This window comes from Protopterus annectens, chromosome 7.part0, assembly GCF_019279795.1.
Source record: "Protopterus annectens isolate FY-2018-M chromosome 7.part0, PAN1.0, whole genome shotgun sequence".
NCBI classification, from domain to species: domain Eukaryota; kingdom Metazoa; phylum Chordata; order Ceratodontiformes; family Protopteridae; genus Protopterus; species Protopterus annectens.
In genome coordinates, this window is record NC_056739.1 from 586,044,643 (window position 1) to 586,116,731 (window position 72,089).

A 72,089-nucleotide genomic window follows, 5' to 3' on the forward strand; every position below is an offset into this window, starting at 1 on the left:
TTCATCTAGGTACAATTTGTCTCATTCAATGTATGATTCAGCTGAAGATGAGAAATATCTCAGCTGATGGTTCTCTCTCAGGAACATCTGATTGCTATGTGACAATATGCAACACTTCAGCACTAGATTCACTAAAACCCTGGATTCTTTGCTCTACTAAGGAGGCACAGGGCCAGATAATTTCAGATGGTATAGCCATGAAATGTGTGACCTACTGCAGCAAAAGGCTCAAGCAAGAGGAACCCATTTGCTGATAAAGTTCCATCAAGCCTACAAAAATACTAAAATCTCAGGAATGCATAGGCACATCAGATAAGAAACTACAAATCGGGGCACTTTACACACCTCAAGATGTCTTCAGAAAAAATACGTTTTGGACTGATGTCATTAGTCAGTTGACCCGTTTGATCCATTCAAGGACCTTAATGAAATTACTCCCCTCGCTCTCTCAACTTGGTAAGTCAGATGCTTTCAACATGTGCCTCTCCTTCTCTTGCCTTTTACTTTAGTCACAGATCTGCAATAAAGCTGGCACCCATAAGGAGTGACACACTCTGTACACCCTCTGTAGCTTAGACTGCCAACAAAAATTATATTCTCAAACTAGTGCCAAAGTCAAGAACCTGGCCTTCTCTTCAGTGGACAGCCTCACACTAGTGGCAATTAGAAATTACACAACCACCATAGCCTTTCTCTTTTCATTCACATTTATTCAGTGCATCAAACAATGCTGTGCCCTTTATACATGAATCTTTCAGCTTTATTTTAGTACATATCAATAAGCACTGTACAAAATAAAGTGATTAATGAAGTAAAACAGAGTCTAACACTGATAAAACAATAATAAAATTATCTAGCAAGGCTAAAGAGTGACTGAAAGAATGTAGACTAATAAAATTAAATGTGAATGAAAGAACGGTCATTAGTCAAGAAAAGAACAAAGTGAGATTTACTTCTTACAACAAAAAATTCAAGTTCACTTACTGAAGAAACACTAAATTAAAATTAATATCAGTTAGCAAAGCACACCACAGGAAATTATGACAACAGTGTTGAAACACTGATCAGACTGAGACAGATTTCACCACACAATGTCAGAAGAACTTCCAAGTCCGCAGTCCTTTCGCTGACCTGGCAATCCCCAGATTCAAAGACTTCATCCTCTACTCTTCCTTTCACACATGACAAAATCTTTCCAGAGATACTTGCGATTCTACATTAGCAAGGAATTATTTTGCCGACACCATTTGCCCAACAAGACCAAAGCATCAGTGATTAAACAGCCACAGGATTAGGACTAAGATCACACAACAAAGCAATGACAGTCACCATCATCAGTTCACAAAGGGGGAAGGCAAATACTTTTTTATGGTCTACAGGATCAGCCTAGTAGCTTCCCTTTCAGCACCCAAATGACCTATTTGTTCCTCCAAAGGGGCAACAGTCCTTAAGTCCATTCATTCCTCAGGAGAGGTGAGAGTCAGGTGTTATGGAATGGTCCAGTCTGCAAACACATTTAAGGAATCATGCACCTCCAGAAGCAGATACAGCAGAGATCACAGGGCTGCTGCAGGAGTGGGGAAACAACTGCATCCTCCCAAATGAATGGCACACCTAGTGTGGGAGTGAGGGTTTGTGAAAATGCTTTTCATGTTGCAGTGATACAACTGCATTCCTACAGGTGTCACTAATGCAGCAAGACAAGTTTCCTCCTTCCTAAAAGGCTGGGCAAGCCAGCGTCAAGTAATCATTCCAATCCTTCCCATTCAGTCTACCCAGCACCCATGCTATATGTCACACACGGATCATACGGGGTGTAGTTAGGACTTTCTCCTTCTGTGCCACCAGATTGGGTCAAAGGGGATCTAAAGACTGAACAACTACTGTCAGATATCTACCCTGTTAAGGAAGTGGAAATGGTCATTCACAAACAGCTGCTGTACTTCATATCATTGCAAGGTTAACCATACAGTCAGAGTAACGGAGCAAATAAAGTGAAATAAGTCTTCCTGGACTTTTCAAAAGCTCTCAGCATTGTTTGCAATGCTGAATTCCTTAACAGCCTCAGCTATTAAACCTTTAGAAAAGGCACGTCAGTCTGGACAGACAATTTCCTGTGAACTGGTCAGAAATTCTGACTCTGCTCCTGTCAGTAAAGTAGTATCTGAGGGATCTGTCTTTGGGGGGTGACAGTTAAAACTCTGAGGACTCCAGCTGTGATCTTTATAACAGTTGAACTGTAAGTCTGAAAGGGAGACTATACACAACATTTGAGGATGTAGTACCTTAAAATACTCCCTCTACTCTGAGGTACAGTGATCTTAGAAATAGCCTACATAAGTAGCAGTGGTGTGCGAAGCACAGCTGATGGACGAGCACTGTAGAAAGTGTTTTAAAAGTGTAAATAGTCTGCAGATTTTACTACTATACTTAAGCTGTCCATTTTATATGACACCACACTAACAGAAGTGGTATCTTCCTGGCACCACACTAACAGAAGTGGCATCTTCCTAACAATACCTCTCAGACAGTGCAACCTCCTCCCTTCCCATCCTTTCAGCACAGGGTGATACCTTCACATCCTCAGATGTGGTCAGTACATTCACATTTGCCTCCATCTCTTTTAGTGTCTTCTAAAATGAGTTCCAGTTTATCTAATCTTGGTATACACAAACTGCTCTCCTTCTTCTGTGCCTTCTGCTGTCTTTCATCTACAATCTTGCTAACAGCATGATGTTCCTCTCCTTCTATGGACTCTAGATATGTAAGCAGTACTCGAGATGTGGCCTACTCCGTACCCACTATAGACAGAACAAAATTATTTGAATGTGTCTATCCACAGTAGTATATATGTCCGCATTCCACTGTCTGCTGTCATGACCCTCTTACTCTGGTCCTGATGGTCCACTCCAGGTATGATCAATGGTGCTCCTTCCTCTATCAGCTTTGTTGCCATTAGTTCCACTCCCTCACTGATATTTCAAAACTGGGATTTTACGGTCCAAAGTACTTCTGTCTGCACGGAACCTCTGCTGATATCTTTCTGACAAATTGATCATCTTTTCCACATCCTTCTTTAGACTGTCCTCCCATCTTCCACTGCTGCTGCCATCATTAATTCAACATTGAAAAGGCTGATCCTGTTCTTTTCTTTTTCAGATGTCAGAACAAACATGCTGAAGAATACTGGACCAAGGACAAATGACTGTGACACTAAACTATCCATTTCCTTTATTCATGACATCATCTTGTTTACCACAAACCTCTGTTTTCTATCCTTCGATTGCACATTAATCCAGTTGATGAGTTTACTTCTCCTTCTAACCCCTATAGTTTTCATAGCAGCTGCCTATGTGGGGCCTAGAAAAAGGCCTTGGTAAAGTCCAGGAAGACCACATTACTAGTCAAGTTGTCATGCAGCTCGGTCATAAAGCTGGAGGAGGTTCAATAGGCAACTCATTTGGTCTCTGAACCCATGCTGGATGATATCCTAGGGATTATTGTCTAAGAAGGTAGCTAGTCTTTCCCTCAAACATCTCTTCAGGACTTTCCCTGTCATCATTGTTGGGCTAAAGGCCTTATAGTTTCTCAAATATTTCTTTTTCACCTGTATGTTCAAGCGTAACATTCTTCCATTTTCCAATCCACAAGCACTTCTTCACTGGCTGGTGATCTATTAATCCTGTCTACTGGAGGTATGCCATCACTCTTAAGAGACTGTTGAATATGGAAAGTGCTTTATCTGGTTCTTGTTCTTCATCCTCCTTTAAGGCAGCCAGTCTGTACTCCACCTCCTACTGATCTGTTCTGATGCTCACCCACTGCTCTGCCCCCTTTGCCCTAACACCTTCCTAGCATGACCCCATCCCTGTCTTTTACAAAACTTGAGTTGAAGTATTATTTCAGGTGGTGTAGACTACTTTTGTTATTGTCCACCCATTCTTGCCCAGCCTGGCTTCATTTGCTCTTCTATTTCTCCTGTTATACATCTAAAAATATCTATTCCACTTCTTAACCCAGTTTCTGATAACCCACTCTTTCTTTTATAATAAACTGTTTTACTGCTATTATTAAACCAACGTAGGTAGAATATTTTTTACTTTAGTAAAAGCTGTATTTTCTCTCATTTTATTTCCATTCGTTAAAAACAGACATATTCAATAACATTATCTCTTTTATAATCTACCGTGAATTTATTCCCAGCAGCATTTTAATTTATATTCCTATGGGTTATGTTCCAGTCTAGTTTCGTGCCATCATTTCCAACTTTATATCTCTCCTTTAATAGACAGTTTTCTTGATCTTTCCTATTTAGAGTGTAAACTAAAGATGGACACTTCTGAAAACGATTAATCTACTTCTGAAAACGATTAATCTACTTCTGAAAATGATTAATCTAATCCTGTCACCTTCAGCTAACCCAGCTTAGCAAACCACGTGTTCAAAATACTTACCTTGCATGTGCAACTTGCCTTCTTCCATAGTGTATTCACCATAATACTATGCATGCTTGCTATAATCACCTTTTCCTAATCTGTGATGTTGCTAAACTATTAAATAAAAGAAAACTGGAGTTCCAGTGCTCAAAGAAATGGTAATAACCAAAAGAAAAAGCACTGATGGAAGGGCCAGGACAAGTGTTTGAATAACTTTAATCATGATCCCAGTACACACAATACATAAAAAAACTCTTTAACGATTCACTGCATTTTTTGTCCAAGTGCAGACTTCTTCAGATAAAAAAAAACATTCCCATCAGCCCTATTTAACCATCTCCTTAATTTATATTCCTATGGGTTATGTTCCATTCTAGTTTCATGCCATAATTTCCAACTTTATATCTCTCCTTTAATAAATCATCCAGTAAATTCCTTTTTCCAATAAATCAATCAACCATTAAAATTCAAGAATGAACACTTCCAAGATGGACGCCAGCTAGATAACATGTACTCCAGACAGCTCCTAAAAGCAAATATTAATCTAATCAGAAAGTCAGCGCTCCTAAAGAAACCTTCAAATAAATAAATCCCACAAGAATAATCAAATACTAAACAAAGAAGAGTTCATATTTTAAACTTTAAATAATATAGACTGAATACTTACAATTGAAACCAAACAGGTTGATGTGCAGAGACTCCAACATGTGTGCCCAGGCCTTGACAGTTTGAAAAACGTTAAACTACAAAAGCTGGAAAGAAGAAACAATCTAAGATCAAAAGAAATTGAACAAATGGAAGCTCAATCTACAAAGACCTGATTATCGTTAATAGCATCAACAGAAAAAGAGGTATGCACAAAAAGGCAGAAAACTGCAAAGCAGCAAAATGATACACAAAAGCAAGCCCAGAAACTTAAACCGGAACAGCCTTTCTTTATGGATGAATTCAAGGCAGTCTTATTACCACTCCAGTCAGAGATTCAGACCTTCTCTTCAAAATTAACATCTTTCGGAAATAATCTGGAACAAATTCTGGCTAGGCTTGAAAAAAATTAAGCTAAATGAGGAAGGGTGGCCTAATGGTTAAGGTGTTTGCCTTAGAAACACAAAGTACAAGGTTTGAGTCTCACAAGGGATAATTGGCTAGGCTTAAAATGGCTCGCAAGGGCAGTTAGCCTACTACTAATCTATGAACCTAATCTATGAACCTAAAACCTAAGCAATGAAATAAAAAAGATGAGATCCAGAAGACTGCCTTCAACACGGAAAACTCAGTGAAAGAAATCCAACAGAAGCTAATTGATCTGGAAGCCAAATCAAGACGAAACAATGTCCTAATTAGAGGCATCCCAGAAAAATTCGAGCAAGCACAGCTTCCTTCTATAACTAAAGAAATAATTGATCTTCTAGAAAACAAAGAACTGGCCCAATCAATCTCTATAGAAAGAATACACTGTGCGCTGAGGAAATTGTAACTATTAGAAGCACCTAGGAAAATCTATGTAAGAATTATGAATGCCTCTCACTCTCACACAATTATCCAGGCAGCTAAGAACAAAAAATATATAGTCTGGAAAGGACACAAGATAACCATACCGCAAGACCTGCCTCTTTCCATTAAGCAACAAAGACAAGCACTCTCTCCATATTGCGCCTATTTGTTGAACCAAAAAATCAAATTCCAAATGAAGTATCCAGCAACACTTATTTTCCAAAATAACGGTAATTCCTACCAGATTAGTAATACAGATGAAGCAAAGACTGCCTTTTTAAAAGTCTTCAACGAAATACCAAACAAATAAATGAACACCACATATTAATGGACATTAATAGTGAAAAAGAGCGCAGAAGTCTGCCAGATCAAAACTAATCCCTGAAATCTCCACAAAATCAAAAGGTGTAAAATAATTTAAATACCTTTTTAGTTGCAAGTGCTCCCTTTCCATCCCAACATTCCAATTTCTGACTGGATCGGGAAATCATACAATTATCCCTGACCTGTGACCTTCGCAGTGCATGTTTTTTTGAAAATAAGAGCATGAGTTTAAAGGTCAGAGCACCAAGTACGCAAGCCGAAGTGCCTCAAATCTACATGTACAGCCTTCTTCAGCTACTATGGCTTCAGCAATAATAGTAAATCGAATAATTTTTCACTCACCGAAGACAGAAGCAGGCTCGACTATAATACGGACAGAAAAGACTCAGAAGTTATGAGCACTATGCGGTATGGCAGGCATTTAATAGAAAAACTTTCAGGAAAAGCAACTGTGATAACCCCACCATAGAAAATATAAGAAAAAGATGGGAGCTCTTTATAGTAATTAGTAAACAGATGCTTTAAGGCACAGTTAAAGTAAGTGCCTAATCCACATGGACTTGTAAGTTTGTGGAGGAAATGGTCACCTGAACACTATTTCCTGAAATAAGGAAATATGCAGTTGGCAGTATATCTAAAATGCTGTTGATCTATAAAAAGTATAAAACATTACTATGTATATAGAGAATTTTGTGATATTTTATTTTACTCTTTATAATCCACCAGCTAAGAAATGTTATAAGAATCCTGAAGCTTTTGAAAACTGAGCTAAAATATAAGTGATGTTAAAAGAGGTGGGGGGGGGGCAAGGATAGATGAGGAATATGTTATGTACTATTTTGAGTTGGAAGTAAATATATGGTACCATTCAGTACTCCACATTCTTTAATATTAAGAATTATAGGGAGGCATGGCATACAATGCTAAACCGATAAGAGTAAGCAAAACCCACTTCCACATCAGAAATGTATAAAATATGCTGACATCAGTCTTCAACTCTACCTAGGGAAACCCTAACTTTATATAGGTTGCTATTGATTGTTGTTGAACCAAGGTTGCTATTGATGGTTGTTGAACCAAATGACAAGTTTGCAGAAATAGTTGTATGAGCTGCAAACACAACAATATTCTATCACAGAACTAAATTTATTATACAGATATGCGGAATGGGCCCAACCCCCCTCAAAAATGTTAGCAAGAATAATCAACCTAAAAAATGCCCCCTCCAAAAGAAGGGAAATAAACTACAAAAATAAAACCTTATACTCAGATAATGAAATCATACAGGGATTTGAGGAGATTTATCAAAACTTATATGGCCCACAAGAACTGTCCCAAGAATTTCTCTATCAACAATTTACTAAAGATTTAAAATTCCCACTTCTAAATCAAGTACAAATCAACAATCTAAAAGCCCCTTTAGCAGTAGAAGAAATTAAACTATCTATTGATAAGTTGAAACCAGGCAAGGCACCAGGCCGAGACGGATTTGTGGCAGAGTTTTATAAGAAGTTTAAACAGCAAATCGCATCTATCCTGTTAAGCGTGTAAAATTACATAATAGAATTTGCTATCTCTGACATGTACATAAATGACTCAAAGACTATTTTCATTGCAAAACCAAACTCAGATATCTCAAACCCTAACAACTATAGACCAATAACTCTCATTAATATATATATTAAAATACTATCAACAATATTAGAAAACAGAATAAAAGAATATTACCTTCTATATCTTCAGAGCAATGGGGCTTTATGAGCCACAGGCAGGTTTGGGAAAACACACTCACCATTGACTCTTTAATCCATCTTTTAGCAAAGGACAGATGCTCTAGATATGCCCTGTCAGTGGACACATCCAAATCTTTTGATAGAGTGAATCTAAGCTTCCTTCTTAAATTATTACAGCAGTTTAACATACCACAGGAATATATAAACATGGTTACGACCCTCTATAGCTATGCAACTACGACACTCTTTATTAACAAAAAATAATCAAAACCAATTAAAATCATTAATGGGACAAGACAAGGCTGTTTACTCTCCCCCCATTTTTTCAACATATACATTGAAACACTATTACTGCAAATAAGTCGAAGAACATACCACCACTTCTTGCAAATTTCCAAAGTCCAAATAAAATACACAGCATTCGCGGATGACCTAAACATATATTGTGTATTACCAAACACTGATCTAAAGAAGATCCTGGACTCTATTGATAAGTTCTCTAAAGTATCAAACTATGAAATAAATCCAGATATATCAGTTATCTTCCCATTAAACCCGCTCAGTCACAAGGAGTTTTACTTTCTGGAGACAAGAATCAAAGTGAATTACAAATACCTGGGTATCCAATTTAACCACTCACAACTGGACATACTAAAAAAACAACCTTTACAAAACATGGTCAAATATTGCAAATGATATTAACAGATGGAAAAACTTAAAACTATCTCCCTTATCTAAAGCAGCAATTGTAAAAATGAATATTCTCCCAAAAATCCTATACCAACTAAATGTTATTACTATTAACATACCAAATAATTTATTCAATAAAATGAAAATGCAACTAGCAAAATTTATATGGCATCCTAAAAGTACCAGAATAAGCTATTGTAGATTAATACTACCTAAAGAGAAAGGGGGGAGCTCGGATTACCAGACTTCCAATTATACTATGAAATCATAAGTGCTAGTCATATTATCCAAATAGCAAACTATGTTCCAATAAAGAAAGAGTGGTACCCACAGTGGATAAAACTATATTAGCAAAACTTAATCTCGACAAATATAAACCCTAAAGTTATCCCCTTTATGAATCAAAAGGTCCTTAAGTCAGTTAAATTCCACCCTATAATTAAAAATAAAAGTCTAATATTCCAGAAACTAACATTCCTACAACTCCAAGATACCCTTATCTTCCTACAACCAATCCACCTTAATCCAGATATAAGAATAAATAATGCTATGCTAAATCTAGATGTGAGAGTGTTCAATCTCGCCTTTGTTCTTACACATGGGTTCGGAGCCGATCCTCGGCTCCGTGTCGGCCGCCTGCAAGCTCTGCATCGAGAAGAAGCTCAAGATCACCTAATACCCGCAATCCCCTTCTGCCTTTACCTCAGATCTAGTTTGCCGCTGCAGCGTTCGCATCACTGGGTCGAGCTCGAGCACCTCAGATAAGATTTAGAATTTTATTCTTGTTTTTTCTCTGGTACTTTAGTGTTATAAGCTGTTTAATAATAGTTTGTGTGAGTGTGGTAAGGTATAAGGGAATCTCGGTTCCGTTAAAGTTATAAAACTTAGTCAGAGTTCTCTTCGGGGCCTACCACCCCTTATTGGATTTGACAACCGGATTGACTTCACTACTGGATTTGACAATTTTACCGGACTTGACTCTTTTTCTGGATTTGACTATCTTTCTACTTACTTTGACATGTCTGAAAAGGCCAAATCAGGGTTCAAGCATTGCCAATGTGGGCAAAAAAATGTCAGTAACTGACAACCATAGTTCCTGTGTCTACTGTCTTGGCCCTCTCCATCTGCAAGAAGACTGCTCTATTTGTCATTCTTTCAGTGGGAGGGTCATGACAGATAGGCGCAGGAAACTAATGGACAGGGGTTTATTAAAACCTTCCTTTCAGGAGGCTCTGGATGCTTCTGACCAGGCATCCAAGTCCTCGAAGGAATCGAAGACGTCGGAGCCCAAGTCATCGGCTCCGAGCTCTTCGACTAAAGTTAGATCACCGGTTCCACAGATTTCGGGGCCAAGTGTTCAACTGTTGTCAGTTTCCGAGCCTCGAGTCTTGGAACCGGTGATGGAGCTCCCTCCCTCGACACTATTGAGGTCGGCTCCGTCTTCGGTTCCTTCGACCCGTTCTTCTAAGCTCTCCGATATCGATGTGGACCGTGTGGTGCAGAAGTTATTGGAACATTCGGCCCTATCCAAGCTTATTTCGGTTTCCACCCAGTTGGTGTCGAAACTTGAAGGCCTCTGATTATCTCCATCCCTTCCTCCTCTGAGACCTGTCCAGTCTTTGGAGCCGGAAGAGGTTGATCTACTGATTGTGGAGCCCTCGGGGCCAGAACCGTCCTTTTCTCGGTCTGCTCCTTTCACCTCGACTCCGTCGGATCCGGTACCGGAGTCTCGGAGCCGACGATCTGTCCTTGGTTCCGGGGCCGAGAGTCGAACCGACGTTTCGGTTCCGACTCCCCCCCTCAGGGCCTCGGCGCGGATCGATTCGGCTCCGTCCTCGGGGTCGATGCCTTCGGTGCCTGTCTCGGGGATTCTTCCCATTTCTTCGGAACCGGGAGATTCCTCGACTCGGGATCCGGGGGCCTTCGATCTCATGAGGAAGGTGTTGTCTACCCAGACAACCACATCAGTAGAAGCTGCCTCTCCTCCCCATAAAGGACCGTTATCTTCCTCTGCACCAACGGCCACATCCAAGCGTCGAGCACCGGTGTCTCAGCCACCCCTGGAGGGTGCCCCCTCTTCCTAGGTGGCTTCTTCGGATGCTCCCCCCGAAGAGGTCCCTAGGAAAAGATTGTGTAAGAGGAGACACTTAGATTCTCCACAAGAATCTTTAACATCCGATACTGACTTGGATGAGTCAGAAGGGTCCCCAAAGTCACCTTCAGAAGATGTCTCCTTTTCTGACATCTTGGAGATCCTGAAGCAGAGAGGTGATTGGCAGTCCCTCCCCCCTTCTGAGGATGAGTCAGTCTTGCTAAAGGCATTTGGTGCTCGCCCTTCCTCCTCCTGGGTCACTCCGCCCTTCGATGAGTTAATGGAGTTGATTGCTCGAAGGGCGTGGGAGACACCTGACATGGTGGAACTGGTCCCTAGGAAGCCTAATAAGTACATCACTGCACCCCAAGACAAGGCTTACCTCACTAAGGGAGTTCCAGTGGATGCCATGGTGGTGGCAGCGGCCACGAAAAAGGAGATGTCGGAGTCTTCCTCATCTGTCCATCCGCCTAACAGAGATTCTAGGACTATGGACAGATACGGGAAGCACATTTTTAGTTCAGCGGCTTTTTCTATGCGGTCTCTGAACTATTTGACTCATTTTACACACTTACAGAGGGATCTAGTCAAAGAGTTGGGAGATACCCTCCAAGGTATTACAGATGCTGCGGTCTCAGAGAAAGTTTCGGCACATCTAAATACCCTTACATCCATTGTTAACTCATCCATGAGGCTGATATCATACGCAGCCGAAGGATCGAGTAGGGCAGCGGCTTCAGCGATCGCTCTTCGTAGGCAATCCTGGATGCGCTTATGTTCGTTTGCGGAAGCCTTCAAGTCTTCCTTTACTAACGCCCCATTTGATGGTGCCACACTTTTTGGCCCTAAAGTAAAGGAGACCCTTACCCGGTGTGAACAGGAGGGAAAGACTCTGTCTGCTGTTGGAGTCCGTTTTTCCACCCCTTCCAGACCGTACCCCAAAGGGCAACGTGGTGGGAAAATGTGGTTTCGAAAACCCCAAGGATCTTTCCCAGGCACACAAGGTGATGCCCCCTCTAGAGGCAGAGGAGGGGGCAGAGGTGGAAGACGCCGCCCTGGCGGCAGAGGGGGTCCGCAAAACCAAGGTGACAGGGATACCCCCCCTGGTAAACCTTTCCAGCACTCCTGAGAGGAGGCCCGACTGTCCTGCTCTGGAGGCAGTCGGGGGTCGCTTAGCTTTATACCCTCAGGCCTGGCAAAACATTACTACAGACAACTGGGTAAAAAGCGTTGTTACCAGAGGTTACAAAATACCATTCCTATCCACCCCATTCCAAAGAAAAACTCCCAGATGTACCACCCCATCTGCGAGACCCAGCAGCTATAGAAATTTCAAAGCTGCTAGAAAAAAAGAGTCATCCAACCAGTCCCAGTGGACCAAATAGGATTCGGGACTTACTCAAGGTTCTTTTTAGTTCCAAAGAAGACAGGGGACTGGAGGCCGATTCTGGACCTAAGCAACCTCAACACCTTTGTCAGGCAAAGTTCTGAATGGTCACGCTTCAATCGATCCTTCCATTCCTACAGAAGGACGACTGGATGTGCTCAATAGATCTGAAGGACGCATACTACCACATCAAAATGGCCAGGGCGTCCAGGGATCACTTGCGCTTCCGGCTGGGAGCCAGTCACTACCAGTTTCGGGCCCTGCCCTTTGGTCTGACCTCAGCCCCCAGGGTTTTCACCAAATGCATGGCAGTGGTAGCGTCTCATCTGAGGCACCTAGGATTCCAGGTGTTTCCGTATCTGGACGACTGGCTCCTGTCTGCCACCACCAGGCGTCAACTGATACAGGCCAGGGATTACACCCTACAACTTTGTATTCACCTCGGAATTTCCGTAAATTTCGAAAAATCTTTACTACAGCCATCACAGCATATCTTATTCATAGGAGCGGAATTAGATACGGATCATTTGGTTCTAAGGCTTCCTATAGAAAGGATAGTCGCACTTCAAAACAACATTTCTCTCCTTCTGTCATCCAAAAAATCCCCGGCAAAGCTGGTTCTGAAGGTCTTGGGTCTCATGGCAGCTTCTCTCATTGCGATACCATTGGGAAGACTGCACATGAGAGTTCTACAATGGCTGCTGTTTGCACAATGGTCATTCCAACAGCTACCTCTGACACACGAAATTCTGATAACAAACACATGCAAATCACACCTAACTTGGTGGCTTCAGACTTGCAACCTTTCCAGCGGAAGACCATTTGTGCTGCCCACACCGTCAGCGAAGATAACCACGGACGCTTCCCTGATAGGGTGGGGGGGCATCTTTCAGGGACAGACAGTCCAAGGCGAATGGACCAATCTGGAGTACAATCTGCACATCAATGTTCTGGAGTTGAGGGCAGTGTTTTTAGCGTTGCAACACTTTGCTCCCCTTCTTCCTCTAGGGACTATTGCAGTTCAGACAGACAACATGTCCGTAGTCTGGTACATAAACAAGCAAGGGGGAACCAGGTCTTATCAACTATGCAGAGAGGCCATGAGAATTTGGCAATGGGCGGAGTCCACGGTCGCTTTCTGATCGCAACGCACATCCCGGGTCATCCAACGTCATAGCCGACAGGCTGAGCAGAGCAATACTGTTGCCTCACGAGTGGTCCCTCAAACAGTCAATTGCGAACATGATATTTCGCAAGTGGGGCCAGCCTTCCTGCGATCTGTTTGCGTCTCCAATGAACGCCAAATGCAGGAGCTACTTTGCCCTTTTACCCTCCAGGAAGTCCCCAGGGACGCTGGTGCACGATTGGCCCCCGGGTCTCCTGTATGCTTTTCCTCCTATTCCCCTGATTGCAAAGTTTCTGCAGAAAGCCAACAACCTTCAGAGGACGATAATCCTCATTGCCCCATTCTGGCCTCATCAGATTTGGTTCCCCTTTCTATTGCATCACCGCATTTGGGGACCTTGGATGCTGGACCCAGAGCCAGATCTACTGACTCACTCGTCAGGAGTTCCTCACCCATCTCTCGAATCACTCCATCTAGCAGCTTGGCTGCTCCGCTTCCCTTTCTAGCCAGGTCTGATTCCCTTACACCGGCGGTTCAGAATATTTTAGTGGCTTCTCATAAAGCTTCCACTACAAAGACCTACACCAGTAAATGGAAACGTTTCGTCTTCTGGGCTAATTCACATCATTTGGACCCTGTTATAGCTCCGTTGAACAAGATCTTGGAGTTCTTGACAGAATTGTTTCATGAAGGAGCTTCTCCTGCTACTTTAAGAGTGCAGTTGGCTGCCATTTCTAACTTTCATGTGGAAGAATGTGGTGCACCTATTATGGCTCACAGACTTTGTAAAGCTTTTTTAAAAGGATCTTTTCATATCAGACCACCAGTTAGAATTCCTACATCACCGTGGAATTTGAACCTCTTACTTTCTAAATTGATGTTGCCCCCCTTTGAACCAGCCTCAATTTGCCCATTGAAATTTTTATCATGGAAAACTCTATTCCTGGTGGCCATTACATCCGCTAGGTGAGTGTCTGAGCTTCAAGCTCTTTCTATTAAACACCCTTATTTAATTTTCCACTCTGACAGAGTATCCCTTCGCACTAATCCATCCTTTCTCCCCAAAGTTTGTTCTACTAATAATATTAATCAGTCCATTGAATTACCCACCTTCTTCAAAAATCACTCTAATAAATTAGAGTATATGTTGCACAAATTGGATGTCCATAGACAACTCAGATTTTATTTGGATAGAACAAAAGATCACAGGAAATCTGATCAACTGTTTGTAGCCTTTGCTGACAGCAGAAAGGGTGTAGCAGTTACGAAACAAACTCTTTCCAAATGGCTAACTGATTGTATCACATACGTTTATGAGGCTTCTAATCAAACCTTATCGGTCAAACCTAAAGGACATTCTACGAGATCAGTGTCTACATCCTTAGCTCACGCAGCTCGCTACCATTAGACACGATTTGTGCGGCTGCTACTTGGGCTAAACCACATACATTTATCTCTCATTACAAAGTGGACAGGGTTTCTAGGGATAGGGCAAACTTTGGTTCCACCGTGCTCAAGAACGTTCTCCCGTGAGTTCCTCAGGATCATGGTGCTAGGGACGCTACCCATGTGTAAGAACAAAGGCGAGATTGAACACTCTCACATATAGAAGTTATGTCCTTACCATAACGTTCCATGTGGAGTGTTCATCTCGCCTTTGTTCTTACACTCCCACCCTTCCCGCCCTTAGGAAGAACGTTCGATTTGGTGCCTGGTCTGGAGTATTCTCCTTCTGCAGTTGCATTAGTTGTATTGTATGATACACTTGTGTATATATATATATATATATATATATATATATGTATATATGTATATAGATGATCCTATCATTAGGTAAAATTTTGGTATGTGTGTGTGCTCTCTATGGCTGGTTTGCTTGCAAACTAGATCTGAGGTAAAGGCAGAGGGGGATTGTGGGTATTAGGTGATCTCGAGCTTCTTCTCGATGCAGAGCTTGCAGGCGGCCGACACGGAGCCGAGGATCGGCTCCGAACCCATGTGTAAGAACAAAGGCGAGATGAACACTCCACATGGAACGTTATGGTAAGGACATAACTTCTATTTCAATATCCTGTAATAAAAAACTGCACAATTTGGGATTTCTATCAACTAAAAACCTTTTGATGGACAACATTAAGAATAGCGTAAGAGTAAGCAAAAATTTTAATATAATAATTAGACAAATACTGCTCATAGTCAACTTGATAACCTCAAATATTAAAATAAATGAACAGGATAGCTCTTTATCTCAGCGGAGCCAAAAAATGTTACTTCTTAGGTCCAAAATGTTATCTGATACTTAGAGATTAATAATAAAAATTAAGTATCAGGACTCACTTTTATACTCAAAATACTGGGAAGAAAAGAATAACAACATTACCTCAAAACGAAAAATATCAGCAATAGATCTCACCATGAAATTGACCCCTTTCAAAAAATTAATATATACTCAAATCACGATAAACAATAATCTTTACCATACATCTGTCCTCCTACACAAAATTGACCTTTCACACTCCCCTTACTGTCTCTTCTGTCCTACAATGTTAGCAGACACCCTGCATGTTTTTTTGGAGCTGAAAAAATGTATATACATTGTGGTGTTCACTAAGAACTAAATTGGAGAAAAAAGTTTACACAAAGACAACTTTATCATGGGAAACTGCAATACTTCATATAATTCTGGAGAACCTCTTTGCTGCAAATTGCTCATATACAACTCATCACTGCACTGCTTTGAGACAGCTCCACTGGCTTGAACTGCCCAACCTCCTAACCTACAATCAGCTCTGCCTCTGTTATTTCATTACCTCTCCAATAAGTGTCATGCCCTCAGAAACCTAGTACAACATCACTCAGCCAAAAGGCCTCTTAGATCATTAAACAAACTACTACTAGAAGTCACCAACAGCTACAATAGCTTTGGAGATGCACTATATAGTAGTTCAGTGGCTAAAAAATAGAACTCTGTCCCCACTAGCATTCAAAACACATCATCCAAAGCCTCCTTTAAAGACCTCATCAGGCAACATCTCAAGCAAAGTTGGCAGTGCCATGATTGCTCCCCAGGCTAGTGAAAGCGGATAACATATACATACTTAATCTAGAGCACTTGATAATAGTTTTCAATCTTACTCACAAACACTGGCTAATCTACAATGTATGTACTGTACCTGTGTACTATGTATGTATTCTACCTATGTTCCAAATTTCAGCTGTACACCACAAATCTATTAATTACCTTTATTTTTAAAATTAATATTTTTTTGTTTGTTCTCTCCAATGTAACTGTTTATGTGCCGCATACCACTGTAAAAACATGTCTCTTGTAATTTGTGTGTATACTGATCATGTCTAAATAACTAAATGTGTCTGTAATTTTTCTTTGTGGAGCTTTTCTCCCTGGGCCTCTGCTGAAAAAGGGCCTTTTTGGCTCAGTCAGACACCCCCAGTTAACAAATTTAAAATAAAATAAAAATAAACAAACACATCATAATAACATTATGTGCTCTTTTGAAATTTTGCATAGCAAAATAACTGGCTGGACAGATCTAACATTTCATGGGAAGACTAAATATTTGGCTATGAAATACATATTAGCAAGCAAATTAATTACAAAAAGTCAAAAGAAACTCACATACTACCAGAATTATTGGAAAACACTATTAGATACTTTATCATAAAAATAAATACAAATCAATGCACTGAGAAGGCCTCTGATAAAAACACCATGGACCACATACTAATCAGCTTTTCAGACTTATAAATCTTATCTTGTAAGAAATCCAGACTGGAGTAAATTGTAAACCAAGGTGACACCAAAGTGTAAATAGTGTACCTAGTTACGGCTTTGTAGATATGTGTGTGTGTGTGTGTGTGTGTGTGTGTGTGTGTGTGTGTGTGTGTGTGTGTTTTGTAGTATTATTAGATAGCCCAGAAAAGGGTATATGGCAATGTCTGTGTTTCTATAAAGTACTTAAGCTTAATTATCAAGCAATGATTAAAGTATATGGTGTACATTTAGAGCAACATACTGTTAATCTGCTAATATTTGTATTTGATCAATTGTTAACTAGTATTGCTTCATACCCATATGACCTGTGTTGCTATTATAACATGAGAAAACAATAAAAATCTTATTTGAAAAATAAAAAAGAATGAAAAACATATACTTGATAATTTAAACTCTTATAAAACAATATAAAAACATTTACTATATATTTAAAGCATAAAGTATAAATCCACCTTTTAATAAATGCTAATAATTTGTATGCACATTAAAATGTACATATATATATATATATATATATATATATATATATATATATATATATATATTTAAAAAAACAAGGGATTTTCTACCATTTGTAATATATAATTATTTGATGTCATCTAGTGGACAAAGTAAAAACTACCATAAAACCTCAGAAATCAAATGTAGTTAAAGCCCTAGTATAAACTAGCTTCTCTGAGCTTCAATACCCAGGGCAAAGGAAATGCATCATTAAGACCAAGGTATTTATTGGCCTTCAAAACTATTTGGCAATACAGTTCTCTATTTTCCGTTTGTGTTTCCCACATACCACCCCTTATATCTTTTCTTGTTCTTCCTACTATGTTTGAACAAAATCCTGATTTTGAATGTGTGTTTGTGTCTGACTTTAGTGGCAATTCAGGTATCATTAAAACTATCATGGAAAAGGAATGGGCAAAATTTGGCAAGTCATAAGACCTTAGTTTGATTTTTAAAAAGCCTTAGAAATGAATTTTCAGAAAGGGAAAGAATATTAAAGACCTAATGGAATCTCACACTAACAATAGGCTTTTGCTTTCAGCTTTTTCCGGTTAGGGGTTGCCACAGCGGATTACCGGTCCGCTCATTATTGGCAGTAGATTTTTTTATGGTCTCAAGTTGCCAGTCCAGCAACCTTCAGAGAAGGCATGCACACACTCACACACCTACCTGCATGTCTTTTTACAGTTTTAGTCGATCGCAGGGAGGACACGCTGACTCGCACAGAAGGCGCTCCAGCCAAGAATTGAACTGGAGAGCCTCTTGCTGTGAGGTGGGAAAAGAAGGGGTACGTTTAAATGTGGAATGTGCACCCAGTGTCTGTATATTAGTAACGTTGAGAGAATATACATTGAGTGAAGGGATAGATATGTAATAAGTAAACATATAACACCTATGATAGTTATGAGGTGATTTACATCACGTTTTACATTGAGAAAACTGAAAGGAAGTTGAGGAGAAGGATTTATGAACATATGACTGCCATTTGTAACAAAAAACAGAATAATGCCTTGTTTAAGCACAGTTTGAATTGTGCCCTAATTAAGTTTCAACTTTTTGTACTAGAAGAGATATCAAAAGATATAAGGGGTGGTATGTGGAAAACACAAATTAAATATAGAGAATTGTATTGGCAAATAGTTTTGGAGGCCAGTAAATACCCTGGTCTTAATGATGTGGTTTCCCTTGCCCTGGTATTGAAGCTCAGAGCAGCTAGACTATAGTAGGGCTTGAACTTCATTTGATTTTTGAGGTTTTATGGTAGTTTTAGTTTTGTCCACTAGATGGCACCAAATAATTATAAATTACCTATGGTAGAACATCCCTTGTTTTTTTTACATATATACATTTTAATGTATATACGAATTATTAATATTTATTAAAAAGTGGATTTATACTATATGCTTTAAATATATAGTAAACATTTTATATTGTTTTATGAGTTTAAATTATCAAGTATAATATGTTTTTCATTCCTGAATTTTAATGGTTGATTGATTTATTGGAAAAGGACTTTATTGGATGATTTATGTTAAGGAGGTGGTTAAATATGGTTAATGGGAATGTATTTTTTATCTGAAGAAGTTTGCAGTTGGACAAAAAATGCGGTGAATCGTTAAAGCGTTTTATATGTATTGTGTGTACATACACATACCCATGCTGAAAGCTACCACCAAGTGATGACAGCTGAATGCTGGTTTTCCTTGTAATTTTACTAACTTTGATAAAATTGATTTTCTCCATAGAGTAATGCAATTTCAGTCACACAATTTTGTTACCAATGTGCTGTTTCTGGCTTCAAAATAACATGACTCATTCTTAATTTGCACCTGTCTAATCTGATGCATTGCTCATGTATTTTTATAGTATAATAATTGCTAACTATATACTGACATCTAGTCTTTTTACAGTATTTTTTTTATGTTTTCTGATCTGCATTGTCTAGATGGGCTGTTGACATTTTCAGTGAAATGCTAGGGAGAAATACACCAGGAATTACTAATATAATGTTAAACAAAACAATACCAAGTGAATTATCTGTTATTACATATGGAAATAGTATACAGCCCTGCACTTTCAGAATTAAGGAAAAGTTTTATATATAACTAGTTAAAATGAAGAAATGGAAGATTAAAAAAACTCAGAAATCCAGTATGAGAGTAGGCAAGGCAAGGCAATGCAATGCATTAATAAGATATTTACAATGGTACCCAAGTACATGTAGGTAGAATGCAAAATAAGTGCAGTAAGTTTAAATACATATCATAGAAAAATCACTAGAATAACAATATTATACAAATTATGATTTAATAAAAGGAGGAGAGGAAGGAGCAATAAAAACAATGAAGCGGAGGAGAAATAAAAACAATAGGGTAGACAAACACTAATGAAAGTAAATAAATCTAAGTACAGGAATGACATATATATGTAGGAAAAGGATATACATTAGCTACACCACTTGCAACAGAAAAACAATAAATCATGTATACTGCAAAAGCAATATCTTCTTGAAATCAGAGATTGTGTTGATGCTTGAAATGTACTTGGAAAGACTATCTCGAGCGTTCCCTTAGCTAAGACACCATTTGTGAGAGATTCAAATATTTATTCAACCTGGAGGTGTGTCTTTCAATACCTTCTCTAGTCAATAGTGCACAGCAGTCCAGCCTAAACTAATTTGTTCTAAGCTAGCAAAGAAAATTATTTAAGCTTCACAGATACTTCACAAACAAACAAGCAGCCTCTCCAACACCTGCCAGAGCTCAGATGAGGTGTTGCGTGGTATAGACTTGACACACCAGGGCACAATACTTTGATGGAAAGGTTCTTAGGCTACTCTAAACATTTCATACCTAAACTCCACCCAGTTAAAAAAAAAAAAAGCTGTAACCTACATAACAACCAAAAACAGTTAAAAAGGGCAGAGGAATTCTGTAGTAAATTACACTAAATAAGATTTATATTTAGCATCTGATATATGGTAATTATAAGTCCAATTGCTAAAAAATACAGATGCCCATTTTATAAGTTCAATAGGGCAGTAGAGGGGTGTGCATGTTACAGCTATTACTAAATGCCAAGAGATAGTAAGATAGTTGCCCTTCAAGCTCGTTTCTTACAATACCAATGGGTGTGTGGTTATATGTGTACTATGCATATCGTTTCATGCCTTACTGCGCACTGCGCACACATACACACACACACACACACACACACACACACATATATATATATAGATATATATATATATATATATATATATATATATATATATATATACATATATATAGGGGGTATGTGACAACTCACTGAAGCGGTATAGTGAAAGTCAAAATACTGAATGCAAAATCTGTAAATGTCAATATTTTTAAAGTTTAGAATGCCGAACCCAAAACACCAATGTACAGCATTTATATGTAACCAGGCACTCATTAAACAGTATCATTCCCTTGTTAGTGAAACTCAGAAATGGGTGTGAACACAGATCCTGCAAGGGGGGGGGGGGGCAAGTCCAGCACACTCAAGGGGTACGTATTTTGATTGCAATGATTTAACATTTCAGCAGTTTGAAATTTCAGCATTGTAAATTCAGTACTATGACTCTCAGTATATTCCTCCTTTGTAAGTTAACTCGAGCCATATATACATATATTGACACTTTATCAACATGTAATTTGTTTGAAAGTGTGTACACGAGTAAATAGTTGAAATGCACTCTTTGTGCAGTGTATTTTTCATAGAAACCTGGAAGTTCAAATGTGTTTTTAGGTATGTGGACTGGAGTAGAAGTGCATGTGAGTGTTTGTGTGCTAGGCTTAAAGTTAGGAGTAGGCTGTTGTATGTCTGTGTATTTATTTATATATATATATATATATATATATATATATATATATATATATATATATATATATATATATATATATATATATATATATATATATATATATATATATATGGGTCTATATGAATACATCGACAAGTGGTAACATCGACATTCAGTTCTCCGACTCGAAATCACCGACAACTGAAATAATCGAAATGCCAAATTACCGACGTTGACATGTTCGACAAACAAGCTGTCAGCAAGTAAATGCCCCTAAGAACTGCACAAAGCCACTACACTTACTAAAACATGGTAGGCATGAATAGCTAAATGAATACCCCGTTGTAGAATTATAACGTGAATAAACATCCCCAGGTTGTCAGCAAGTTGAGAGGCAGTGTACAAGCGCAATAGTCGTGTTACTGTCATTTTATAGCTTGATCAAGTGTGAATCTAGCAGAATGTGTGAGATGTGTAGGATGATTTTGCTGTTTGTGAGTGTGCTTTTTGATGTATGTCAGTATGCATTTGAGTAGTTTTTTGGGGGGGGGTATTTTAATGTGCAGGTGGGTGAGTGCAAGTTAAGACTTCTGGTGTAAGATCACTAAACAGTTGGTTTGATGAGATTTTGCCTTTTTATTTCTGTTGTAAACTGCCAGACTTGGTTTATATAAAGTTGTTGGGGATTTGTTTTTTTTGAGTTGCTTTTAGTTTTGCTGTAGTCAGTGCAATTTTTTTCAACTCTGTGTGATCCAAGAAGTTGGCTTTCACTAAAAGATGATATACTTAACTGTATGTGTCTTTTTTCCAACAATTTTGAGAAAAACAAAAGTTATGCAATTACTATAATGCTACATCCATGTTTTCTTCTGTCTCCAGTCTCAATGGATGAGTTACAGGATCTAACTAGATCACATATCATCACTTTTTCAAGCTCTTGGATCCAGGTCTCAGGCTCCTCCCCATTCCCATAATTCCCCCCTCCCTTCAATACCTCTAACAGAGTGTGCCCATTTGCACCTTACAGATCCTCCTAAAAGTCACTAAATGAAAACAGGATTAACTAGGACAACATAGGAAACAGCTTCAAGCTGTATATCAGATAAGGCCCTGGGCACGTCCAATGTGGTCATTCAACAGCCATAAGATGACAATTTAAGTAAGGAGGAAGGAGGGAAGGTTAAGCCAGATGGAAGATGACAACATAGATCTAGCATTATGCTAAGTACATAACATCATATCAGACATTGTCCTTTCTGTCCGACTCAAAGAATGGGCCAGGTTTCCCAGCTACTAGAGCTCCAAGGTGGTCTCATGCAAGGATATTCAGAAGAATGGTAGAGCTGAAAAGTGCACAGTATTTAGAGTACATATCCAGCTTGCAATGAGAAGCAGAGGTATGAAAAGTATACCAAGTAGACAGTTCCAGTATCAGCCAAAAGCACTCTGGCAAAGTAGGCAAGAGAAGCTGCAAACAACCTGACTGAATGAGCTTTTGGTTTGCAAGGAACAGATGGACCTTTCTCTTTATATACTAAAGTAACACAGTTACAAAGCCACCTGGATAATGTGCCTTTTGAAAGATCATCTCCAAATGTGGCTCTTGAAAAGGAAATAAAAAGCTGGGTTTACCTTTACATCATCGATCCCAGTAGGGGCGAAAAGACTTCCACGAATACTGAAGTGCGAACGTCTTCAACGTCAAATTCCACATAAGTGAACGGCAAAACCTTGCCCCTTTTTGACCTATGGTAGCAGTGGCATGGAGGTGTGGTGCGGCTGGAAATGTCGAAACTTGACTTTTTTTGACATTTGAGAAGTTTTGCGGTTTTGGTTTCGTGGAAATGGTTCAATTAAGTGCCCGGTCGATCATGTGTGATCGACAATATGAAAGTAAACCAAAAGGCTGATCTATTTTCATAAAAACTTTGGTGTGATGGCAGGTAGAATCTCAGTTGGCAGTGAACATCTAACAAATGCGATGTGTATTCTCCTTTATTAGAAAAATATGGAAAGAACACTGCAAGTTAGAGGACTGTTTAAAGGCAGCTTCCGAGGTCACTTATGAAAGAAAATTTGAATTGGTCCAAAGAGACACCTCACCCTTATCAAAGATCAAACAGTGACACTTGCAAGATTGTAACTCAGACATTCTCCTTATTGATGTAATGGCCACCAAAAAAATAGTTTTCCAGGACAGAAATCTCAATTCTGCTAAAGCTGCTGGACCAAAGCTTGGTTGAATTAAGGCTTGGAGCATGAACGTAATATCCCGAGGAGGAAATGGATCCCATGGAGGTGGTATGAGAAGGAGTGATCCCTGCAAAAAAAGTTTTAGAAAGTTTCAAGTAATAGAATTTTCTCCTACATGAAAGTTAGATAAGCTGTTAGCTGTACTTTAATGGTAGAAAAACTATCACCTTCTCGAAATAACCCCACAAAAAATTTCAGAATAGTTTGGGGTCTTTGAAGATGCCCAAATAGCAAATCTCTTTCATTTGCTTCTAGTGTTTGTATTTTTTTTTGCAAGGAGGATAAGAAATAGATCACTGAAGTGGAAAGGCTGGCATTCTTGGCAATCAATGGAATTGGAAGAACCATGTGGTTTATTTCAAGTCCCAGTAAGGCTAACTGGATGGGTGAAATATTAGATATGGAAGTGGATCCACACTCAGGGAAGGTGTTTCAGATGAAGACAAAGGACGGGAAACCAAACCTTATAAGGCCAAAAGGGGACAATGAGAATCACTGTTGCCTTGCACTGAATAACTTTTTGAAGGAAATTCATTATCAGGGGAAAAGGTAGAAAGGTATACAGAGGAGACACAGGGGCTGCGAGAAAATTAGAGCATCCATCAGTGACTGATCTTCATGAGACCAAGGCAAAAGAAGCTGCTGCAATTGGTGTTCAGATGGGGTGCAAAGAGGTCACAACACAACTAGCCCTAGCGACTGAAAATAATGAATGCATTTGGTAATCATCTTCTACACTCAAGAATCTTGAATGATTGCTAGCCAGGTTTGAGGGTGCAGAGGAAAAGCTCTTCCTGACTGCAACCACAGTATAGCAGCTCGGCAAATATTCAGAAGTGCTGGAAGGGTTTCTCGATCAAATGACCTTGAGATCCCTTTTTGTGGTCTACCTTTGCTGATAGGTTGACATCTGCTGCATTAGAAACCAGTCACATGGACATGTTAGACATCTATTGAAGTGTAGTTAGCTGTGATTCCACAGTCTTCTAATTATCAGCAGGCAGATTACCAGAAAGGGACTTTAAAAGCTCCTTGGTCAATTCTTTCTGAAAATGAATCATATGGCCTAGGTAATTCAGCTCATATGTAGCAAATGTTGTTGAAGCGTAAGTCTGCTTTTCAAATCTGTCCAATGCCCTTGACTCCCTGTTAGGGGGATGGACAAAGGTGCTCTCTTCAGAGAGCTCCTTTTTAGTGACTTCTGCAACCACTATGTTATCTACTGCAGGACCCTAGCTCCAATATGGCTTATTCCTTGGGGATGCCATAATTTTTCAGGTTTTCCTCAGGATCAGCTCCACCACATCACATTCCTTCCAAGCTCACTGAGAGACCATGTCAAGGATCTCTTCATTGGGTGGGACCACCCAGGAAGTGTATGAGCCAGCCCTGAAAACCTTGTGAAATACCAGTTCCTCCTGGAAGGGGACTTTGGTGGACCACCCCTCTCTGTTTCATCAATTCACGGATATCTCCAAATGAAATGTCTTTGAAGGGTAATTATGGGGACCCCTCCTCTTCCTCAAAGTTGGGATCTTCAATGAGCGACACCTGAGGATAACCCAAATGTTTCATTTTGCAAGTCTATTTCCTATGCCCTTCTCAAATGGAAGGCTCCAGATATGCCTCAAGACCAGATGGGGAACTCATCGGGGCTCCTTAATATTTACTGAAGTTGTCTGTTCCTGTCTGACACTATGATTAGAAGGAACATCTGTAGAATTCAGAGTGGATCAGTATGATTCTGAGTGTGTGTGTTGGAGACCTCCTTTCTCTAGCTGTGGAGCACCCTTTCAAAAGCCTCAAAGGCTGAAGCCAAAGCCAAGGAAGAATGCTTAAGATACAAAGATTCCAATGTAGGAATCTCTTGCGCCCCATATTGACTCAGCTACAAAGCTAACATAGGAGCTGAGCTGTCTAAGGCCAAACCACCTAAAGTCAGGGATGGTTTTAATAGCCTTCTGGTCATCATGAACACCGGACTTTGGCCCAGACCTCCTGAACCCAAGACCCTTCAAGATTTGATGCCACAGTAAAATGGGTAAAGGACCAATCTCTCAGCTCCAACAAGTCATCTAGCAGGTATCACTCAGTGCAGTGGACACCAGATCTGACAGGTGGACCAGAAGAGGAGATACTAATAGAGAAACTGATGGTACCTGGCCCAGTGCCCCAAGTGGGGGAGGTGCTTGGAGGACCCTCTTCTGAATCTGTGTCCTGAGAAACATGCAAGTCATCCATTTGATATCTGCTTCTGACAGGCATCTGGACAATCAATAAGACCTGAAAGAGGAGAGCAGAGAGGGTGGCCTGGAAGACTGGGGGAGTTGACTGTTCCTGAAGAATGGTGAGTAGAGCAGAGGATTAATCAGCTCCAGAGGAAAATCTGCATGGAGGAGAAGGAGATCTGATCTGAACTGATTCTTGAACTATTGTAGGATCTGACTCTCACGACATCTAAGGAGCCAGGTTGGAAGGACCTGATAGGTCTGAAGATCTCTTTTGAGCCCTTTGTGTTGGTATTATGCTTTTCATTTTCCTTTTCTTGGTTCCTGTCTTAATCTATCTCTTTTTCTTTCTCTTTTGAACATTTTGACTTGACTCCAGCTTCTTGGTTGAAGGGGAAGCAGATGTTGATACAGAAGCAGCTGATTCCTTCCACTGGGGCAGGGTGAAGACCCTTGAGGACTAGTTTGTTCCTGCAATCAGTAAGGGCCCTTGCCATGAAGGAGGCACAGGACTTGCATTCAATATCCAGGTGATCAACTCCTAAGCAATAAACACAACCAGACACACTAGTCATTGGTGACTCCATAGTCAGACACACTGACGTCCCGCTCACCAGACTGAGTAAGGAGAAGGTCACAGTAAGCTGCCTGTCGGGCGCTAGAATCCGCCACATAACGCAAGCACTCAGGTCTCTCAACAGCAGGTACAAATATGACTCAGTCATTGTCCACGCTGGTGTAAACGACCTGAGACGTACCTCCTTGGACTACATGAAAAGAGACATTGAGGAGCTCTCTGATTATGTAGCCCAGGCAGGTATGACCCTGACCTTGAGCAGTATCCTACCTTCACCAAGAATGATGCCACAATACAGAGATAAGATGATCAGCTTTAACAATTGGCTTAAACTCTGGTGTCATTCAAAGGGGATCCAATGTCTGTCTGCCTGGGATGACATGCTGGACAAGCCACGCTGCTTCAAGGGACGGCTTGCACCTGTCACCCCTGGGATTCCGGATATTGGCAAAGGCTCTTGCCACCCCATAGTGCCTTTTTAGGCAAGGCTCAAATTCTAAACCTACCACCCTAGAACACAAAAAGGAAAAAACTAAGGGTAATGCTGCTCAATGCCAGAAGTCTAAATCTCAAAATGCACGCACTCGAGGCCCTTCTCAGTATGGAGAACATCGATGTCTGTGCAGTGACAGAAACCTGGTTCAAGGCTCCTGAGAGCACCCCAGCACTATCAGGTTTTACCTCTTATCATGCGTTCCGCCCCAAAATCCGGACAATACCAAGAAAGGAGGGTATCCATATTCATCAAAGACACCCACACCTCAAGACTGGTGGCAACGCACGATGCATCGGAGACCATCCAGGTGCAATTAACCATAGGCAAGACTGCTCTGCAAATTGTAGCATGTTACAGGCCACCCTCACAAACTCAGGAACCTCACATGGCCTTCCTGAAAACACTAGAGGGATAAATGTATCACCAAACACCATCATACTAGGTGACTTCAATTACCCTAATATAGACTGGGAACACTACTCAAGCCCAAACACCCTAGCCCAAAAGTTCCTGGAATTCATAAACTCAAATGCCATGGAACAACTAGTCACCATCCCCACAAGAGGAGAAAACATACTTGATCTCATCATCACGAACATGGGAGCACAATGTTCAACACCGGAAGTATACCCCTCACTGGTGAGATCAGATCACAAACTAATCTCGCTGGAGGTCCTCATCCCACCCCCACCTGAAATAAAAAAGACCACAGTAAAGAACTTCTCGAAAGCTGACTTCACACTTCTAAAGACTAGTGTGGTCTCCTTTAAGGCCCCCGAGCCGACGGAAAACAGTACTCAAGCCGCTGAATCACTTACAAATGCCTTCTACCAGCACCTGCAGGACTGCATGGATAAGGCAATCCCAAGCAAAACAAAGACTCTTTGTACCAAAGGCAAGCGTCCACTCTGGTGGACCCCAGCCATAAACAAACTCTACAACAAAAGGAGGAAGCTACTACAAGATAGAGCAAAATCCTTAAAAGGTAAGACACCCTTGATCACTATAAGTAAAAAACTAAGAGCTCTCATAAAATCATCCAAAGCAAATTTTGAGAGAAAAATAGCTAAAGACTCAAAAGACAATCATAAGGCCTTCTTTAGCTATGTTAGAAACCTGGGAGGAAACTCCCAGATATGCTCAGAACTAGTTCAAAATGATGTGAAGATTACTGATCCTACAGACATTGCCAACATACTGGCTGACAGGTTCAGTGCAAACTTCCACCCCCCCCCCAAAAGGAGAGATATCTATACCAAGCGATTGCAGCCCCCAAACATCTCCAACGCCCAAGTGAGAACTGCTCTCTCCAAAGCAAAAAACACAGCATCCATGGGACCTGATGGTGTCCCCGGCTGTGTGCTCCATGAACTCAACGAGGAATTAAACCCACAGCTAGGACAGCTGTTTAATCATAGTCTTACCTCTGGATACGTACCCAGGGAGTGGCGCACTGCAACTGTGGTCCCACTTCACAAAGGCGGTGCCTCCACCGACCCTGGAAATTACCGGCCCATTAGCTTGACAAGCCTTATCTGCAAAGCCATGGAGAGGATCATAATGGACCTCATAAATAAAGACATAGGGAATTTGCAGACTTTGGATCCATCCCAGTTTGGCTTTGTCAAAGGCAGATCATGCCTTCTAAACTTGGTTGACTTTTTCGAAACAGTCACCAAAGCCATTGATGAGGGAAAGGCAGTCCATACAACCTACCTCGATCTGGCGAAGGCCTTTGATACAATACCCCACTCGGGTATCATTGAAAAACTCATCAGCTTAAATGTTAACCCATACATCACAAGATGGGTTGCAAACTGGCTGAGTGACAGAACCCACAGGGTCAGAGTTGCTGGCGCCATGTCAGACTCAAAGCCTGTCACAAGTGGTGTACCACAGGGCTCAGTCCTGGGCCCACTCTTGTTTGGCATCTACTTTTCCAAGTACAAGCAAACACAGGAGGGTTATGGCTGACAAAGTTTGCAGATGACTGCAAACTGGGCCATAGTAGAAAACACATCTGACACAGATATCCTTCAGAAGGGTCTCACAGAAACGGATAACCGGTGCCAGAGCCATGGCCTAAAGTTAAATGCCAAAAAATGCATAGTCATACCCTTCGGGAAAAACAAGGTTACCCCTAGCTACCAAATAGGTGGCAATCCACTGAGTACAGAAGAAGTTATCAGGGACCTGGGGACCCAGGTTGATAGTAGTCTGTCATTCGACACCCATGTAGCTAAAGTAGTTAGGAAGACCTTCTACATTGCCCACCTTATCATGAAGGGATTCTCATCTAGATCAAGGGAGGTCATAGTCTCCTATACTCATCACTCATCAGACCAATGATTGAGTACAATGCCCCATTCGGAATGTATCTGACCCGACACTTGCAGCAGCTGGAGAGGCCACAAAAGTTCCTCACCAAAAGGATAAAGGGTCTCAAACATCTGTCCTATGCTGCCCGACTGAAAGAACTCCAGCTCTATTCAGTCGCCACCGCTTGCTCAGAGGTGACCTTTGCCTAACATACAAGGCCATGTCAAACCCAGATTTGATGAATATGCTTCACCTCAAAAATCTAGATCCGTCAGAGCCACAAGGGCGGAGACTTAAAGCTCGACACGGCTATTAATAGGATGTGCTGGAGGGATAGATTCATCACCCAAAGACTCCCTATGCTGTGGAATAAAATCCCGGTATATGTGAGGCAGAGCACCTCGCTGGCCTTGTTCAAGAGAAATCTTGACCAATGGATGGGAGATCGCAGATATACCCCAGGGATTACCTCAGTGTCACTGCTCAACAGAGGCACAGCAAAATAATGGGTATAGTTCCCCATACTAAAGGGGTGGCGTAAGCCACAAAACTATGGGCTAGGCTTGTAAATGCCCTCGGGCAGATAGCCTAGTATGAACCTATGAACCTATGAACCTATAGGTATTCTGACTGGACTTCAGTATTATTGGCTGCAGCTGTATTTGGCGGGCTGCTTAATTCCAGTTAAATAAAGCTGCGCTGCAGTCAATTGTTTCCCTTCTTTTACTTAACTTGTTGGTGGCTGCTGTGCACTAGGAGGTGGTGTTCCCAAATCCTTCCTGATCCTGATTTATGAACCCGAGTAGCAATGGTGAGTTTTGAGTCATGCCGGTAGTTCTTCGATTCAAGTCTTCCCTGGATTCTGAAGTAGTACAGTGTTTTGCAGCGGTATTCTGTCTCTTTGTGCATCCCGTAGTAAGTCACTTCTAGGTTATCAAAATCTGATTGGTGCATTTCTAACATCCCATATATTTTCACATCATGTCACCTGGCAACCGGAGCCGGATGAGCAATGGAATAGAGGACTTCTGCGAGCGCATTTCAGAGAGTAGGTAACTGTGTGTTTATGTGTGCTTATGTGTGTGTGTGTGTGTGTGTGTGTGTGTGTGTGTGTGTGTGTGTGTGTGTGTGTGTGTGTGTGTGTGTGTGTGTGAGAGAGACCAACTGTGACTGAGAGAGAGCAAGACAGAGAGGGAAAGGGGGGAAAGAGACAGACACAGAGAGGGGGGGAGAAGGATGGACAGTGAGATGGGAGGAGAGAGAAAGAGTTGGAGAGAGAGAGAAAGAGATGGAGAGGGAGAAGGAGGGGTGGAGAGAGAGAAAGAGAGATGGAGAGAGAAAGACAATGAGGTGGTAGAGAGAGATAAAGAGAGCTAGAGACAGAGAAGGGGTGGAGACAGAAATAGAGATGGAGAGAGATGGAAGGGGGAGACAGAGACATGGAGCAAGAGAGAAAGGGAGAGATGGAGGAGGAGAGAGAGAGAGAGCCAGCATACCTTTCAACTGTACAGATTTTCACAGAATGTCCACATTTTGACCTCATATGTTTGGTCTGTTTCTCATAAAATTTGTGATTTTCTGGATTTTTGTGGGGAATAAGTGAGGACTGAATTCATAAAGATAGTCATTTGAGTTTCATACTTCATATCCTCCAGAAAATGCATGGTAGCAGCACAAGACCTTTTATTCTAGAACCTTTCTATGTTTATAAGAGCAGTATTTAAAATGTGTCCCAATTTTTGGGGCTTTGCCCCTACCATTATTTTTGGCTTTGTCCAAACTTTTTGTGCCAAGAAGTTGAGGACTATGGGGGGGGGTGGTGGACAGGGAGACATAACTCTCCACTGTCCAGATTTTTGAGGAATGTCCAGATTTTTTTACTTATATTTTGGTCTGTTTCTCATAAGTTGTAGTTTACTGGTGATTACACATCCAAGAGACTGTTGGATAAATACTGCTGCTATAAACTGTAAAAGTTGCCGGAATAACTGGTTCTGTGTTAAGATGTATTTTCTGTGAGAGAACAATGACCCAATAACGGGGACAGATTTTAAATTTTGCTGTTCTAAATTTATAAAATTGCTGGAGTAACTGTCTGTCAGCATGAATTTTTGCATGCCTGAACACAGACCCAGGAATATTCACAGATTTTAAATATTAATCTTAACTTAGAAAGTCACTGGAATAACTTGATCTGTGTTAGCATACATTTTCTGTGTGGTTGGTATAATAAATTGATGTGTGCTAGCATCCATTTTTCATAGGTTCATAGGAGGTTACTAAGCTAATGGACCTAGGGCCCTTACAAGTCCAGCCAAGTTCAACCCTTGTTCCTTTAAGGGTCTAGAGATATGGTCAGTGTTATAAGCAGATCTAAATCAGCACCAACTGTCCCCATGCAAGAGGGACACAGATGAAACCTCTAGGGTACATTTGAGGTTTCCCACCAATTGTACATGTTACTCTAAAAAGGGTTAACAAGGGTCTCTATTTAACCTGTATTGGAAGTTTATTCCAGAGGAGAGGCAACCTCTGGGAGATGTATCCGTCTCTCCAGCAAGTCCTGTTGATGTCACATGCTAGGTTAAGGTCCCTAGAGCGAGTTAATTGTGTGCCATTTGCAGCATTTCCATTAAGGCGGGATCAGAGGTTGCTCTGAGTAGTCCATACAAATTATAGTGGCAGTGATTTCAGTCTGTCCATATAAGACATGTGCTGAAGACCCTGAATTTTCTTTGTGAGAAACCTTTGAGGTCTCTCCAGTTGCTGCAGTGCCTATTTAGGTATATACCAAAGGGAGCATTGTACTCTATTATTGACCTGATGATGCAACAGTACAGGAGAATTATAACCTCTTTTGCTCAGAAAGCTGTTACCTTGCTTTTGAAGTGAGCGACATAGAAGGCCTTCCTTACCACCATGAAGACATGGTTGATCAAAACTAAGGTTGCTGTCAACCTGTGTGCCCAAATCCTTCACCACTGATTTACAGCTTAGGGTATTATTATTAATATGGTAATCTACAGGGACATAGTCTTTACCAAAGGGGATGATAATGCATTTTTTGCATTGAGTTTAAGACCATGACTTTGGCACCAATCATTGGTTTGCGTAAGTGCTTCCTGTAGAAAGTTGACAACATATGGGGACTCAATGACTGCTCCCAGTTTGCAGTCATCAGCTACCTTTGTCAGCCACAGACGTTATTTTTGCCTGTACTTCTGAGAAATAGATTTCAAACAATAAAGGCCCCAGGACAGATCCCTGTGGAACACCACTGGTAATGGTTTTGCTGGTGAAGGTGGAGTCCCCTATTTTGGCTGTATGTGTTCTGTCAGTGAGCCTGTTTGCAACCCACCTGACAGTATATGGATTGACCCCCAGCTGGGTAAGTTTTTCAATGATACCTGAATGGGGGACTGTGTCAAAGGCCTTGGCCAAGTCTAGGTAGGCCATATTCACAGATTTGCCTTTGTCCAGGGCTTTGGTGACGGTCTCAAAGAAGTTCACCAGGTTCAACAGGGAAGATCTCCCTTTAACAAAACCAAATTGGATCAGATCAAGTGTTTGAATGTCTCCTATATCCTTGCTGATAAGGTCCAGAATGATTCTCTCCATGGCCTTGCAGATAAGGCTGGTTAGGCTAAGGGGTCTATAGTTTCCAGGGTCAGTGGATGCACCCCCCCCCCTTGTGCAAGAGGATGACAGTAGCTGTTTTCCATTTAGCAGGGACAAAAACCAGTGCTTAGACTGTGATTAAAAAGACTACCCAATGTTGTTGCTAACTCATGTTGTAAGCCATTGAGAACACAGCCTGGGATGTTATCAGGTCCCATAGAGGATGTGTTTTTAGCCTTGGAGAGAGCGGTTAAGACCTGCTCTTTAGAGATACTAGGTGGAGAATAAGTGGTAGGAATGTTTTGGGGCATATGTGGCAGGGACAGGGGGAAAAAGTTTTCAATGAATCTCTCCACTAGCAGGTTGGCTTTTTCCACTGGTTCAGTATATGTGGTACCATTCACTACCAGCTCAGCGAAAATCTGGGCTTTTCCTTTAAGGTTTTGGATATAGCTAAAGAATGCTTTATGGTTATCCTTAGTCAGAGATGCTAATCTAGGTTTGTAGTTAGCTGTAGAGGACTTTACAAGATGTCCTGTTTGCTTGTTCAAGCTGAGAAGGGTGTGCTTCCATTTCTGAGATCATTCCTTCATGCTCTTAGAAATGTATTTCTCTTATTACAGAACCTGTTTATGGTGGATGTCCACAAAGCAGGCTTGTTTTTTTCTTGAGGATCTTGCTTTGGTCCTATTAGGAACTACTGAGTCAATACAATTGTATAGATGTTTATACAATGCATTGGTGTATATCCCAGTATAGGTGTCCATGCTGTCAGTGGGGACAGGAGCTTTGAAGCTATTAATGCCTTCTTGTAAGAGGCTGTATTTGGCTTTGGATATGTTTTTTAGCCTAAATTCTCCTGGGAGGGGTCTGATGCTATTGCTACTTCAAAAGACACTAATTTATTATCAGACTTCACCAGGGAGGACCCCACACTTGTGGTGGTGCACCATTCTACCATGTTGGCAAGTACCAAGTCTAGAATATTTGGGCCCCCTGTGGGTGTACCAACTATCTGCTCCAAGGCATTTGAGTCAAAGTCCAAGAACCTTTGGGTGAGTGTGTTTGTACAAGTATAATTTACTCAATCAGTGGGCAGGTAGTTAAAGTCACCCATAACCAGGGTGTTTGGTTGTATTTTGAGCAACTCAAGTAGATCCAAATAGGCAGTGTGGATATTATGGTTCATTGAGGGAGATCTATAGTTGGCCATAACTTGGAGCAGGGTGTTTCCTCTAGTTATTTGCACAAGGAGCAACTCTGAGGAATCATTCTGTTTAACCAGTCTGGAGGTGTATTTATCTTTGATGAATATCGATACACCTTCTCCTTTAGGTTTCACATGTTCATTTTGTGATCTGAAAATGTGTAAGGTATTATATCCCGTTATGGCCAGGGTGCTCTCCATGGCGTTGAACCAGGTCTCTGACTGCAAAGATGTCCACAACTTCCAAGATGAGGGGTGCTTCCAGTGAGTGCAGTTTCAGATTTAGACTCCTAGTGTTAAGCAGCATAACCTTAAGGTTGTTTGAGGATATTTTTACAACAAGAATTTTGTTTTTATGGCATCACCTAAAAAAAGATGGCACTATGGGGGAGTCAAGAGCCTAAGCCAGTAGCTGAAAGCCCAGAGGTGACAGGTGGAGACCATCTCTGGCAAAGCATCTTGGTCTAGCAACCATATTTGTGTGTGAGCAGGCCAAACATAGGGGCTCATTTTAAATACCATTGCTATAAACTGGAAAAGTTTCAGGAATAACTGAATCTGTGTTAACATGCATTTTGTGTGTGGTTGGTAGAATAACCGCTCTATGTTAGCGTCCATTTGTGTGTGAGCAGACCCAAACATAGGGGGTAATTTTAAATACCGCTGTTATAAACTGGAAACGTTTCTGAAATAACTGGAACTGTGTTAACATGCATTTTCTGCACAAGAACAAGACCCAATAATGGGGACAGATTTTAAATTTTGCTGTTATAAATTTAGAAAGTTGCTAGAGTAACTGTTAGCAAGCAGTTGTGAGTGTCTGAACATAGACCCAATAATACGTACAGATTTTAAATATTTTTCTTGACTTAAAAAGTTGCTGGAATAACTGGATCTATGTTAGCATGCATTTTCTGTATGGTTGGTAGAATAACAAAATTTGTCAGCATTCATTTTTGTGTGTGAGCAGACCCAAACATAGGGGCTCATTTTAAACACTGCTGCTGTAAACTGGAAACATTGATGGAAGAACTGGATCTGTGTTAGTATGAATTTTCCGAGGTAAATTAAGTCTGCACAAAACCAAACATGATGGGTGGGATGGAAGGGTGGAGGTAAAGGCCCCAAAATAGCAACAGATTAAGTACTTCTCTTAATAAACTTAAAAAGTTAAGAGTTTGCTGATATTACTTGCAGAGTTTCACTGTTTTGCACTGTGTTTAATTTGTTTTTATTGCACTGTACTTTTAATAAGCATACATATTCTAAAGTACTGTTGTACTTTATGCTGAGATTCACTTTGGTTTGTATTTACTGTTTAGGACATTAGTAGTGTATCCATCTTCATGTTTTGTAATGACATACCAAAGGTAAAACCTTTCAAAGGCTGACCCAGATCTAGTTCATGTCTTGACTGTCATAGCCTTAGTCTAAGGTGCTGTGCTGTTTTTTTCAGTGTTGCAGGCACTTTTAGCTGAAAATTTGTGATACAAATACATCAGTTGGGAAGAAGTATCTGAACTTTTGTGACAAGAAGCAACTAGAGCGAAGGATAAATATTCAGAGGTGTGAAGCACTATTCGCTTGGATACAATTGCAGCTTAAGTGTTAACTTGCTGTCCTGTTGCTATTGCCTTAACAGATGTATAACCCAGTAGAACAAGAGAAAAACCTGTTTTTTTTTTTTTTTGCATTATACTGTGGCCATCATGGTGTCTTGCATTAAACTATATTTAGGCTGAGTGGTGGTTCTGTGTAAACATGTAAGCTGACTTCAGATTCTCCATTGCTCATTAGACCCAGAAATGGAAAAATTTGCTGTCACTGTTTTAAAGCTTCTCTGGATAACTGATCCATGACTGAAATGTTGGCAGGTTTTGTGTGTGTGTGTGTGTGTGTGTGTGTGTGTGTGTGTGTGTGTGTGTGTGTGTGCTTGTGTGTGCGTGTGTGCGTGTGTGCGTGTGTGCGTGTGTGCGCGTGTGTGTGTGTGCGTGTGTGCGTGCGTGTGTGTGTGTGTGTGTGTGTGTGTGTGTGTGTGTGTGTGTGTGTGTGTGTGTGTGTGGTGTGAATGGAGCTCTGCGAAACTGGCTACCTTGATGTGGTACAGAGGCTTGTTGCAGTGAATCACTGTTACTAAATGCCAGTTAAAAGTGATCATGGACATCTCAGACTAAATTCTGGCAAAGCAGCATGGATGCATGGGGGGGAGTAGCAGTGCCAGACCTTAAGAATACAAATTAAAAAAAAACCTGTCTACACCCCTAACACATGCATTGGTATGGTGAGTACACAACTTTTTTGCATCTGATGTTGTTTTCATCTGTTTCTCAGCTGATGGGGCAGAGTCCCTAGCTAGAGAAATCCTAGGGTGGTTCTCAAGGAAAGATACTCCAGAGTACAGAGGAGCCAAACACATCTCTTTTTCTAGAAAGAATACACAATTTGTAATGAGCAATGAATGTGTGTTAGTTTGACCAAGTGGCAACTCTGGAAATGTCACCTACAGAAACTCTAGTCCAGAAGGCAGAGGAAGTCCCACAGATCTAGTGGAATGAAGCTTAAGAGGTTTAGGAAGGGTCACTCCATTTTTCTTATAGACAAAATAAATGCCATCAGTGAGCCATTTGGCTAAATTCACCTTTGAAACGGATTTACCCAGCTTGACTTTGGAAAAGGAAATACACAGCTGGTCTGATTTCCTAACATCTTTTGTTCAGTGGAAACAAAATCTAAGTTGTCTATGAACATCCAAAAAGTGCAGCATGTATTTTCCTTTTTTGTAAAAAATTGGAGAGAACATTAGATGACTGATGGACCAGTTTAGTTGTACCTGAAGCTACCTTAGCTACAAAGGAAGGATTAGTATGGAGAGACACCCCATCCTTCTGAAAGATCAGATATGGTGGCTTAGAAAAGAGTTTGGAGTTCTGATACCCATTTGGCAGAGACAGAAACTTTAAGTCCACCTTGGCAACTGGCTCAAAGGGAGGGGGGGGCAAGTCAGGGCTTGAAGAAGTATATTTAAATCTCATGGAGGACTAGGATCCTTAATAGGGGATTGGGGTAAGATGGTACCTTTGAAAAATGCTTTGCATAATATAGATGATGCCAGAAAGGAATGGTTATGCCCTACATGAAAAATTGAGATAGCTGCAAACTGGATATTTATAGTAGAATAAATAGCACCTCTATAAATATGGAAGCAAGAAAATCTGGGACACCTGGAATAAATGCCAGAAAGGGGTTTAAATGCCTCGAACAGCCCAAAGAGAATCTTCCATTTGCTCTTGTATACTTTTCTAGCAGAATCCTTCTTTGAGGATATGGTTATGCATTAAACCAGATTTGAAAAACTGGACTGTCTAGCCATCAATGTAGTGAAGAAGCCATGCGGTCAATTTGAGGGTCCAGCTGTCTGGGTGCGTCATCCCTAATGAATGGGAGATGAGATCCTGAGTTGGATCAAACACCCAAGGGGGGGGGGTGAACTAAATGAGACCACAGGAAGGGAAACTATACTTGTTGAGGCCAGAATGGAGCAATGAGGATTACTTTGCACTTCCCCTGAGATGCTTTCTGCAGGAATTTGGTATTAAAGGGGTTGGAAAAAAATACATATAGTAGTCCACAGGGGCCAGTCATGAATTACAGTCTCCCAGTGACTCGCCTCTGGGGGAGATCAGAGCAAGATTCCTGCTGCACTTGGAGTTGAGAGGGGAAGTGAAGAGATTGCAGCATGAATGGCTCCCATTGACAGAAAATCATTTTTGCCACAACTGGGTTTAGAAACCACTCATGTGGGAATAAGATGGACCTGCTCACTTTGTCTACTAGTACACTGGACTTCCCAAGGATATGCAGTGCCAAAATCAAGCAGCCAAAAAACATGACCCATTGTCAAACCCTCATATCCTCTCAATATAGGAGGTATGCTGTGATTCCCACTTCTTGTTAGTGTACCAAACTAATGACATATTGTCTATCTGGATGGCAATCATCTCTTTAGAGAAAGCATCTTGAAATGCCTGTAATGCCAATTGGACTACTCTCATTTCCAGAATATAGTTGTGAAGACTGACCTCTAAGTGGGACCAAATGTCTTGAACAGTGCTTCCCAAGTAATGCCCACTAGTTGGGAAACATCCATAGTCCCTGTGGCTGTGGGTGGAGGAAGAATAAAAGGGCAGCCCAGAGAAACAACTTATGTGGTAATCCGTTACTCTATGTGCTCCTTGCAAATGTTTGTAATGCATATTGGTGTGAATAGTGGCTGTCGCCTTATTGTCCACTGCAGTACCCTCATATAATACTTTTCTAGGGGCACTAGATGTTATGGAAGCTGCCACAGAACCATGTAGCTGTAATACCAATCTCACTGGTGGGGAAGGAAAAGAGAGGATGTGAGATATCTGACTCTGTAAAGTGTTTATTCTTGTCTGCAATAAGCTTGCAATATTTGTCACTGCATCCAGATGAGCATGAATAAACTGCAGGACTTGAGTAGGGGAGAGCTAAGACTTGGCATAGTTCATTGTAATGTCCAGATGAAGACATAGTTGGAGCAAGTAGTCCCTGGTATGAATCAGTAGAGGCTTGGTGACTGCAGAGAGGAGACAATCATTAACATATGGAAACACCCAGAATCCTAGCAGTCTTAGGTGAGCTGTGACCACTGGCATGCTTTTGGTGAACACCTTGGAGACTGTGGTAAGGCCAAAAGACAGGACTCTGAATTAGTAATGACTGACTCCCAGCCAGAAGTGAAGAAATCTCCTGGACCACCTGACTATTTTGATGTGATAGTATGCATCCTGGAGATCTATCGATCACATCCAATCATCCTTCTGCAAGAGTTTTAGAATGGAGTGAATTGTGACCATTCAGAACTTCAAGCAATTGATATACTGGTTTAAATAGCTAAGATCCAAGATAGACCTCAAGTCCCTATTATTCTTTGGCACTAAAAAGGTGAGAAATTCTAAATCCTTATTGACCTGGAGGGACCATTTGGATGACTCTTTTGGCCAGCAGTTTTTCTTTTTCTGTAGCTGCTGCTCTGACTGGGTGGAATGTCAGGAGGTTTTGTAGATTGAGTAGCGGGCTGTAGGGAAAAAGGTATATAATAACCTCTGGATATAATCCTTTGCACCCATGTGTCTGGTGATGGCTGTCCAGGTTTCCACGTACAGGGATAAACACTCCCCAACTGCCTCTAGACTGCAACAGTCAGACAACCATTCAGGAGCACTAGTAGGGCTTCTTAGAGAAAGGACCTCTGAAGTCCTGGTTTTAACAGCCTCCTCTGCCACAAGGACATTGTCTACTATTGGAGTTCCCACCTCTGCTTTAGGGGAACATGTCCCCATAGGACTTCTGGAAAGAGCTTTGCGACTTACAGAACCACATCTTCCTATCACCTATCTGGTTTAGGAAAAGGTCCTTTGAGGGGTAGAAAAATGTATACCTAAGGCAGATAATGTCTTCCCATCCTATTAACTCCTAGTTGGGGGTGAATAAAGTAGATCCATCAAGAGGAGCACTGACGAATGAGGACTTGAAAGTCTATGCAAAATCAGAGGTGCATCCAGTTGTGCCTTCTCATAGTAAGTCCTGAACCTGTGTCTCTTGAAGCACCTTCTCATCCACCAGGGGGAATATTACGGACATAGATGAGCCATCTGCGAAGGTCTCAAGAAACACAGACTCCTCCTGAGAAGGGGTTTGGAAAACCAACCACCTTTCTGTCTCAGTAGTTCAAGTATTTCACCAAAGGAAACATCCTCAAGGGGTGATGTGGGAAACTCTTCCCTTTCTTCAAAGTCAGTGTCTCCTGTTAAGGATTCCTGTGGTAAATCTAAGTGCCTCCTCTTGCATGTATGCTTTTGAGGGGGATCCTGGAGACATGCTCCAGAAAGGACTCAGACGTGTGAGCAGAGCCCTTGATAAGGACTGTCTCCAAACTTGTACAGTCCAGCTGCCCTGATGGGACAGGATGTAGAGACTTTTGGACCAAGGCACACAGATGTGGAAGGGGTGGACCCAAGGGAGTCAAGTATGACTTATCTACAGTGGTGGAAAAAGCTCTCTTCGCTACCTCAAAGGCAGAAGAAATGGGAGAAGCATGGCCATCCAGGTAAGAGCAGAGAACAACTGCTCAGGACAGCTCAGAACACTGCCATGATGCTGCCTTAAAGCAGAGGTCCAGTCGAGCTGTCCAATACCAAGGGTCCAAGAGGAAGGGATGGCTCTGAGAGCATCAGAGTCAAACCCAACTCCCTGGATCTGATGCTATGGCTTTGAGATCTCTCCAGCACAGACTTGGCTCTGATTGGATCAGAGATATTGGAGTCAAGGAAGGCCAGGCCTTCAGATAAACTTAAACTTGGAACCCTTGGGTCTGATGGCTCCAAAACTGAAGTTCATATCAGAAGAGGAGTCAACAGTTGGTTTTGGGCTGATAGCAAGCTCAAGGGCCCAGTGGGAGATGGAGACAGTAAAACTCTCAAATGAATATGGCCTTGAGAATCTTCCTCATCTTCATGTCCATATCTGCTTTGGTTAGGCTCCTACATGACTTGAGAGATAACAAGGTAAGGAATGTCCTGGAAGTCCTTTGAGGGGTTTCCTGCAGGAAAGGTGAATGGAGCCTTAAGGGTATTGGCTCTGCAGTGAAAATAGTGAAGTGATGGACTGGAGAGTTTGATTTTGACCTTGCTGGATCCAAGCAGCGAGATGGATCCAAAGGTTTGGTGACCTTTTTAGGTGGAACCAAACTCAAAATAGAGGAAGGAGAATGATCAGGGGATCAGTTCTTAGCCTCTTTATTTTTTGGTTTCTGAATCCCCTTAGTCTTCTCGGCTTTTTGGAAGGAGGGGAGCTCTTGCAAAAGATGTAGAAGGCAATAAACCCTTAAGTACTAGTTTGTTATGGTGCTCAACCAGAGCCAGATGGTTAAACCCACACAAATATCACATTCAACAACTAGATGGGCTGATCCAAGACAATAAACACACTCATGGTGGCCATCACAATTAGAAATCTTATGCTTACAGGTGATGCATGTTTTGAAGCCAGTAGGCTTGTCAGACATAACGAAGAATAGAAACCCTGTCAGAAGAAACAGTAAGGGGAGAAGACAAGATGACAACTGGCAATGGTAAATAGATGTACTAGAAAAGTGGAATCACACAGCAGAAACATGAGACATGTAAACTGAGTAGACAAGACAGAAGAAATTAACCTTTATATATCTATATATCTAGCTATATATATAATTGTATATATCTATATTATATATATGTATACACACACATATATATATATATATATATATATATATATATATATATATATATATATATGAAACAAGTAAGGGATAAGAAACAAGGGAGGAAAGAACAAAAAGAATAGCTTAGAAGGCAATCAAAATATCTCAAAAAGCACTTATCCTATCCACTAATGCCCAAGTTATGGTAGACCACATCCATTAGATGAAGAGGCAAATGACATCTGAGACAATTCTACCTAAACTGGAGGGCTGCTTTTAAGAGGAGGAGCTTGACCTATGGAGCAAAGTCTTTAGAAGTGGATGAAGTTGGAACAAAGGTTGGATCCAACAGTCATAGGTTGAGAAATGGACAAAAGAGACATCAGATCACAGCATTACATGCACAGCCTATTTTCTGTTATTGAAAAATTCAAACATTTTGAAAATGGAGGTAACTGACAAAAGTATTTGCTGGTATGGGAATTTTCTTGGCAACCTGTTTTTTCAGGCTAAATAAGCCTCCTGGTACTAATACAATTTTGTCTATTTCTAACACTTTAAAACAAAAATATAGTAACATTAAATGATTTGCTGTTGCGTTTGTGATTTAGAGCTATTATTCAATGGTGCTTAATGTTTATTTAGTTTTGATGAATTCTGTGTTTGGCTCAAGGTGGTTTGGTCATTTTGACTAATGGCTAATGGGTATTCACTGGTGATAAGTGGGTTCAGGACCTAGCCTACTCTGACCTACACTGTCGAACCATGCTAATTGTGGGTGGGTGTTTGACCATAAGACCTCAGCAGCCCTATGTCAATAAGCTAATGGCTGGATGGTGTTCAGTCGCCCAGTTTGGGTTATTTGGGATGGCACTGGTATGTGAAACCTAAACATAAAACCAGTCAACCTGCCAAACATGAACTAAGGGTTGCTACACTCAATGTAGAATGCAGCTTGAAAGCAGATGACATGATGCTAAGGAAGAGGCTGGACATCCTATGTATCCAGAAACCAACATGGAAGTGCAGTGCAGCAAAGCCACTTGGCTTGAGATCCAAAGTCTACTACTCAGGAGAAAATGGTGTGGGAACTGCTGTGATGGAGAGATTTTGGAAGACAGTGAGGAATGTCATCTGAGGAATGTCATCAAAATTAGTGACAAGACTCATGGCAAACTCCAGTATAAGAATAGGGCAATATTGATAATCTTAGCTATGACCCACAGCAGGATGTGACAATGAAGAAAAGTGTACATTAAGCCAGCAGTTGCAGAATTTGCTAGATAAGGTAAGACAAGATGAACTGATGTTGATAATGGGTGACCTGAATGCAAATATCAGGACAGACACAACAGGATATGAGGACTGCCTGGATTCACATCAGTGGGACAACAGGAATAAGGAAGGCAAGGCCATTCTAGACTTCTTTTTAGCAACTGGCTTCATATTGCCAACACATGGTTCAGCAAGAGAGACAGTCACAAGATCACATACACAACTGGCCAACATGTGACTTGGGTAGACTTCCTCCTTGTAAGGAAAGGGCGATAAAGTATAATCAGTGACTGCAAAGACATCCCCAGTAAAACAGTTAGCCCACAGTATAAGCCACTGGTTGCCACAATCAGCTGCAAGCTGAGGTCAGAGAAGGCTCTAAGGTCAACAGAGACTAGGCCAAAGACCTGGAAGTTGACTGGAGAGAAAGCCCAGGAGTCTAAAGAATTACTCAGGGTTCTAGCACCTCAAGAAGAAGAAACGGGGGAGTTGAAGAAGAATGACTGCACATCAAAACAGCATGTGTGAGAACTATAGAAACAGATATGTGGCTGAGCCAAGTATGGAAGCAGAGTACATGGGGAAAGCTGGTCGTGAAAAGTAGAAGTCCAGGAAGTCATCAAAAGAAAGGAGGAGTGCAGGAAAGAGTGGACGGTAGATAAGATGGACCAGGTTAGGAAATAATACTGGTTGGCTGACAAACAGCCTAAGAGAGGAGTTGCAATAGCAAAGGCAAAGGTATTAGAGACACTCTATCAGCTTCTGAAAAGTGACTCTGTAGATGGCACAAAGAAACTCGTGTATCAAGCTGCAAGGCAACGACAGAAAGATAAAGATAGTCAGACACCTTTTATATGGAATGCCAGAAACAACTTGCTCACCAGTTCACAGGACATAAAAGGCAGCTGGACTGAGCAGTTTCATACTTTCAGCAGCTTCTGAACAAACAAAACCCCTGTACTGCCACAGACACAACTTACATTAAGAGAAGAGGAGGAGTCCATCCTAGAAGAAGTAAGAACAGCTCTAAGGAAAATGAAAGCAGCAGGCTCAGTAGAAGTCACAGCAGATATGATAAAGATATTGGGTGATATAAGGGAGAAATAGCTCCTGAGGGTACTCAGAGCAGTGTGGGCAGAAAGGTCTATCCTAGATGATGGGAAAATAAGCATACTAGTGTCAATGCTCAAGAAAAAAGGGGATATTCACAACTATGGGCAGTATAGAGGTATCACACTCCTGTTATACTGCACGAAAGTTCACTGTCTTAAACTCAATGCTAAGAAATAATAATAACGGTGCCCTTTGGGAAGTCAACCATCCTGATTAATTACCATGTTGATAATACACCCATAAGAGTCAAACCAGTGGTCAGGAAGCTGGGTACATGCATAAACAGTAGCCTTACCTTCTGTCGCTCATCCGTTCAGGATAAAGCAGATGAACAGTTTGGTTCAAGCAGCTTTATTACATCAAACACATCAGGACTGAAGCTTAGTAACTTAAACTTAAATAAACTTATAAACAGACTGACTACTGCACTCATACAGGTTAACACTCTGGCTGTTCACTCAAAATGGCATTGCTGCCTGCACGTGCTGTCTATTTATAAGCATGTGCCCTCACTTTGAAATGCTTTTTAAAGTTACAACACATGTTTTGTTCTACATCCTCCCTCTATGAGAAATAAGTCATGCACAGTAATAATGACAACAATCATTGACGTGCAATTGCACAGAACTAATTACAAATGAAACAGTCATGTCCAGGTTGCTGTGTATTTTACACTAGGTCTGGAAATGTGACCTGATCGTGTGACATAAAAACTAGGACTGTGTTTAGCAACAGGGACTGTCTTTAATGAATGTTCAACTTCAGGGACATCTGGGACATCATCAGGAGCAGGAATAGGTACTGAGACATGTCCTTCAACAGCAACATCGTCTGGATTTCTCTGAGATCTAGAGTCTGTATCAAAGGTACGATGCTGTGATATTGACTCAAAACCTTTCACCGTTTCCATCCTCACTATCTCTCCTTCTTTCAATGGATGAAGAAATCTGCTTGTTTTATCAAAGATGGAGTTCTGAAACGAACACTTTTTGAATAGCTGGGCTTTGATTGCTCTGGTGTTTTTAGCATTAGGCACCAACAAACTGGAACCAATAGGCAAGATTGTTCTGGTTTTCCTAGACAGAAGTCTTTATGCAGGTGAGCCAAGTAAATTGTCACGGGGTATATTTCTGAAACTATGCAAATTCAAGAAAATGTTGGTATTGTCATGGTTTGACCTGTCTAGTAATTGCTTTGCACTTTGTACTGCAAGTTCAGCTAGACTGTTTGACTGTGGGTACTCAGGACTACTGGTAACATGGATAAAGTCCCACTCTTTTGCAAATTTCTGAAATAGCTGACTGGTAAACTTGGCACTGTTGTCAGAAATATCCTTGTGTGGACTACCATGGATTGAGAAATGATGTTTCAACTTAGTAATGACAGCACTGGATGTTAGGTTAGGTAGCAGATCAATCTCAAACCAATTATAATAAGAATCTACCAACACTAAGTAATGTTAACTATTCCACTCAAATATGTCAGTGGCTACTGTCGACCAAGGTAGTTCAGGAATCTGATTTAGCTGAAGTGGCTCTTTTTGCAAATGCAGTTTAGTACTATTGCATACTGAACAAGATGAAAGTACTTTATCGATATCTTTTGACAGAGAAGGCCAAAACACTAGTCCTCTCACCCTTCTTTTGGTAGCTTCAGAACATGGGTGGCCACGATGCAAAATCTAGATGTACTCATGTTGCAAAGAAGTAGGAATTTAGGATCTTTGAAAATGATACCACCTTCCATCAACATCTCGTCTCTGTAAGGAAAATAAGGTTGCACTTCTGTTGGTACACAAGATTGCTTTGACATCCACCCAGCATTGATGAAGTGGTTGAGCCTTTGCAAAATTGGATCAGTCTTTGTATGACCTCTAAGTTCATCAAGTCTTGTGGTAGAAAAGTTATGTACTTCAATGACATCTAAGTCAAAATTCTCAGCATCAAGCTTTTCTGTGGTATTTCTGGGCAATCTGGATAAAGTATCAACCAGATAAAGAAGTTTGCCTTTCGTATAGACCATTTTGAAGTTGTACTTTTGTAATCTGACATCATTCTCTGTAGTCTTTCTAAAGCTGTATGCAGAGGCTTCTTTAAAATAGTGACTAGACGTTGATAATCAGTCTCAGTCTGGATAGCTCAGCCATAAATGTAATCATGGAACGTCAAACATGCGAACACAATTGCCAAATGTTCCTTCTCAATTTGAGCATACTACATCTCAGTTTGGGTAAGAGTTCTAGATGCACAGGCTACTGGTCTGCTCTCTTGAAAAATAACTGCACCAAGACTGAACTCTGAAGCATCACAGGAAAGAATTACTGGTTTGTGGATATCATAGTATCATAATGTAGGTGGACTGGCAATTTTCTGTTTTAGGTCATCAAATGCTCTCTGGTGTTGTGCCAACCATGACCAAGTAACATTTTGCATGTCAGCTCTCTTAAAGGCACTGATAATTCACTGAAGTCTGGTATAAACTTGCCCAAATAGTTAACCATACCAAGAAAACGCTGTAAGACTTGGACATTGTCTGGAGCTGGCATCTCAAGAATAGGTGTTTGTTTGGAAGGATCTGATTGTAAACCTGAAGTGATAAATAAATGACCTACATAAGTAATTTCTGGTAGCCTGAATTTACATTTCAGAGGACTGAACTTTAGATTCACTTCATGTGCTTTTTCCAGAACTTTTCTGAGGTTTCTGTCATGCTCTGTTTCACCATTGCCTACCACTAGTAAATCATCTATTATTATAGCACATGGATAGCCTGAAAACATTTGCTCCATTGCACGCTGAAAGTCTTCAGTGGCAGAATTTATTACAAAAGGCATTTTGAGAAATCTGTATCTACCAAATGGTTTGCTTAATGTAGTCAGTAGTGAAGATTTGCAATCAAGCATTGCTTGCCAAAATGAACTCTTTGCTTCTAAGATAGAAAAAAACAGTGGCAACTGCCATGAGGGTAGCAACTTCCTCGACTATATGCATACAATGGTGGAGTGTCTTTAATGGTTCATAGGTTGGTAGTAGGCTATCGGCCCTAGGGCCTATACAAGCCAGCCATAACAATTCCCTGGCTATTTCTTCCTACAATATTTACTTCCCTGGACCCCTGTCTAGCACGGCAACTGACGTGATCCCCGGGGTGAATTTCCTATCGCCCATCCAATTGTCAAGGTTCTTTTGAAGAGGGCCAAAGAGGCACTCTGCTTGATATGTATGGGCAGTCTATTCCAGAGTCTGGGGAGTCTCTGGGTCAGTAACCTATCCCTACAGCATGTTTTGTTCATTGTGACGAGAAGGCTTAGATCCCTGGAGCATGTGGCTCTGAGGGATTGGGATTTCTTTAAGTGTAACATGTCCAACAATTCTGGGTTTAACATGGCCTTGTATGTTAAGCAGAGATAGCCTCTGAGTAGACGATATGCGACAGAGTATAGCTGGAGTTTTTTTAGATGGTCAGCATAGGGCATCTGCTTTAGGCCTGTGATTTTTTTAGTGAGGTATTTCTGCAGCCTTTCTAGTTGTTGCAGATGTCTTGAGAGGTACATACCAAACGGGGCATAGTATTCTATAATGGGTCTAATGAGGGATGAATACAGTGGGACAATGACCTCCTTTTTTCTGGATGAAAAGCCCTTAGTGATGAGGTGTGCCACATAGAAGGATTTCCTGACTGCTGCGGTGATGTTGTTGTTGAAGGTGAGACCACTGTCCACCTGTGTCCCTAAGTCTCTTATCAAACTTTCGGTGTTTAGTGTACTGCCACCTATGTAGTAATTCATGGGTACATGTTTTTCCCAAAGGGGATAAGTATACATTTCTTGGCATTGAGCTTGAGCCCATGGCTCTGGCACCAAGTATCTGTTTCTGTAAGGCCCTTTCGTAGAATGCTCTGTTTAAGTCTCTTGGGTCAATACATATTCTGATTTCATCTGAGCTTTTCTTATGAGAAATTCCATGGAAGACACCCATTCAGTTGGTTTTGTAACTGGACAAATCACACCTTGCTGCACCATTTTATCTAACTGGACTTTGACTCTGTCTTGCATAGCTAGTGGAACTCTGACCACTGGACTAACCTCAGGATCTAATTTCATGGAGTACACAACTGGAAGTTTACCTAGCTTATCTTTGAAACCATCAGTATACTCTGAGAAAATAGCATCAGTGAAAATGGAATCAGGACATGTGCTTACATGATGGACTTCTTTGGTAAAATAAAGCAGTTTCATTCTTAGACTGTCTCTGAGACCTAATAATGACTGCACAGGTCTTTTGACTACATAAAATTGCAAGCCGTAACTGTTCGCAGCCGAATAGCATGAAAGCACTACTGAGCCTTTGGTTTAAATCTCTTCACCTCCATAAGCAACAAACTTCACACAGCTGCTTAAAATAAGTTGTTCACCAGCTTTTACTCTAGCAAATGTTTCTGCAGACATAACATTACACTTTGAACCAGTGTCCACTTTGACCTCTGTGGGTTTACTATTAATCAGGACAGTACAAAACACTTTGTCTTTTGCCAACAGATCACATTTTCACCAACCACTGATACACCATCTAAACAGGAAGTAGAGTTGAAGTTTTCTGTATGATCAACTTGCTTTTTGAGTGACCTTTCTTAATGAATGAAGGAGGCTTGCTTGATTTACAAAGCTTTTGAAAGTGGTTCCATTTTTTTGCACTTGTAGAATTGCTGACCAAATGCTAAGCACTTTTCTCTTTTGGATTCATGATTGGCACCACAATTACAACAGTTAACAAGGAGACTTGACTTGGGTTTTGCTGACTCACCCTTATGCTGCACTGAGCATGTCTGTTTTGCTGAGCTAGTCTTAGAACTTGCTGAAAGGTTGCGGGCTCTCCCTGGAAATCCTGCAGGGGCTGCAGCTGCCATGTGCTTGGGCCTGTTTCTGTTAGCCACATGCTTCATGCTGTCTGCATTCACTATATAGGTTGCTGAAACCATCCTTCAATCACTTCCAAGCATATTTGTGTGCCTTTCTGTAAGCTCGTGTATTTGACAAATCTTTATGGCTTTGCTCAACATTAAATCACTATTTCAAAGCAAAATCTTTCTCACTGCAGCATTATTAACACCACACAGAAGCCTGTCTTTTATCAACTCACCTTCAAATCACCAAATCTGCATGTTTTAGCTTTGTTTCTCAAGTCAGTAATGTAAGTTGCAAAAGTTTCTCCTGGCTTTTGGTCTCTTGTATAAAATAAGTGCCTCTCCAATGTAACATTTGTCTAGGAATTACACATTTCTCTAAATGTATGTTTCAAGCACTCAGGGTCCTCCCTAGATTCAGCTTGTACAACAATATGGCAGTTTTCCCCTTCTCCTGCATATACTGCTGGTGCATACACAAATAAACGCTCTCTTTCAATGTCTTCTGACTCTGCTAGATTAAGTAGAATAAATGCCCTCATACATGCATCTTTGTCAGAAAATGCTGCATGTATGAAAATATCATATTCCAGCTCAAATACTCTGCAACATTATGATCAAACGCAAGTGGACCAGGTCTGTGAAATGTCTCTGCCATGCCAACACACCGTAATAAAGACTCTAGGAATTTATGCACGAACACGCACACATATACATCAGAAATGTATGCCAGAAACTTGTAATTATTTGCAACAGCACAACAGACTCATATAAATAACTGCACTTTGTAAAATAAGTTTCCATAGCACAAGAACACTTTGAAATCATTGTAGTTTGTGAAACCACCCTTATCAGTGTAAAAAACAATTTGAAATGACTGCACTTTATGAATGAACTATACACAGCACAAGAAACTTTTCGAAATGACTGCACTTGTGAAATAACTCTCTGCAGTGTAAGAAACACTTTGAAATAAGTACACGTTGTGAAATAACTATTTTCCCACAGTAAAATCTTCCAAATAATTGTAGGGTAATAAAGCACACACTGCAAACACTTTGCACACTCTGAGATACTTCGAACAACTTGTTAAACTCTGGATAACTTTAGTCAATGCGAAATAGTAGCTCATATAAAAAAAGTAGTCATTTACTAAAAAAATGTAGCTGCTTTGCTTTGTCATGCTCACTTTGCCCTTTTATTGCACTCATTATGCTTGTTTGACTTTTATCATGCTGGTTATACTTTTCTTGTGCTTATTTTACTTTTAACATGCTTGTTATGCAAATCAGAAGTAGTTCTGAATGCCCTCCTAAGTATCTTGAAAACTTTATCAAATATCATGGTTTCAAACATTCTGTTTAATCAATAATGCATTTTGTGCTTTTCACTTGATTAATAATACATTGTGCTTTGTGTTTGATTAATAATGGGTTTTGTGATTTGCAAATGCTTTGTATAATTTTCTTTATGAAATAAAATATTTATGCGAGTTTTTTATTACCTGAAATTTGTTTCTGAACTATTTCAATCATTTGAGCAGGTTGGGATGAGACTTCTAACACTGTGTCATTCAGATATGCCACTTCTGGTACCATGTTGTTCAGATATCCCGCTTCTGGCACCATGTCACTCGTCTGGTCAGGATACAACAGACACATAGTTGTTGGTTCGGTTCAGGCAGCTTTACTGTATACAAACACATTAGGATTAAGGCTTAGTAACTTAAACTTAAATAAACTTATAAACAGACTGACTACTGCTCTCATACATGTTGACACTCTGGTTGTTAACTCAAAAATGGGACTGCTGCTTCCACATGCTCTCTAGTTATATGCACGTGCCCTCACTTTGAAATGCTTCTTAAAGTTACAACATATGCGCTGTTCTACACCTTCGAACACCACATGGCCACAGTGCTGAGGACATCCTTCTGTGTTGCCAAACTTAAAAGTAAGGGCATGGCATCAAGGTCCAAAGAGGTCATTATCCCACTGTACTTTGACCTTATCAGAGAAATGCTAGGAGTGACCACTGATAATAACCTCACATTTGATTAGCATATAAATCAGACCATTAAAAATATCCACAAAATCTGGGCAGTCTATATAAAAATAAGCCATTTCTAACACAACCTGATAGGATAACAACCACACTGTTTTATGCCTCACCCATTCTCACCAACTTACCCCAAACCAAACTTGCCAAACTCAACACCTGTTACAATCAAATTGCAAAATTTGCTACCAGTGCCCCCTACTGAGCCCACCACTGCCATTCTCTAAAACAACTTGGCTGGCTTGAATTCCCTAATCTCCTAAACTATCATCAACTTTCCTTTACCCACAATCTCCTACTACTCCCAGACAAAACTCCATCTCTGGCCAATCTGCTAGAGCTAAAAGCTAAAACTAGACGACTTCGCTTTAGTGACAAAAAAATAATCAAGATGACCAAGACCAACAACACATCAAGGGACTCCCTCTTCCCTAACTACATAGGAAAAATTTGGAACACCTTACCCACTGCTATTACCTCAGGTAAGGTAATAAGTTTAATTTTTTAAAGACTCCTGAAAGAACACTTAAAGCACACATGGATAGCCACATGTTCCCCTCCTGGCTGATCTCTCCCCCCTCCCACCCTCTCCCCTTACTCTTGCCCTCTGACTTCAGCTTCATCACCAAAATAATGCAACTTCGCTAGCTTCCTTCTAGTTCCACCTCTAATTCTAACCCATTAGTCAATACCCATATGTCACTGCTAGAACACTGTTATCTATCCACTACATTTTTCTCTTAACACTTCTACTCTTACTTTACACTTAAGCTACTTAAACCTCCAGCTTTTCTTACTTAATCTGTTATCCAATTTCCAGTCTCTGTCTCTTCTTCTGCTACTATACTCCCTACTATGTCTAATCTTTGCTCTCTTTGTTGCTATACTCCCTACTGTGGCTAACTTGCTCGCAACTCAACTGTATAAAGCAAAAAATGTAATCCCTACTAACAATGTTCACCATTATGAAGTGCCTCAACCTAAAACTGTAATAGATGTGTTCAGTCTATGTAAATATGTTAAATCTTAAGCTTCACTGCTATGTTACTATTCAGTGTTAACTTTGGTACTATCTATGTAAATTTGCATTAAGCTTGAATGCTATGTCACTAGTTAATGTTAAGGTTAGTACTATCTATGTAAATTTGAATGGTTCTGTATACACCTTATATTTTACTTAAAATTTAACTATGGAGCTTTTCTCCCAGGGCCTCTGCTGAAAATGGACATGTATCCAGTCGGACTTTCCCGGTCAACAAATGTAAAATAAATAAATAAATCAGAGTACAACACCCTTTCAGCAACTACAGTGTCCTCAGAGGTTTTTATAAAAAGAATGCATGACGTAACAAACCTGCCTTATGCAGAGCACATTAAAGCCCTTTCCTTCTCCTCAGTCTCGTATAGATTGCTGAAGGGTGATCTAAGCCTGGCTTACAATGCATCCGCAAACTTCACACTTATGAATCTCTTGCATACTCATAAGTCAACGAGTAATAGAAATGCAAGGTGTAGGGACCTGTATTTTGTCTGTGACTTAAACAGAACATACTGGAGTGACAGATATGTGTCCAAGACACTGCCCCTCCTATGAAACTGACTTCCCATCCATGCAAAGCTGAGTTAACCTAGTACCCAGTTTAGCAGCAATCTAGACCATTGGATGGGGAATAGGAAATTTACACTGGGCCTGGCACTCATGTCCCTTACGGACAGAGGTACCTTATAAGTGACCTGCTCTCAATGTCCAATTTGGATACAGGACATCATTATTCTTTTGGGAAAACATGGCTAGCCTTAGAAAGCCCCTACCGGGTCAATAACCTAGTAACAATCTATGAATCTAGGGAGAGGCTGACTGATAAACTAATAACAGTAATAGAAAGTAAGATAGGAGATGAGCAGTTTGGATTCAGATCAGGATACAACACAACTGACCCAATGCTTGAAGTGTGACAGATAGTTGAGAAGATGCTAGAGATAAGTCTAACTTGCCATTCTTATACTTCAAAAAAGCATAGGGCAAAATCCCATGAAAGCTGATTTGGGCAGTCTTGCCATGGTCCAAGGCCCAGAAACATTGGCAGAATTAGTGCAGTATATTTACAAAGACCTAGTGGCTCAAGTATGAACAGTGTTCTGTCTCACAGAGGGACTCCAAGTCTGAGTGGGTGCACATTGTGGATAAGCTCTGAGCCCACTTGTTTGTATACTGCTGATGGACTACATTATCAAATAGGTCGCAGGAAACAGGTCAGCAAAGTTGCTGTATGGAGGCAATGTGGCATTACAGGCAAAATCAGAGCAAGAATTTCAGCAAAGGATCAGGGAAAACAATGCAAAACTGAAGGCACATGGGATGAAGTAAAGTAAAAATAAAACAGTTGTAATAGCAGCAAATGCAGGAAATCAGAAGAATTTGAGAATTGAAATAGCAGGGAAAATAGTGAAACAGGTTAACAGCTTCAAGTATCTGGTAGGGGTGCTTGAGTAGAAGGGAAGACAGAATAAGGAAGTCAAAGCTAGCATCAGCAGGGCTGCAGCCAACTGGACCCAAGTGTCAGGGGTAGTGTATGACAGAAGAATACCAATCATGTAACCAATACTACTGTATGGTACAGAAACCTGGGCAGTAAAGGCAGAACAGTTGAGGAAGCTAGAGGTTATGGAAATAAAGTGCCTGAGAGAGGTGGTACGATGCACATGTGGGACAGATGAAGACATGAAGACATAAGAGCAGAAGCTAAAGTTGCTCCAGTTGCAGAAAAGGTCAAAAGTAAACAGATAACAGTGGCTCAGGCACATGTCCAGTAAAGCAGAAGACAATCTGGTGAAAATAATTTGGGACAGACAGGAAGAAGGGAAGAGGGCATCTGCAAAAAGGTGGATTGATTGTGTGAGAGAAAACTTGCGACAGTCAGGCATGGCTGTCGAAGAAGGTAGGATAGTGGCATTGAATTTAGAGAGATAGCAACAGTTGACATGACACCCTGAACCCATGTAGAAAATAAGGAAAAAGGGAGTTGTTGATGAGATGCTTGAAGGATCACTGCTGCAGTAGACTAAGCTATATGTGTTATATCCTGCACAGGATACAACAGCCACACAGCTTCTGAAGCTTCATAGCACTGTCCACAAACTCAAACCGCTAGGCAACTTAAAATGAGCTGATTAAAAGATAGGTATAGAAGCCAAACCCTTCAGAGCGTTCATTCAATTTTTTTTTTTAATTTCTCCAAATCTTTTGGGTTTCTATTACTGTGAAGGGAATGGACCCTATTCCTAAGTCAAAGTACAATTAAAGTTCATGAAATTAGTATAGTTTCAGTCTTTGATGTCAGCCAGAACTGCTCTTTGCAGCACACACAATGTGCCCAGTACTGACTCCTCCTGCAATTCGTACGGGGTTACATATCTAAATATGAAAGTAGATTCTTTTTTATAAGACCCATTACTCCTACTACTATTGGAACTATATGGGTATCTGTTTTCCACATTGCTCTCGTTTCTGGCTGCAGATCCTGATATTTTATGACTTTGTGCCTCTATGTACACAAGACATTGTAGTCACTGGGTGTGGCGATTTCAGTGACCAATGCTACTTTTGTCTTCTTTTTCTGGACCACTATATCTGGTTTTCAAGCATCTATCTTCTGAACTGTTGGTAATGGGTGATCCCAAGTGATGTCAACTTCATCATTTTCTGTGATGCTTTGTGACTCATATTTCCAGTGTTTTTTAGAAGCTTCAGTACCATAATGTTTGCACAATCCCCAATGCAACAATCTTACCACATTATTATCTCTTTCAGTATACAGTCCTTTTGCTATTAGTATGTCGCAACCAGCAATGAGATGTGCGACTGTTTCCAATTTGGTTTTACAAAACCTACATTTGTCTGTCTCTCCCACATGTTCACTGGACTTTGTAAACCAATGTGTATGCAGCCCACAATCTTGGGTCACTAATATTAACCTTTCGTCTCTTGGTTTCAATTTGTCTTAACCATTCCTGCATTCATTCCTGATAAACATGAGGTTCTTCTAGAAGTTTTCTATACTTGCAACTATATTTATGCAAGTTCCACATTTCTTGCCTTCTCATCTGGTCCTTCACCTTATATTCTTTCTTTTGTTTTTTGGCACATTCAGTTGCTGCCTGATTTTTATCTGCTTCTGGTTTGATTTCCATTCATGCTTCACGCCGATACACCTCAGCTAGATTAAGCAAAAAAGTCATCTTAGATTTAGTCTCCTCATGTTTCAAAACTTTCACTACGTTTGGGTCTAGTGACGTCAGCAGATACATGTGGAATTCCACTATTGCAGATCTATACATGTAATCCATTTCAAGAAGGCCCATCCCTCCTTTGGAACAAGGAATATATAATCTTGGTATGCAATGTTTTTATAAATCATTTGGTGAGCATGTATCATCCTTCTTGTTTTTCTATCTAATCTATTCAACATATTTTGAGGCCAGTCAATCACTACAAAACTGTAAGTTAGGACAGGAAGAGCAAATTGGTTTATAGCCTGGATTTTGTTCCTAGATGTCAATGCTGTTTTCAGGACTAATTTAAGTCTTCTGAAGTATTTCTTACTAAGTTTGATTCGCATTTGTTTGTATTTTATTGTTGATCCTTCATCAGCTCCAAAATATTTATATACTCCCTCTTGTGCAAGTTCTTTTATATCACATTCTTGTCCCAAATGGATATTTTTCTGGTGCTGCAGTTTTCCTGCTTAAAAGGTTGCTTTTGCACATTTATCAAGACCAAATGACATTCTGGGTCCCCATTAATTTCACAAAACTTTAGCTTGTCGAACTGCAAAAGATTGACAACTAAAGATCGAAAGAACCAAACCGCAAACAGCCAGCAAAGTGAATTTTTTCTCGGGGAAAGAATTTGCTTGGCCATTAATGGGAATTTGCCCTTTCCCCAATGTGGAGCGATCTTGGAGTTAATATATTTGGTTGGGGGTTGTGGGGGCACAGCCACCACATGGGGGGTTGGGGGGCAAAACCCTCTACTTAATTCAGGTTGAAAGGTTTTTGTTTTGTGTAACGGCCAAGTAAATTCTTTCCATGGGAACAATTTGCTTAGCTGATCGTTTGCAGTTTGGACATTTCGATCTTTAGCTGTCAATCTTTTGTAGTTTGACAAGCTAAAGTTTTGTCAAATTAATAGGGAAGCAGCATTCTTATATCATCTGAAAAAGTTTTGACAACTTGCAGTTGTGCTTTCAGTTCCTCATCTGATGAGCTATACAGTTTTAAATCATCGACAAAGAGAAGATGAGAAGTCTTTAAACTCTGATGTTTTCTAGGAGTCAAATTGTAGTCATGACCTACATTGCTAAGTAGACACCATAATGGGTTAAGAGAAAGGCAAAATAGCAGTGGTGACAGAGAGTCACCATGGAATACTCCCCTTTGAATTTTTATCCATGGGATAACAATTTGTCCTTTATCATGGCTTAATTGCAAAGTGGTCTTCCACTGTTTCATGGTCACTGTAATGTAGTAGATCAGTGTAGGGTGTATCTTATACATTTTTAAGCACTGTTATCCATGATCCATGGATGTGGAATACTATCAAATCCTTTTTTGTAGTGAATCCATGCCATACTTAGATTCTTCCCCTTTTTACAGTTCTCCACTATGACTTTATTGAACAACAAATGATTCTTTCTTCCACATGACTTTCTTTTATTGCCATTTTTTTACTGCCATAATTGAGTTTTCTTCTAAATGATGATAAACTCTTATTTGCATCAGTTCCTGTGTATAGAAGAGAAGTTATTGATCTATAATTTTTAGAATAGCTTGCAGGATCACTCTTAAGTAGGAGTATTGTTTTTCCTGTTGTTAGCCAGGTTGGTGTTTGTTCAGGGTGCACATATAAATAGTTTTTACTCATGGCTAAATCTTTGTGCAAAGATGTTAATACATTTAACCAAAAGTTAGGTACTGCATCTGGGCCTGGGATTTTCCAGTTAGAAGCTTTTCTTAACTTTGTTTCAATCTATCTGTCTGCTACTTCATCCCATTTCATATATTGTACCTTTAAACTTCTTATTCTTTCTTTTACTTCTTCTATCCATTTAGCATATTTGTTATGTTCCACAGGATCTTCATAGATACTTCTCCAAAATATATTTATTTCTTCTTTTTTTTGGTGGTCTTTCAATTCCTTTTACCTTGTTTCCCAATTATCTATAAATTGTTTTGGGTCATCAATAAATTGCTTATTTTGTATTTTTCCTTTATATTTATCTGCGTATCTTCTAAGTTTTTCTGCCTGTGCTAAGATTTTTAGTTTATTTGTGTTAGTGCATGATAGATCTTGGTCTATGCTAATACTGAGCAGTGCTTTTATTACAACTATATTTCTTAGCATTTTTGTTGATTTGTTCCCTCTTCTATATTCTTCTAACAGTGATGGGAGAATGATAAGTACACACACAGTAAAGTACAATTTCCTTTAAGAGCACACAGAGATCACAGCCAGTCTGGGGCTGTTTTTTCCCTCTCTCTCCAGATCCCCAGTAAGACTCCCCACTGGCACAGTTGTAGGTTTATGATCTCAGCCAAGTCATCAAGCCAAAACCTCCAGCACCCACCCCATCCAACCAGTGTTTCATGTCCCTGCCCAAGTAGCTGACACACACACACACACACACACACACACACACACACACACACACACACACACACACACACACACACACACACACACACACACTTTGATATTTAACTTATATACAAACACACAGACACTCCTGGGGAAGGCTGGCACAGGTTCACTAGCTATGCCCCCTTCTGCCCAGACTATACAGTAGTACCACCTGCCACCATCCACCATTATCAGCTAGTATAAAGGCCCTTACTAAAGGGTGCTCAATCTTACTGTGTAATGTTACTTTCATCCAAATGGTAAGTGTGACTAAGACTTGAAGGCTATTGGAGTGGCTTGTACAGTATCACCAAAAACATATGCAAGTACATTAAGAGCTTAGATATCTGTATACAAAACTAGGCACAATTAAAAGGTTTAAAAATATTTAATAATAATAAATAATAAAAGCACAAGACAATACTCATTAACTCAACACAGTGACAATAGAGTTCAGAAGCACAGGAAATATTTTAAAACAACATTGCAGAACAATCTCACATAAATACAGAAAACATCAAACTATTCTTGCTATATTCCTATCTATCTCTAAGAGATACTATGCCCTAAATGTCTTACTTACAGAGCCAGGCAAATACAGATGAGTGGATGTTCTTATTAGGTCCAAGACAAGATACGAAATGCACTGACTTTCTCTCTGAGAGAGTTCTTAAATTAATGATATACATTACTGCTGAATCATCTCAGATTACATCATTCTTGTCACCTCTGACCAGGGTTACCATATTTCTGACGGGCTAGGAGGGACAAAAAAAAAAGGTCTTTCACATTTAGTGAAGACCAATAAAAAAAAAAAAATCAAAACACAAGTAGCTCCATATTTGGCGATTTTTCACTGACCCGTATACCGGTATACGAGCCTATCACAAAATCGCACAGCAGACCCTCTTCTGTTCAATGCAGAACATCAGGCAGTTCCGCGTTAAATGGAAGTAGCTCCATTTTGTGATTTTTTGTTTGGCTCGTACACAAGCATAGGGGCCAATAAAAAAAAAACAAAGCAGAGGCTGTTTCGCCGGGATTTTAACCAGCAGTGTGGGACTTCGGGATTGGGCTGCTGATCCCAGGACAGTCCTGCTCAAATAGGGAGGTCTGGCAACCTTGCCTCTGCCTAAGTTCCCAGGCTAGCAGGAACTTAAAATTTAACACGTCTCGGTTAAAAATACTTATCTCTCAGAAGCTAACAATTCTCTCATAGAAGCTTGCCAGAAACTGGAGGTCATAAAACAATTACCTTGGAAACCTGTAATTACCTCTTTCTCCAGAAAATAGAAAGACGCCCCTAACCTAGATGTCCTGTCTCTTAGCTAAGATAAACTAACTTTATAACACATCGTAAAACTTTCTACTTGTCAACTTATTTTCTTAGAGTTTTGCAAGTTAACTCTGTATATTCCAACTTCTACTAGGAAAACATACATTTGCATTGGCATATATTTTATACACATTTCTGCTCTTTTCCAGCAGGGTGCACTGTGGTTATAATCTTGAAGCTTAGTACAGAACATATAGCTTAATCATAATATATAGTTCTCTTACATTTGTAAGGCAAGCCTGTGAATCATATTAATATTTACAAATGACATAGGATTATTTACAAAATTCTAACTAGCTGGGCTGGCAGCCTTCACAGTTCTTCCCGTCTTGAAATCTCAAGCTAGTTTTTCAAATGCCCCTTGAGAAACGTTGCTTGAGATGATTGAGCCTATCTGGGAATACCTTACCCCATCCTCTGTCTTGACAGCCCATGTGTGTTGGCATTGCTAACTCCACTGCGGTGTTGCACTGTCATATCATATGCTTGCAGCCTTAGGCTCCATCTTAGAAACTTGGCATTTAGCTGGCTAGCTCGCTGTAACCATGTTAGGGGGATTGTGATCTGTAACTACAGTGAATTTTCTTCCATACAGATAAGGCTGAAGTTTCTGCAGTGCCCACACTATGGCTAGACATTCCTTTTCTACGCCTGCATAGCATTCCTCCCTGGGTTGGAGCCTATGACTGAGATAAACCACTGGGTGCTCTTCTCCCGCTGAAGAAATCTGTTTAAGTACATCCCCCACCCCATGGTTCACAGCATCAACCTGCACTACAAATTCTTTGCTGTAATCTGGACTGGCTAACACAGAGGGTCCCCCCAAACCTCTTATAAGCTTCTGGAGTGCCTGCTCACATGTTGGTGTCCACCCTACCTTATCTGACCTGTTTTTCCTTGTTAGGTCTGTGAAGGGAGCAGCTATGGTACTATAATGGAGGGCAACATTCTGTAGTACCCTGCTGTCCCTATAAATGCCCTCACCTGCTTTTTGGTAACAGGTGCAGGCCATGCTGAATGGCTTCCACTTTGGCAGGTTCTGGCCTGATCTTACCACTCCCCACTATATGTCCTAGGTAGGAGACCTCTGCCATACCCACCTGACATTTGCTGGGATAATTGTCAACCCTGCCCTCTGTAGTCTGCCCAGCACCTCCCTGACATGCTGAAGGTGCTCTTGCAAGGAATGGCTGTATATGGCAACATCATCTAGGTAACAAGGGCAAAACCTCCTACTCCTGTTAGGATATGATCTACCAGCATCTGGAAAGTCACTGGGGCATTTCTCATCCCAAAGAGCATCTTTGTTAACTCATACAAGCCAAAAGGAGTCACAAAGGCTGACCTCCCTCTAGCACTGGGAGTCAAGGGCACTTGCCAGTAACCCTTGGTAAGATCAATGGTAGGAAGATACTTAGCCCCGTTCAGCTGCTCCAGGGATTCATCTGTCCTAGGCATGGGGTAAGCATCTGACTCTGTGTGACTATTTAATTTTCTATAGTTCACACAGAACCTGGTGTTGTCATCCTTCTTTGGCACAAGCACCACTGGGGAGGCCCAGGGACTGCTGGACTCCTGAATTACCCCTAGTTCCAAACCTTCCTGTATCTCCTCCCTCAGAGTCTGTTTGACTCTCTCAGGCACCCTATAAGGGGCCTGCCTAATAGGCCTTTGGGGTCCTGTATCCACATGGTGCTGCACCAGGTGGGTGCACCCTGGTTTCCCAGTGAAGATGTTCCAAAACTCCTGTAACACTGCTCGGATTTCTTGAACCTGGGGAGAGGATAGCTGCTGGGACATTGCTACCCCTTCCACTGAGGTGGCAGTCCGAGTCTCACTGAGGAGATCAGTCACCAGATCTCTCTGAGACTCCTCCTGCAATCCTCTGCAAATACTCAGCACAAAGGCCTCCCTATCATGGTAAGGTTTCATCATGTTAACATGGTACAATTTGTGTCCCTGCCTCCTGCCTAGCAGTTCTACAATGTAGTTAACATCACCAACCTTCCTTACCACCTTGTAGGGTCCCTCCCAAGCTGCCTGTAGCTTGTTGTGTCTGACAGGAACAAGAAATATTATCTGCTGCTCTACAGCATACTCTCTAGCTCGAGCATTCCTGTCATACCAGACCTTTTTCTGCTGTTGGGCTTCTGCCAGTTTTTCCTGGGCCAAGCCCATGAGTTCCCTGATCCTTGTCCTGAGGTTTAGGGCATATGCCACAACAGACTCCTTGCGGGATTTACACACACCCTCCCACTCATCTTGAATTAAGTCTAGAGGCCCCCCTCACCCTGTGCCCATACAGCAACTCAAAGGGTGGAAAACCTGTGGATTCCTGGGGAACCTCTCTGTAAGCTAACAACAGATGGGGCAGATATTTGTTCCAGTCCCTCATAAACTTGTCTGCAAATCCCAGTAGCATAGTCTTGAATGTAGAGTTTAAACTCTCAACAAGACCATTAGTCTGGGGATGGTAGGGGGTGGTCTTTAGGTGCTTCACCCAACAGTACTTCCACAAACAAGCCAGCAGGTCTGTCATGAAATTGGTGTCTTTGTCAGTCAGTATTTCTTTTGAGAAACGTCCCCTGCTGAAAATCTCTAACAGAGCATTTGCCATCTTTTCTGCCACTGCCTCAGGGTATCTTGTAGCATAATCTACTACTACTAAAATATACTTTTTCCCTGTGGAACATGGAGTACTCAGAGGCCCCACAATATCCATAGCTACCCTCTGAAATGGCTCCTCAATCACAGGAAAAGGCATCAAAGGAGCTTTTACCTTGTCTCCTACCTTGCCTACCTTTTGGCACTGCTCACAGGTCCTGCAGTACCCTGTTACATCTCTGGAAAACACAGGCCAATAGACGTTCTGCATAATACGTCTCTTTGTACATTTTATGCCCATATGACCTGCAAAGGGAATATCATGGGCTATGGCTAGAAGTGCCAGATGGTAGGCTCATTAATTTATTGGTTTTAATGAGCTTTTTGAAAATTATTTAAGCTGGTCATTTCTGGTTCAATTGTTTTTCTGAAGAAGTCTTTTTTAGATGAACACGTGGAATAAAGTCTTTTATACGCTAAAAGTTTTTCACTTTCCAGTCTTTATTGACCATTGGAAGCCTTTGCTGTTGAAATTTTGGTGTGGTGCTGGCACTGGTTCTGTGTTTTTTTTTCATTTCAGGCTCTGGGCACTGCCAACTGACTGCTGTATTCTCTCACCCTCTAGGCCTCCCTCAGGGGTTCACTCTCTATACAGTAACCTATTATCCTAGTATACAGATTCCCCCTTCCCTTGAGAATCAGGTGCTTCACTAGCTACCTCTCCCAGGCCTTGTAATTTAGGGTCTGAGAGCTGAGCCTGTCTCAACTCTCTCTTTGTAAGCCTTCCCAGCTCCCCTTCCACAGGAAGTCTGATATCCTCTGATAGCAGTGCCTCACTGTCAGCCTGGGTACTACTACTCACATCTGCCCTTGTAGTCATTCTGTCCAAGGGAACATCAGTACCAACAAGCAGCTGTGGCTCACCTTCAGTTTCACTGCTGCAGGGTAACTCCCTCTCTGAAGTAACCACCTCACTATTTCTGGCTGCAAGTGTGCAGTCTGTCTGGGTCTCCCCCAGGCTACCAGACCCACATGATTGTCTCCAAACCTGACTGCATGTAACTGCATGAACACATGGTACTGCATTATCAAAATTGTCCCCTATCAGAACATCTGCAGGGATATCCTCAAACACACCAACTTGCTTGCTTCCTTTTCCACCCTCCCAGTCAAGGTGAACCCTAGCCAAAGATATTTGGAATGGGGTCCCTCCTAAAGCTCCGATTGGAGTAGACTGCCCAGGCAAGTAGTGCTCCTCTGTAACCACTACAGGCTTCACAATGGTTATGTCAGAGGCTGTGTCTCTCTTAGCAATGGTCTCCTTGCCATTCACTAGGATAGGATATAACCTCTTGTAGTAGTTTGGTACCCTTGTTGTCTTGAGACAACCTACTGTTGGCATTTTGTCATTCCCACTTACTGGCTCTCCCACCTTTTGTTCCCTACATCTATATGCTACATGCCCCACTGGTTGTATTTAAAACTTTTAACCCTATGTCCTGGACATGCACCTGGACTAGTGGCTTCCCCTGCTACTGGCAGATTCTGTTGGGGCAGTCTTGGCTGCCCAACATGGGTTCCCTTAGACCCATGAGCAGAACTGAGTGTCCCTTTCCTGTGCAGGGATGCCTTGCTTGCTAGGTATTGGTCTCCCTTCTTCCCCAACTTATCTAGAGTCCCCAAACAAGCAAAGAGTACCTTACTTCAGGTAATGCTGCTCTACACAAACAGTCCAACAAAAAAATATAGCAGCTACCACCACTTAGGAAAACGCAGTTTAATCAATCAACGCAATAAAAGCAAATATGAATGAGGTAAAACTGCGGAGATGAGCGCTTTCGGGCTGTGCCCTTCATCAGATAAAATACTCAGTTTTAAAACATTAATTTAAAGGGAGTAACAACCAATCAAAACTCAGTACTGAACCCGCCCTTTTTTCAAAGCAGGTTTCAATGGAATGACATCATTAAGACCTGGATACTCAATAATTTATCAGCGATCAGGGTGCAGAATGAACACAATGCCCTATATAGACATATATTAGATCATCAAGGACATTATATATATATAAAGGTTTATAGATTAGTACTAGGCTAACTGCCCTTGTGGGCCATTTCACACCTAGCCAATTACCCCATGTGAGAATCAAACCTTGCACCTTGTATCTGTAAGGTAAACACCTTAACCATTGTGCCATCCTCCCAGGTTATCTGGAACATGGTGAAAGTATTAGAGGTGGGGATGTGGTGAATGACACTGAGTATGAAAAGGCCAAATGGATAGTGGAACTTACAGCACACAGGCATCCAGGTCTTAATGATGTAATTCCATTGAAACCTGCTTTGAAAAAAAGGCGGGTTCAGTACTGAGTTTTGATTGGTTGTTACTCCCTTTAAATGAATGTTTTAAAACTGAGTATTTTATCTGATGAAGGGCATAGCCCGAAAGCACTCATCTTTGCAGTTTTACCTCATTCATGTTTGTTTTTATTGTGTTGATTGATTAAACTATCTTTTCCTAAGTGGTGGTAGCTGCTATATTTTTTATTTGGACTGTTTGTGTAGAGCAGCATTACCTTCAGTGAGGTACTCTTTGCTTGTTTGGGAATTTGGTTTTGTGTATGGAGACCTCACACACTATGGAGAATGTATTGAAGGAGAAGGATAATGCACAGCAGATATTTTCTTCTTCATGGGATGAAAAGTTGAAAAGGAACTTGATTATTACTACAAATCCCTTATTACAACTGGATTTGCATGTTACAAAAGGGCGGCAGTTAACAGGCACCGTAAGTACGGAGTACAATCACATTTTTTGAAGAATTTTTAAATTAGCTTGTCAATAAGGTGAACAGGTTAAAGTGATTACAGTGGCAAATGAATCACTTTGAAGCATGCTTGCAGTTTGGAGTGATTCCGAGGGGTATGAGAATTTTCTGCATGCCCTCACAAGGTGAGCATTATCCGGAACTCCTTGCCAAATGGCAACAGATAAATATTAATACAGGCTTCTCCTACATGTGCTTGTTGCTGGAGTTTTTTGCTCCAGAGGAACAGCAATAGAGTAGGGAAGTAGAGACTTTGCAGCAGCGTCTTGAGACTGAGTTCAAAGAGGAGAGGTATGTGAATTGATTGGAGGATGTGTATTGTGCCTTTTCCACCACAGATCATAAGCTGCAGCAGACCAAAGTAAAGAAATTGCAGCGAGACTACAATGATTTTATAATGGGCCAGATTTATGTCTGGCCCAAAGAAAATTTCTCTAATACCACCGTGCAAGCTACAGCTTCAGCAGAAGCAGTGGGGAAACCCACATACTTGCGTAAGCTTAGGAGAGGTAACTTCCATACCAACAAAGATCAGACCAATAATAGGGGATGCCAGAAACTGGCATCAAGTCATTTAACTTTAGAGAAAAAAAACAGAACAAACAGGGTGTCGATGTAATGGAGAGGACACTATGAGACACTCTATAAAGGAGGTCAGACGAGGAAACCTGAATATAGGAGATGTGTAACAAGGAAAAGACGAAGTACGTCATATTGTGAAGGATATTCAGTGAACAGGAGCAGCCATGAATCATGATGTCAATGCATCTATTCCATGTTCAGGGGCTCAGTCTAAGGTTATGACGGTAGAAGGGGAGAATGGGCATTTTTTTGCCTCCTTACCAGCACTGGTGAAGAAGAAAGGTTAATGGAGACATTTACAACACGAGGACAGGGAGATAAAGAAATGCAGGACTTCACAGTGACTGGGTAAAATATTGTGTTAAAATATTGTGTTTAATTTATATGAGTATGTTTTATCTGATGATGAGAAGTATGTGTTAAATAAGGGACTAACTTTTGTCTCAAGTCATGACAGTATTTTTAGTGAATTAATTTTAGATATTATGATGTTTAGCAGAAATGTGATGCTTAGAGAAATGTTTAGGAATAACAACCATCCACAACAGGGTAACTTGAGACATCCCAATACTTTTCTTCCAGTATTTAGCTCCACCATGCACACATTTATTAGGGTTTGTGAGCAAGAAATTTTGACATATCTACAGAATGGACACAACAGAAGGTTTCATAATTTAAATGCAACACAGAGGCAGGCTCTGAAGGATTTGCAGCATAACACTCAAATAGTCATTAAGCCTGCGGATAAGGGGGGGGGTGCAGTGGTGGTCATGAGCAAGAGTTTTTATCAAGGCAAATTGGCTGAATTACTTTCAGATGCCTCTACTTTTATTCAAATCTTCCCTATTAGTATAAATGGCCTCATTAAAGAGGTCAGGGACCAGTTGAAACACATAGAAGCCACAGGCTTGATGGATAAAGAACTTTTTGATTTTTATGGATAGCACATCCCATAACACCAGTATTTAAAGCTTTACCTAAGATACACAAAGATTTGCACAACCCCCCCTTGAGACCTATTGTCTCAGGGATGGGATGGGTTATGGAAAACATCTCAATTTGGTTGGAATGTACATTATGATCAAGTTTGACATATTTGGAAGCGGTATTGCAGGACATTGGGCACTTTTTGACTGCATTGAGAGATTGTATAACAGCTGAGGGAGGGGGAAGAGAATACATTATGGTCACACTTGATGTCCAAAGCCACTTCACTGTGATAAGTAATGATTATGGGATAGATGCAGTTTCACGGTTGTTGATTGAACTGAATATAATAAGGAGAGAGAAGATAAAGTTGATTAAGAATCTTCTGGTTTTGGTCATAGAATATAATGTTTTTACATGTGCAGGTGGTTTCTATCGACAGACTCAGGGGGTAGCGATGGGCACCCCCTGTGCCAATACATATGCAAACTTGGTTTTGTCTTACTGGGAGAGATGTTATGTAATGGGGATTAACAGCAAATGGAGGGACAGGTTACGTCGATATAGATCTTTCATGGATGACATATTTTTGTTATGGGAGGGGGAAGAAAAAGAGTTAACCAATTTCATCCAATATTTAGAGTCAACTACCACATTTCTCAGGTTCTTTAAAGTATCTTACAGGAGAGAGATAGATTTTATGGATGTCAAGAAGAGGGGGGGGGGGTTCAAGACGACCCTATATAGAAATGAGTGTTGGAAGAACAGTTTGTTGACACAGGACAGCATGCATCCAAGGTTCATATTTGATAACATTATTGCTCAACAGTTAGGGAGAATATTTGAATTGAGCACTGAGGACAATAATTTTGAAGAAGAAGTAATACAATTGGAAAATGACTTCATAGAAAGGGGTTATAGTAAGAGGAATGTGGAACAGATTACACGGACAAAGAGAGATAGGGAGGGAAAAATGTATCCATGGTTAAAACAGGAGGTGGGGAGGAACATAACTAACAATAATTCGAAACAAAGTAGCAGTGTGAGACTCATGTTTACATATAGCAATAACATTCATGGGGTATGCAACATCATTAGACGGAATTAGAAAATTTTGTTATCAGATGAGAAAATCAGGAAGGTGGTCGGGGAGGAACGAGTTTTAGCTTCAGGAGAAATAAGAATTTGAAAGATTGATTGAGTCATGAGGGCAGGAAGGACAATAAACAGGTTGAAGTGAGTAAAAGGACTAGATCATGTGGGTCCTGTAAGGCGTGTAGTTATATTAATAAAGATACTAACTTTACACACCCTACCACTGGTAAGATATATTTCTTTAATGCTAGAACTAGTTGATGGACCATGAATGTGGTTTTCCTTGCTAGATGCCAACTATGCAATTGCTATTATGTAGGCAAGACGAATTGCATACTTAAAAGAGGATACTCAATCATTTATCAGCGATCAGGGCACAGAATGAACATAATGCCCTATATAGACATATATTAGATCATCAAGGACATTATTTTAAGTTTCAGGTTATCTGGAACATGGTGAAAGGTATTAGAGGTGGGGATGTGGTGAATGACACTGAGTATGAAAAGGTCAAATGGATATGGCACATACAGCACATAGGTATCCAGGTCTTACTGATGTCATTCCATTGAAACCTGCTTTGAAACAAAGGCGGGTTCAGTACTGAGACTTGAATGGGTGTTACTCCCTTTAAATTAATGTTTTAAAATTGAGTATTTTATCTGATGAAGGGCATAGCCCGAAAGTGCTCATCTCTGCAGTTTTACCTCATTCATGTTTGTTTTTATTGCATTGATTGATTAAACTGCCTTTTCCTAAGTGGTGGTAGCTGCTATATTTTTTCGTTGAACTTATCTAGAGTAAGGCATTGTCTATCAGCTAACCAGATCCTCATGTCCTCAGGCAAAGTGCTAAGGGCTTGTTCCCTCATGAAAAGGTCTGCCAGCCTGTGACATCCACTCACCCATCTATGAAAATAAGTGCTTAGTTCAGCAACATATTCACACACACTTTCATCTGCCTTGCATGTATGCTCACAAAACTTTTTCCTATAAGCTTCAGGTGTTAACTTAAACATTCTAGCAAACAGTTTTTTACAATATTATAATTTAAGCAGTCATTATCAGACAGTTTGGACAGAACAGTTACAGCTTTACCATGGAGAAGGGGGGGGTCAGGAACCGTACCCAGAGCCCATGGTAAACATTATACTTTTCACATACCCTTTCAAACATATGAATGAAACTATCAAAATTATCCCACTCTGTGGGACAGACAGTAAGTGGGAATGCCAAAATGCCAACAGTAGGTTTTCTCATGACAACAAGGGTACCAAACTACCACCCTGCAGATGTCCTAATAGGGAATAATTTTGGTAATGTGTTCATGCAGTTACAAGCAGTCAGGCTTGGAGAGAAGCTTGTGGGTCTGGTAGCCTGGGGAATACACAGACAGGCTGCACACTGGCAGCCAGGACTGGTGAGGTGGTTACTTCAGGGAGAGAGCTACCTTTTAGCAGTGAGAATGAAGGTGAGCCACAGCTGCTTGTGAGTACTGATGTTCCCTTGGACAGAGTAACTGCAAGGGCAGAGGTGAGTAATAGTACCCTGGCTGACAGTGAGGCAGCGCTGTCAGAGGACACCAGACTTCCTGTGGAAAGGGAGCTGGGAAGGGTAACAAAGAGAGAGTTGAGACAAGCTCAGCTGTCAGACCCTACATTACAAGGCCTGAGATAGGTTGCTAGTGAAGCACCTGATTCTCAAGGGAATGGGGGAATCTGTATTACTGGGACAAAGGGTTACTGTATAGAGAGTTGACCCCTGAGGGAGGACTAGAGGGTGACAGAATACAGCAGGTGATGGTGCTCAGAGCCTACCATCTGGCACTTCTAGCAATAGCCCCTGATATTCTCTTTGCAGGTCATATGGGCATAAAACATACAAAAAGACGTATTATGCAGAACTTCTACTGGCCTGGGATTTCCAGAGATGCAGCAGGGTACTGCAGGACCTGTGTGCAGTGCCAAGAGGTGACAAGGCAGGAGACAAGGTGAAAGCTCCTTTGATACCTTTGCCGTGATTGAGGAGCCATTTCAGAGGGTAGCTATGGATATTGTGGAGCCTCTGAGTACCCCAAGTTCCACAGGGAAAAAGTATATCCTAGTGGTAGCAGATTATGCTACAAGATACCCTGAGGCAGTGGTTCTGTCCTCCATTAAGACAGAAAAGGTGGCAAATGCTTTATTAGAGATTTTCAGCAGGGTAGGTATCCCAAAAGAAATATTGACTGACAGAGGTGCCAATTTCATATCAGACCTACTGACTTGTCTGTGGAAGTACTGTGGGGTGAAGCACCTAAAGATCACCCCCTACCATCCCCAGACTAATACAACAAAATGTCCCCAACGCTGTGGTGAACTGTCCCAAAATCGAAAAACAAGCAAAAACTAAGACAGTTGGTTCACCAAAAATACTCCAAAGAAAAAGGGATCCACAGAATATTAAAATCCAAAATCAATGTCCTTTAATAAATCCAAAATAAACAAAATAAAATAAAATAAAAGTCCCTGGAGATCAATACGATAAGCGCTTTCGACAAATGTCTACTTCAGATCGTAATCCCCAGACTAATGGTCTTGTTGAGAGGTTAAACTCTGCATGTAAGTAAGTCCATGCTATGGGCATTTGCAGATCAGTTTAAGAGGGAGTGGGACAAGTATTTGCCCCATCTGTTGTTTGCTTACAGAGAGGTTCCGCAGGAATCCACAGGTTTTTTCACCCTTTGAGTTGTATGGGCATAGGATGAGGGGGACCTCTAGATTTAATTCAAGATGAGTGGGAGAGTGAGTGTGAATCCCACCAGGAGTCTGTTGTGGAATATGTCCTAAACTTTAGGACAAGGCTCGGGGAACTCATGGGTTTGGCCCAGGAGAACCTGGCAAAAGCCCAACAGCAGAAAAAGGTCTGGTATGACAGGAATGCTGAAGACAGAGAGTATGCTGTAGAGCAGCAAGTAATGGTTCTCATTCCTGTCATACACAACACACTGCAGGCAGCTTGGGAAGGACCCTACAAGGAGGTAAGGAAGGACAGTGATGTTAACTGCATGGTAGAACTGCTAGGCAGGAGGCAGGGGCACAAATTGTACCATGTTAACATGATGAAACCTTACCAATGTGCACATCCCTCACCGGTGTTAGTGGTAGGGATTGAGGCTCCTTGATTGCTGGGCCAGTGCAGGAGCATCACAGTGAGCATGAAGCATCCTTCTTGTTTTCCTATCTAATCTATCCAACATGTTTAGGGCCAGTCAGTCACTCCAAAACTGTAAGTTAGGACAGGAAGAGTAAATTGGTTTATAGCTTGAATTTTGTTGCTAGATGTCAACACTGTTTTCAGGATTAATTTAAGTCTTCTAAAGTGCTCCTTACTAAGTTTTGTTTTCATTTGTTCATGTTTTATTGCTGATCCTTCATCAGTTCTGAAATATTTATACACTCCCTCTTGCTCTGGTTCTTTTATATCATATTTTTGTCTCAAACTGATGTTTTCTTGGTGTTGCAGTTTTCTTGCTTTAAAGGTTGCTTTTGCACATTTATCAAGACCAAATGACATTCTTATAGCATCTGAAAATGTTTTGACAGCTTGCAGCTGTGCTTTGAGTTCCTCGTCTGATGAGCTATACAGTTTCAAATCATTGACAAAGAGAAGATGAGAAGTCTTTACACTTTATTTTCTAGGAGCCAAATTATAGCCATAGCCTAAGCTGTTAAGCTTAATGGGTTAAGGGCAAGGCAGGATAGCAGCAGTGACAGAGTCACCCTGGAATATCCCCTTTTGAGTTTTTATCCCTGGAATAATAATTTGTCCTTTATCATGGTTTAATTGCAAAGTGGTCCGTCACTGTTTCATGGTCACTGTAATGTAGCTGATCAGTGTAGGGTATATCTTTTGCATTTTTAAGCACTCTTTTATCCATGAATGTGGGATACTATCAAATGCATTTTTTTGTAGTCAATCCATGCCATACTTCCTTCTTACAGTTCTCCACTATGACTTTATTTGACAGCAAATGATCCTTTGTTCCATATGACTTTCTTTTATTGCCCTTTTGTTCTATTGTCATAATTGAGTTTTCTTCTAAATGACAATAGATTCTGTTGGCATCAGTTCTAGTGTATAGTTTATACGTCATTGAAAGGCAAGTTATTCGTCTATAATTTTTAGGGTAGCTTGCAGGTTCACTCTTAAGTAGGAGCCTTGTTTTTCCTGTTGTTAGCCAGGATGGTGTCTGTTCAGGGTGCACATATAAATAGTTCTTACACATGGCTAAATCTTCATGCAAAGATGTTAATACTTTTAACCAGAAGTTAGGTACTGCATTTGGGCCTGGGGGGCTTTCCAATTTGAGGCTTTTCTTAACTTTGTTTCAATCTCTCTGGTTGTTACTTCATCCCATTTCATATCCTGAACTTTTAAACTTCTTATTCTTTCTTTTACTTCTTCTATCCATTTAGCATCCTTGTTATGTCCCACAGGATCTTTATAGATACTTCTCCAAAATGTATCTATTTCTTCTTTTTTGGTGGTCTTTCAATTCCTTTTACCTTGTTTCCCAATTCTCTATAAAATTTTTGGGTCATCAAATTGCTTATTTTGTACTTTTCCTTTATATTTATCTGTGTATCTTCTAAGTTTTTGCACCTGTGCTGATATTTTTAGTTTATTTGTGATAGTGCATGATAGATCTGACCTGTTCTAATACTGCACATTGCTTTTATAACGTCTATCTTTCTAAGTATTTTTGTTGATCTGTTCCCTCTTTTATAATCTTCTAATAGTGATACTTCTTGCCTTAGTTGCTTTATAATTTTTTCTATTCGATACTTCCATGATGCTATTCGATTTCTCCTCTCTGTCTCCCTCAATACTTTGTGTTCTTGTGGTAGAACTTTATCAGTTATTAATTTAGCTGCACAGTAATATATCCTGTTTACTTCTGTTATATCGCATGTATCTCTATGTACAGTCCTAATTACTGTGTTCATTTGTTTTATCAAACTTCTGACTTTTTGGGTTTTATTGACCTTCTGCAGTCTATTTCTTTCATTGATCTTAAATATGTCTATCTCTATTAAGTCAAGCAACTCTTACCTTAGCTTGTTTCCTTCAAAAATAAGAGCACATGCTTTCCATTTCCTGCGGGCATTCTATAAAAAGTTATATTCTGTCTTCCTATGGCACATTCTCTTCAGTTTCATCCTGTGCCATCCATTCCTGTCATATGAGAACTCACTGCCCTATCACTCCTCAACATTAACTGTCAGTTTCCAGTTTCCTGTTCCTTCCCTTGCTGTCCAGCTTCAAGTGAATCTTTATACTCATTTC